The sequence below is a fragment of the Stegodyphus dumicola genome, chromosome 7 (assembly GCF_044657685.1).
Source record: "Stegodyphus dumicola isolate Sdum_Otavi_A_Nest chromosome 7, ASM4465768v1".
Taxonomy (NCBI): Eukaryota; Metazoa; Arthropoda; class Arachnida; order Araneae; family Eresidae; genus Stegodyphus; species Stegodyphus dumicola.
This window is the reverse complement of record NC_140774.1, coordinates 147,738,720-147,793,822: the sequence shown is the minus strand read 5'-3', so window position 1 is coordinate 147,793,822 and position 55,103 is coordinate 147,738,720. Positions and strand designations below refer to the sequence as shown.

General features: G+C 32.7%; 1 protein-coding gene across 2 annotated transcripts; it reads left to right on the top strand.

The window, feature by feature from the left end:
* The first annotated feature begins 7,171 nt into the window (after window positions 1-7,171).
* Window positions 7,172-54,775, top strand: LOC118199355 (histone acetyltransferase KAT6B-like). Of its 2 annotated transcripts, none has more exons than XM_035371194.2 (8): window positions 7,172-8,295; window positions 18,633-18,786; window positions 22,561-22,676; window positions 27,700-27,781; window positions 33,216-33,290; window positions 33,398-33,461; window positions 39,060-39,174; window positions 41,949-54,775. In XM_035371194.2, the coding sequence occupies exons 1-8, from the start codon at window positions 7,726-7,728 to the stop codon at window positions 42,078-42,080; spliced, it is 1,308 nt and encodes a 435-aa protein (XP_035227085.1). In that variant the 5' UTR covers window positions 7,172-7,725; the 3' UTR covers window positions 42,081-54,775. The 2 variants fall into 2 exon arrangements, with proteins under 2 accessions (XP_035227085.1, XP_035227084.1); XM_035371193.2 differs by having other exon boundaries at window positions 7,176-8,295; window positions 33,216-33,299.
* The last annotated feature ends 328 nt before the right edge of the window (window positions 54,776-55,103 follow it).

The following is a 55,103-nucleotide window of genomic DNA, read 5'->3' as shown; positions in this document are numbered from 1 at the left end:
AAACGTTTTATCCCCCCTGCAGAGTTGTAAATGGTTATCGCGACTAACTACCAAATTGGAAGAGCCATGCTCCGAGTCCTTGCAAGAGCACAACAGATTTTTCAGATTTTCTGTTTCCAGAAACATAAAACGTCTTTACAGTGACACCTGAACAATAAGCTGAACTAATTTAACATTTCACCACTCAAACAGAGTCAGCTGGGCCTACTACCTTTATCTAATCGCTCTTTAAGTTGGGAAGAATGTAAAAACTTTCGCATTAACCCTTATGTGCTTTCGTAGTATAAGTGGTGAGATTATCCATCTAGCTAACCGAAAAATCCATGGTTTGAATCACATGCAATGAATGCCTATTTTCTGAATTATACTTAATGCGATAATAAGAAATATACTACAAGTAAAAATAATATAGTAGTAAATAATAAAACGAAATTATATCAAAAAGAGAATGCACAGGACTGTGGTCGATTTCTGGACAACGAGTTCAATGTGGCTGGAAAGCAAGCTGCAATTCTTATACAGGGTACTCGGAAAATATCTAACAAAAACCTAAAAGCAAATCAAGGAGACAGAAATAAACATATTTTTTAACGTAATGTGTTTGCCAATGGTTCGCTAAGGTAGAACAGGATGTTGTTGAGCGAAAGATAAAAGTGTTCACCTGACGTAAATTGTCCTAAGAGAGGTAATATAAACGATTGCCATTGTGATAAGGTCGCATTGAGGTTTTTTGTCTAGGATGAATGATTTCAAAATGCAATAGTACCTTTTTCGGTCCATCGCTGAAATCCTTTTTGAAATGAAGTGCCTTTATTAAATATTCCGGTTGCAGTCTCGAAGGTCACTACAAAGGACAAAGAGACAAAAGAAGTCTTTTCATCCGGGTCAGAATAAGGGACAAAAAGATAAAAGAAGTCTTTTCATCAGGGTCAGAAAGTGGACACTTATGAACGAGTGAAGAAATCTCCCCCCCCCCTCCCGGGTGTTTAGCGCAAGTAACGACACAGTGAGATATTAAAGGTGGTTTCCTGAGAAGGGCCAGGACCCCAGCGCAGTTCCGCAGTAGCTAATCGCAAAGACGGTGCGATTGACGCTGAGGCTATTCACACCAAAGCTGTACGTAACATACAGTTTTGATGCCATACAGCTTTGATTCACACCACCTACGTTCGAGCATGCGCACAATCAGCTCAGGTACCAGCATTTTACGCCGATTTCTGTAAGGTAGGCGGTAGCGAGAGCGATTCTAACCTCCTTGACCCTAACTCAGCAATAAAAAGGGTTGTTAATAGTTCACCTGCAAGAGAATAATTTGCAAGTAATAATTATCAGTTACAAAGACGAGGTCAATCTATATAATGTTCAGGAAATGATTAGATAAAATAGGGATTTAATGATGGTTCTAATTGCAAGCGAGGACGTGTAATTAGTTAAAAAATCTTTAATGTATTGACTAAAAAAAATTTGAGAAATTACTTAAATTCTTTTATTTAACAGAGGAATTTTTATGCAAACTTAAACCCTAGTCTTAGCAAAGGACTGTCAGAATTTATTATTCAATAAGAAAACTTACTGAAAATTATAATATTCCTATATTACTCATCAATTTTTCAGTAAACATGTGTGGATACTGAAAAAGTGATGAGTAATAGGTTCAAATGCCATATTTCAAAATAAAAGTTATTTATGAAATAAAACCTTATAAATTCTGATAAATCATTTATGGGTGCAAATTTTTAAATCTAAATCTCTTACATTAAATTATTTCTGTCTTTTAAATTACATCCCATTATTTATTTAAATTTAATTTATTAACGTGCTTGTACTAATATTGTAATAAGTTGTTTGAAATACATTTTGTGTCCTGAAATTGCCAAGTATTTCTATAAAAAAAACAGGCATACAAAATTGTTAATAATTAGTATTACATGATTAATTATTCATTTAATAGCTAATTTAATCACCTTTAACTTATTTCATGTCCAAATTTTTTAGACTGAAATCATATGTCTAATTTTTATCTTTTCTAAGACAAAAATTTTGAAAGAGGAATTATTTAGGCTCACCAGCGGCCGAGCGGTAAAGTCGCTGAACACTGGTAGTTCGGTCCGTGGTTCGAATCCCACGAACGGGCTGGCTGCATAGGCGTTTTCGTGGTTTTCCCCATGTGTAACGTGTATACGAGCCAGGTTCCCTTAGAAAGTCCTCCACGAAGGCATCCCTCCCCTTAGGCAGATAGCCCTAGTGTGCTTTGCCATAATTAAATACACCAATCAAAGAGGAATTAATTAAAGTCTTGATTGTGCAAAACATATCTTTGAAACTAAATGTATTCTAAGAAGTACAAAAAATATAAACAAGATTTTATCCACCCCCTAAATCAATCATTTAAACTATTTCAACCGTTCAGGAAAACATTGTGAACATAAAAATCAGCACTTTTTTATATGCACTTTAATAAAAGGAAATGTGTTTCTTCTTTTTATATACGGGGGTTGGGGCAAAAGTCATGGCAACTATTTTTTCTTATAGATATATGAACGGATAACAAAACGTATATATGTCGTGGGAAAGTTCTGCATGCATAGTGTGTATGCAAAACAACGGATGGCTCTGTGATAGCTGGCTGTGTGGTAGCAAGGGCTCTGAAATCAGTCAGTTGATGAGTGTCGTGCGAGATGGAAGTAACCCGTGTTGAGCACCGCGCTTACATCAAAATAGCCGTTCTCCGAGGGCGAAATGCGATGGAGGGGTCTAGTCTGGACACCGGTCGAGATCGATATCGGAAAAGCCCACCAGCGGCCGAGTGGTAAAGTCGCTGAACACTGGTAGTTCGGTCTGAGGTTCGAATCCCGCGAACGGGCTGGCTGCATGGACGTTTTCGTGGTTTTCCCCATGTGTAACGTGTATACGAGCCAGTTTCCCTTAGAAAGTCCTCCACGAAGGCACCCCTCCCTTTAGGCAGATAGCCCTCGAGGCTTTGCCGTAATTAATAACCTAACCTAACCGATATCGGAAAACCAGTCGGGATTCTCTTTCCACTCGACAGCAAAAGGAGAGCGAATCTGGCCCCTTCAAATTCCGTCGGCGGAAGTGAAGTGGAAATTCCGTGCGGAAGTGAAGTTTATTGCATAGCAACCAGTCTATCTCACCTCTACATTGCTCCAGGCACAGGGGAAGGGGGTAGTTTGGTGTCAAAGGGGCTGTTTCGCACGTGCTTATCACTGAGGATGGCGGTAGAAAAAAAAATCGAGTTCGAGTAAATGGTGAAATTTCTCGAAAAAATACGCTGCTGGATTTAGTAAAGAGTATGGAAAAAAGAAATGGGGAACCTTAATGGATATTTTAAACGCAGAAAGAAATGGCCTTTTCAAAAACTTCAGGTATGTGAAGAAACGTAAACATAATTTTACGTATGATCTTTTGCAAAATGGAAATTTTCTAAAAGGTTACATGTTTGTAAACTATTTGTTAACAGGAATTTTATGATTAAAATACATTATTTTGTCTGAAAAGGTTATGCAACAACGTCATAAGTCAAATCATTGAAATATAGCACCGCGTACGCGTGTTTAATATTCCTAATTTAAAAAAATTTTAATTTTTAGCAACCCATGATTATATGAATAATTTTATTTATTCATGAATTATACCTATCACGTAGCTACAAATATACTGTGTATCGTAGATACCAATAAGCAGTGAGAAAAAATATAACAAACTTTTAACAAAAGTAATAGGAAGAAAAATAAAAAAAAAATTAAATAACTATAGGTTAAATCATAAAACATATTATCTTGCATACACACACACACACACACATATATATATATATATTAACATATGCAGTGAAAGGAAATTACAATACATATTCCTATTTATACCCTTTTTAAATCGATCCCACCAGTGACCGGGTGGTAAAATCGCTGAACACTGGTAGTTCGGTCCGAGGTCCAAATACTGCGAATGAGTTTGTTGCATTACCAACATATCTCTGATAACCAATATATCTGTCATTACTAACATATTTCTCGTAATTTCCAAAAGCATAAAAAATTAAGGCATACAAAACCTGTTTTAAATAAATAACTGTATGTATATATAAATGTATTATAAATATATTACTATATGCAGTGAAAGGAAATTGCAGTACATATTCCTATTTATGCCCTTTTTAAGTCGATCCCACTAGTGGCCGAGCGGTAAAATCTCCGAACACTGGTAGTGCGGTCCGAGGTTTGAATCCCGCAAACGGGCGTGGACGCGTGGGCGTCATTTCCAATGTATCTGTCATTACCAATATATCATTGGTAATGACAGATATATCATTGGTAACTTCCAGAAGCATAGAAGTTTAAGGCACAGAAAATCTGTTTTAAATATATATATATATAACTGTATAAATATATTAACAAATGCAGTGAAAGAAATTGCAGTACATATATATTTATACCTTTTTTAAATCGATCCCACCAGCGGCCGGTAAAATCGCTGAACACTAGAAGTTCGGTCCAAGGTTGGAATCCCGCGAACGGGCTGGTTGCATGGACGTTTTCGTGGTTTTCCCCATGTGTTACGTGTGTACGAGCTAGTTTTCCTTAGAATGTCCTCCACGAAGGCAACCCTCACTTTAGGCAGATAGCCCTCGAGGCTGTGCCGTAATTACATAAAACCAAAACTAAGCACTTTTTAGATTTGAATAAATATACACAAAACTGATGTAATATCTAAAAGTAGACCACATTAAAAAATCTGATAACTAATTATAAATCATGCATTATAATATTGACAAGAATTTAACCGAAAATTATACAGGAATTTAACTTGTTTTATACAGGAGATTCTAGAAACTATTGGAAATTGACATTGATATCGGTACATTTCAAACTACTTATATAATTTTTTTAACTCAAATCAATTTAATGTAAATGTTGAATTTAAGATGTGCATAGTTTGAATTATATACTGCATAGTCTTTAATGCATGTCTAATGTATTACATTTTTATATACTACAAATTCAAATAAAAGTAGAGGGAAATACATTTTAATTTAAAACATAAAATTTTAAAATTTATAAATTACTCATCAAAACATGAAATTAAGTACATTGATATATACATTAGTTTAAAAATTACAATTTTACATTAAAAGTATGCACTCCTTCTTTATATGTTAAATAGGAAAACACCAAATATATTATTTTCACTAAAATTTAATTAATGCTTTGGTAATGTAGAATCAATAAATAATGTAGAACTGTCAGCATCAAATGCGTTATTTCTATAGCGAAATACTCGAATTTTTCACAAATCTTAAGAAATTAAAATATCAATTACGTACACTTTCAAAAACAATCCGTGACCTCCGCCGTCCTCAGTTTAGCTCTAAAACGACAGTCAGAAACTTAAACGGCAGCTGTCCAGCTGACGGAAAAATTTCCGACGCGTTGATCTCTGTAATGACCGAGACGATGACACCAGACTCGCTCTCTGTCGAGTAGACCGCAAAAAACGACCCGTTCTTCTATCTCGACGGTGTCCAGACTAGGGCCCGGAATGTCACAGTGAATTAGTAGAAGCCCTTGGGAATAATGCCCTACCATATCGTACAGTAGCACGGTGGGTAGGAAAGTTTCAACAAGGAAGTGTGTCAACCAGTGATGAGCAACGTTCGGGATGACCGGTGAGTGTGCGGAATTGGCACGTGTCGTCATCGAGCACCTCATGGATGAAGACAGACGATTGACGTTACTAGAGTTAGAAAGGGCAAGTATCATCGAGAAACGCACCATCCGCAAGATATTGCGTAATGAGCTGCACCTACGCAAAATCGCTTCGCGGTGGGTACCGCATGCACTGACGGAAGTTCAAAGGTGGGTGCGCTATGCAATATGCTCCGACCACTTTGCACGCTGGCAACAGGACGGCGATCAATTCTTGTCACGAATAATCGCCAAGAACTGAAACGTCAGTCCGCGGAGTGGTGACATCCTGGATCACTAAGGCAGCAGAAGGTCCGTCAGAATCCTTCCCCAGTCAAATTGATAGTGATCGTCGCGTATGACGTCAGGGGTGTCATTGTTTGCCACTTTGTTCCTCACGGCAGAACAGTGACCGCACACTACTACAGGTACGACGTGGCGTTCGGGGTAAATGTCCGGATCTTGTGGACAGTGCAATAATTCTGCACGACAATGCAAGACCACATAAAGCAGAGTGTGTACGGCAGCTACTCCGACGTTGGAGATGGGAAGAATTGGAGCGCCCACCGTACTCTCCTGACCTTTCGACCTGTGACTTTGATCTCATTCTCAATATTAAGGAACCAATACGTGGTAGGCGGTTTGCAAGACGAGAGGACATTGCTAATGCTGTGCGCCTACAGATAACCTGCTTCACACATGGTGCGGAAAATGCTGAGGCTGATGGTATTCAGAGCCTCCCACATCGTTGGCAGCGTGTAGTAACAGTAGCAGGGTACTACATGAGGGTCTTTAGGCCCAGGTTTGTCATTTCAGCTTTATGTGTACTGTGTTATCATTCTTTTGCTCGGTGAAGGCCATATTGCCCTGTATACTACCGTAATAAATTCTTTGTTACGATATTTCCATGCTATTCATTGTCCACACATATAGTTAAGACCTTGTCCTTTCGTCTGTATATGTCACATTTTACTACCTGACTGGTATCTTCGAGAAAAAAAATAGTTGCCATGACTTTTGCCCCAACCTACGTAAACATCGGAGATCATCATTCGTTAAGTGATGTTCGAGCCGAAGGCCTTTACCACTACATGTTTACCTAAGGACCTAAGGAAGTTCGTAAAATTCCATAAAATGGAAAAGTCCTGTGCACTTGTAATGAAAGTGCAAAGTCTTCAGTAGTGATCAGAGGTGACGCCATATATCGGCCACAGATCTTCGTTGGATAAGCAATAATAGCAACTAATAATTTTGGCATATCTTTTACACTTTATCGTAGATTTGACACAGTATCATACAGTAAAAATGGAAAATAATATATACAAGTCCCAGAACATAGCACATGCGGATGTTGTTGTTCTTAAACACGTGACTGCATTTCTCCTCTTCTCTTGCGGCATGCATCTCATTACATTTATTTCAGATTGTGCTTTTTTGATATTGAGCCTTTTTTGTATACTGCGGTCAAAACAGCAAAAGTCGCCTAGTGCAAGGTTCTGTAACCCTACGTTTCCTGTTTGACCAATATGAGCAAAGCCTAGCAGAAAAGTAGAGAATATGCGGCCTTCGTCGCCATCAAGGCTTGCAAATCGTCGCCATCATCGGGAATTTTATTAACTTGGAGGGAAAAAGTCATTTCAAACATTTGGCAGCAGATGGCTGTGTCTACCCGTCGGACGTCGGACAGTTAGGAGGAAAGCTAACTTTCCCGGTGGCGTTTTCCTTGGTCTTTTCAGTGAACTTTACTAGGCGGCAATTAGCAGAAGGATCTGGTTGTGATTTCAGACAGTAATTCTATGAGGTAATTGTTTGAAGTAGGACGTGTAGGCACTTCGGTTCTCATTGTTGTCTGCTTTGTTGTGAGAGCTGTCAATTCCGCTGTTCGATATCCGATATTGTATTACTTTTTTGTGACAATTTTCATATTTATGCATTTCAACTGAACTCATGCTTGTTTCATATTTAAAGTAGTTTTCATTAAATTAATTCTGTTTTATCGAAACCTTGAAAGAATTACTTCAATATGAATGATACTAAATGTGGAGGATTAATATTAGATGCAATTGATCAACTTCGCAAAAGGAAAGCAAGACCAGATTTTGACAGAATTTCTCATATGTTGGAGCGAAGGCATGGCTTGAAAGGTGCTGCTGTAAATGAAGAATTATCGCGACTTGTCAGTGAAGGTATTGTGATAAAAGTTGACTATAAAGGGAATACAAGTTATCGTAATGCTGCAAAGTGGGTTAAAACTAAGACTCAATTTTATGGAAGTTTCTACAATTCTTCAGATATATCTTCTATAGTACTTGAAGCAGTTAAAACCTTAACTCTTCCGACGAAAGATCATCCACATCTTCGAAGCGCTTCGATACAAGATATTGAACAATATTTACTGAAAAGAGATTCGCAGTCTAATCTAAATCTTGCTACACTGCGTGCTGTTCTAGAAAAAGAAGTTGCAAAACGTTCTCTTCATCAGTTACCCACCGGAGATTATGTTCCACTGAACTCTCATATCACTGAAAATCCTGTGCCTGAAAAACCTCTATTTGAGTCTCCCATAAAAACTGAAGAAAGTCCACCCACAAAGGTTGGTAATGGATCTAATAAATATCTTTCGTACAATGGATTTATATCAATCTTTTTCTCGATTTTAAACGGGAATCTGGTTAATGTAGAATGATAATATATGTATGATTAGCTACCAATATTTTAAATACATAAAAGTAATATAGCTTAAAAATAAAATTCTTTTATACCTATATAAGTTTATTATTACATTTAATGTAAAGAAAATTTAATGTACTGCATTCTGTTATTTTCATCATAAATATGCTGCATCCAGATAGATAAAATCATAGAATGGAAAACATAACGTGTCAGCTTTTGAGTTAGATTTAGTAAATCTAATCTTTAAGATAAAATCATAGAATGGAAAACATAATGTGTCAGTTTCTGAGTTAGATTTAGTAACCTTTAAAAAGTTTCTCATAAAGGTAAATTAATTTATTCAAATAATTAATAGGCATTTATATATAATAAATATGCACATACTGTTAGAAGTTCTCAGATTCTGTAATTTGATATTGAATTAATAGTATTTTATTCAATTTATATATATATATATATTATATGTAACATACTGCTAGTCCACACTCAGGAATTCAAATATGTAGTTCTAGTGAAGTTAAATTAAAACTTGCTATTTAGTAGCCTTTTTATTTTTATATTTTGATAGATTGTATATAGTTTATTTTAAGTTTACATGCATAATTCATATAGGGTAAGTTTTCAATAGGCGAGAGTTTCTGAATTACTTTGGTTTTCTACTCTTAATTGACATTTAATTGATATTTTAATTCCTAGTCATTTTACTTCCTAAATTTCTCAAAATTCTTACTAATTTAAATTTATTTTTTAGTAATTCAGAACGTTTGGTTTTACTTTTGGTTTTGAATTTTACTTTTACCTTTGCCTATATGAATGACGAAACACGAATTGAGTAATTGAAGAATTAGGTTTGGAGGCAACTTCCCCTTGAAAAGTCTTTCTCCTGCCTGCTCAACAATTATTCACTTGTGCAATTTACACTCTTAGACAAAAAAAAAAAAAAAAAAAAAAAAAAGCTGCATCAAGGAGTTATCCAAATGGGACGAAAATCGGTAGAAGTGATGTACATGTACAGAAAAACAAATGATTACAGTTTGAGAAAAAGTTGATGATTTGTTGAAGTGATAGAGCTTTACAAAGTGAAAACGTCAGTAATGCATTTGTCCACCTCTGGCCCTTATGCAAGCAGTTATTTGGCTTGACATTGATTGATAGAGGTTGTGAATGTCCTCCTGAGGGATATCGTGTCAAATTCTGTCCAACTGGCGTGTTAGCTCGTCAACATCCCAAACTGATTGGAGGGCACTGTCCATAGTGCTCCAAACGTGCTCAATAGGAGAGAGATCCAATGACCTTGCTGGCCAAGGTAATGTTCGGCAAGCAGTAGAAACATGTTTAATGTGGGGGTGGGCATTATCTTGCTGAAATGTAAGCCCAGGGTAGCGTGTCATGAAGGGCAACACAACGGGCCTTAGCGCTTCTTTGGATGTACCGCTGTGTTGTAAGGTTGAGACGGATGACAATCAAAAATTCGTGAGTCTTATTATGAAATAAAATGGCACTCCAGAGCATCACTTCTGGTTGTCGGCCTGTCTGCCGGAAGACAGGTTGATATCACACCGCTGTCCGGCGCGTCTCCAGACTCACCTTCACTGGTCATCGGGGCTCAGTTCATAGCAGGACTCATCACTGAAGACTATTCTACTCCAGTCAGTGATATTTCAGTGCGAATGAGCCCAACACCACTGCAAACAGGCTTGATGTTGTCCAGAGGTCAACTGTAGTCGGCGCAAGGGACACCATGATATCAGCCCCCTTTCTGTGAGCCATCTATGAATAGTCCTTGCAGTCACTCAAGTACTAGTCGCACGTACAATCGATGATAATGATGCATCTGGGAATGTGAGTGCCGCTCTGACGATTGCTCGGTCTTCACGTTCTGTCATTTCTCTAGGCCTACCGCTTCTTTCTTGACGCTGTGTGTGGCCATGGTTCACCCAATTCCTGCCAACATTGTATAATAGTGGCATCACTCCTGCTCAAATGTCGAGCTATTCGCCGATAAGACCAACCAGCTTCTTTGATCCCAACTATACGACCTCTCTCAAATAATGACCTCTCTCAAATTCTGACATCTTCCCATATTGTTCGCGCACCTATATGCGAGGCATAGTTACTGTCTACCAGAGTACACGGAATGAAATTCGTGAAGAATTTATGCCTTGGAATCATAATTTCTCCTCTTAAATATCCTGCCAGTTGCCGCCCAGCCAGTATAGTAGTCAGGGAAACTGACTGCAATGCTGAAGGGCCTGGTTTCGAATCCCAGAGAAGGCATGGTTGTATCTGTCCGTTCCTTCATAGGACAGACGATGGTGGCCAACCTATTAGATGCTGCCATAATAAAGAGACCACCACATCTGGCCTTGTATAGATTAATGGACTGGGTTACATTTGTAATTATTCACAATCTGCCATTGGAAAAAAAAAATGTCCTGCCAGTTGTGCAGGTCAGATGTGCTGTAGCGAAAACCATTCTTTCGTTGGCAGCCAAAATGTCAAATTTTGCATTTTCTGTCAAAACCTGTATGCATATCAATTTGTGTCCAATTTGCTTTATATCTTCTCAGTGTGTCGTGGTGCATCTTTTTTTTTTTTTTTTTTTTTTTTTTCAAGAGTGTAATTTGGTTTTAAAAATTCCTTAAAAAAGATTTTTTTAAATTAATTTTTTTGGAATATTATATATTTTTTCATGGTTTTAGATACGTGTGCTTAATTTATATATGCTCTTAGAATTTAAATGATATTGTAAATTTGTTCACAGCAATAATTAATTTTACTTTATTTTTGCAATTAAAATTTCTTAATTAAATTTTTAATTTATATTAGCTTTATACGAATAGATAATATTTGTTAAATTATGTGTAATATATATATATGTATAAAGTGACCACACATCCTGCTTTTTAGGGGGACTGAACCGCGTCCCGCCGCTTTTTAGAAAACATCTGCATTTATTTTAAATGTACTGTAAAAATATATTACCTATTATTTATTAATTATTATATTAAATATAAAGAAATAAAAATACAGAAATGAAAAAAACACATAAAATAGATGCCGAGTAAACTAAATTAGGCAATGTAACGAGTTAGATTTAATCGGTAGTGTTCTATCATTTTCGTTACGTCTCGTCAAGGAATATGTATTGTTAACAAAAGAACATCTAGCATTAGCTGAAGGGCTATTTGCTTTCCACACCATAAACTACAAAGTTTCAGATCAATTGATTGTACGTCGTAAATGATCAAAACATTGTACGACAAAAAATTTGCTTGTGCAAGGACAAAAGTCGAAGCCGTTGTGGCTAATCTTTGGAATATGGTAACAGGTAGTTCGGCGGCATTTTGGTAAGGCGATAAAGGTTACTAGCTAGGACTTTAGCAGTGTACATGGATAAAGTCAAGAGTGTGCGCAATGCCATTTTTGTGCAATTTTTGGATCTTTTTTTAAGTGAAAATAGGTCGATGTGTACATGGATACCGTGTATGTGCAATTCTTAAAAACGAGGCAAGCAGCGGGCAATTCTGCACTTTCTCCCAATTCGGCACCTAACCTTCGTCGTGATTAAGCACTTTTGTTCCATAAAAGTTCTAACATAAGCGTAATTCGGCTAGCAGATTGTTGGAAAAAATGTTGAATTTAAAAAAAAAAAAAAAAAAAATGCCTTTACTTTGTGAAAACAAAATGGCGTCCAAAAAAAAAAAAAAAAAAACTAGCAGGTTGCTGTAGCAGGGTTGGTCGCCAAAAAATCGCCGGTTGATCTTTGGATTATGGTAACTTGGTGATTTTTTGGGAAAAATTTGGCGACCAACTCTGCTACAGCAACCCTCTACTTTTTTTTTTTCGGCCGACATTTTGTCTTCACGAAGTAAAGACATATTTCTTTTCTTTTTATTTAACTCAACACTTTTTCCAACAATCTACTAGCCGAATTACACTTATGCTAGAAATTTTATGTAACAAAACTGCTTAATCATGACAAATATTAACTGCAAAATTGGGAAAAAGTGCACAATCGCAAACTCCTTGCGCGTTTTTCAGAATAGCACATACACATAAACCATGTACACGTCAACTTATTTTTACTTAAAAAGACATCCCAGAATTGCACAAAAATGGCATTGCGCACACTCTTCACTATATCCACGTTCACTGCTTTTTTGTCATAAATTAGAAAAATTTCACGAAAATGCAGGAAAATTTTGTGAATCTTTAAATCCAGTAAAAAGAACATATATGAAATTACCTAATCGCGAAAAAGTATATACCCTTTCCAAGAATGAACATTTCCAAGTATAAAATAAATAAAATATCCAAAAACTTTTACCTCTAAATTGTCTATTATACTATAAACGTCAGCAACGAATTTATACGCAAACATTAAAAATAGTTACAAATACTTAGTGTCAAATATTTAAATTATTTCCATACACGTTTACTTCAACTGAAACGTATACCAAATTCCTACAAACATAAAATTCACAAAATAACCATCATTTAATTAAAATATCACTAAACCATGTACACGTTGACTTATTTTTACTTAATTAAAAAAACATCCCAGAATTACACAAAAATGGCATTGCACACACTCTTCACTATATCCATGTACACTGCTTTTTTCTCATAAATTAGAAAAATTTCACGAAAATGCATGAAAATACCCAACATATACTACTCAAACATATTCCAAAATATTACAAACATGTAACTCACAAAATCACTATAATTAAATTAAAAAACACTACTTAAAATATAAATAAGCACATACATTAAATTAATAAAAATTAGATTACAATCCTAATTACTTTAAACTAAATCATTGCTAATAACAATTTTTCCAATAATACCATTTTAATTAATTTACTCCTTACATTTAGAACAATGCATAAAAATAATACCATCAAAAGATTAAAAATACTAACTTACCTAATCTTCTTCACAATCTTCATTACGTGGCACGCACACTTCCCTACAGAAAGAGTTCCAATCGGCTGCAGTACTACTGCTAATTTCTAAATCTGAAATCCAGTAGTCAACTTATTATTAATTATTACGTATTAAAAATTTAGAATTCACTTTAGCGCCATGCAATCCGAAAATTAATCAACACTATTTCACACGACACACAATGAAGCTTAATACAAAATAATTTTTCCAAATTTACCCCCCTTTTCCGATTAAAGAACTGTAATTCGTCCATTAATGTCACATGACATATCTCATGATCTCTCATTTCCCTCACACAAAATAATGCGTAATCGGAACTGAGTGCTTCTCACATTATTACCAAAGTCCTAGGTAGTAACCTTTATCGCCTCCAAAATGTCGCCAAACTACCTGTTACCATATTCCAAAGATCAGCCAAATCGCCAAGTTACCATAATCCAAAGATTAACCACAATTAATTGTAATGTTTTTTTAACTATATTTGTTTTCACAATTGCAGAAAGAATTAGATAAATGCACATTTATATCCATATATTATGATGGTTCCAAGCACAAAGATTTCAAATTATTTCTCACAATTATAGACTTTTTGATCCAGAAACAATAATTAAAATTAGAATATTAGATTTTGTTTCATTGCCAGGTGACACTTCATAAATAATTTTTTATTCAATAAGTACTATTCTAAAAAAGAGCAATTTGAACAATAAATTTATTGCCTATTATGAGGATAACACTAACGCAAATTTTGGTGGAAAAGCTAGAAGAGCCATCGGTAACGTTTTTATGAAACTTAACAAACATTTAAACAAAAAATTATTGGAGTAGGTTGTGCAGCACATATTCTGCACAGTACTATTCAGACAGCATCTGACTTACTTCCAATGGATCTTGTAAATATTATTGCAAAAATTTATTCGTATTTATATATATATATACTGTTCGTGTTGAAAGTTTGAATGATAAAAGCCCAGAAATCGAACATAAAAGAATTATTGGTTGCAGGAAAACACGATGGCTAGCTCTTTTACCAGCTGTAGAAAATATTTTTAAAATATACGAACCATTAAAATCATACTTTTTATCACAAGATAAATATCCAAGAATATTACAGCTCTTTTTTGAAAATAGCACATCACAAATTTGTCTTCAGTTCATCCACAACCAAGCTATGTTATTTCACAATGCTGTGAAAATTATTGAAGGGGACAAAATTTCAATTACGGAAGTGTCAAATGAAATCAATAATTTAAAAACAAAATTGCGAGAAAGAATTGATAACGATTATGTTCTTTTAGTTAATCGAAAGTACATCACTAGGTTGGAAGAACAAGGTGCCATTAAACGACCTGATTTTCTGAAAGAATCAGAAATTTTTATAATATAATAACTGCTTGGAATTTCTTGAAGAATGGACAGTTCAATTGGAGGATATTAAAAATTTTTATTCGGTGACATTAAAAAAAGATTTTATGTGAATATGTGGAAAAATTTTTTAATACAGTACAAAGTCTAATCTGAACCTCAAAGCTACAAACTTTCTGCGCATGCGTAAACGCATTATGCATTTACGCATGCATGTTTAATGTGTAACGGACGGTATAAGCTAAGCTCTAATTATCTATTTCAGTTAATGTTGCAGATTGCATTGTTCCTTAATCTTCTAATTGGATCCGGCTTATTATTTTTTGCAGACTGTTGGAGCAATTTTATAAAAAGTCAGCTTGAACTTTCGATTGTATCAAAAAGAGTTTCCAATTCTGGAGCTGCCATAGGATCTACAAAGCGAAAGCATGTTTCGATGTCCATTAAACAAAAAGTGGAATTGCTGCAAAAAATGGATAAAGGCATGAAGAAAGTGACAGAGAGCTGATTTGTTTCTCTAACCATTCTGAAATCTGTTTATCAATTTCACTCTGCTCTTGGGGGGCGGATGTCGCGGTGCGCAATAAACTGGAAATTGATCTGTCAACACTATCCTCATCTTCAGAGCAGATGTTTTTATTTTATTCGGCTTATAATTCCTTACTAAATGCAGTGTTTCATCTCGATGTACTCCGATATGATTTAAATCAATTTCCTCGTCGTCATAAATATCACAAATAGACATCAAATAGTTTTCTTGTTGCAATTTTGACTATGCATAATGTATGCTTTGCGCATGCGCACGTTGAAAGAAATGTTTAATAAATTAAAGAAATAATTATTAAGCTATTTTTTTTTTTTTTTTTTGTAAATTTTGATAGCCTTTAGATCATAATTGCTCTTTATTTCATAAATTACAGTTTCATATTTTTTATTGTATAATTTCTGCATGCCATCTTACCAGATTTAAATTGATGATCTATAATCTGGAAAAACCCCTAATCCAGAATCTCTGAAGTTCCGACGAGTCCGGATTAAAGACTTTGTACTGTATATTAGTAACCATTTTCCGAAAAATAATATTTGCAAAAATGATCTTTTTCATGAGGTGTCATTGGTAAAAAGATACGTTATTGAATAAAAAATTAAATCTTTGTTGTCTGCAAATGTGGTAACACGCAAAAAATAGATGGAGTTATTCCTTCATTTTAAACAGAATAATATTGCTTGTGAAAATATTTTGAAAATTATAGAACACTTGCTCTCCCTTCCAGGAACAAATGCAGCAACAGAACGTATTTTTTCTAGTATCAATGAAATATAGACTATTGAAAAAATGCAGTTGAACATTAAAACTTTAAAATCTGTATTAAGCGTAAAATATAATTTGACCAATTCTTATGAGAAATTTCACAACATATTAATAAATGATCCGAATCTATTGGAAAGTATTCACTTGGATAAAAAATATAATTTTGAAAGAAAATAATAATTTTTTAAATAAAATTTGTAATTAATTAAAAAACATAATATTCAAATTATAGTTTTTACAAATATTTTTATAGTTACCAGTAGTTGTTCCCCTTGACAAGTCAATTAATCAGCAATTGATGACATTAATTACTTTTTCAGTATTTAAAATTTTAATTTTGAATTTGGTATTGTTGCAGTTCAGAATTTTTCTTTCCAGATTTTAAATGGTTTTTTACTACAATAGCAGACTGATTTAAATTATACTGATTTAAAATACGACAGTCAAAAGTCGTTATTCAGACCTCAAAGTTACAAACTTTCTGTTCATGCGTCGCGTTGACGCATGCGCATAATATGTTTACGCATGCGCGTTTAATGTATAACGGATGGTATAAGCTAAGCTAAAATTATCTAATTCAGTTAATGTTGCAGATTGCGTTGTTCCTTAATCTTTGAATTGGATCCGGCTTATTATTTTTTGCAGACTGTTAGAGCAATTTTATAAAAGTAAGCTTCAACTTTCGATTATGTCAAATAGAATTTCCGATATATATTTACTAATATGTAAAGGATCTACAAAGCGAAAGTATGTTTCGAAGTCCATTAAACAGAAAGTGGAATTGCTGCAAAAAATGATAAAGGCATATCCTTTGATTATTTAATATCCTTTGATTATTTAATCATTCCGAAATATGTTTATCAATTTCACGCTGCTCTGCGGGGGGAGGGAAGTGACGCGGCGCGCAATGAATTGGAAGTTGATCTGTCAGCACTATCCTTATCTTCAGGGCAGATGTTTTTAATTTATTTGGCTTATAATTCTTTACTAAATGTAGTATTTCATCTTGATGTACTCGGTCTTTGATATGATTTAAATCAAGTTCCTCGTCATTATAATTCGCTTCCGATAGTGACTCGGAGGTTATTGAAAACAAAAAAATTTCGATTGAAAAATTAGTCGATATTCTCGACACAGCAATTATAGGACTTAAACAGCGGAACTTTGTAACTAAACAAGAAATTATGTCTGTTTAATAGAATTAAAGAGAAAGTATTATCACATGAAACAAAGCAAATTAAACAACTTACATTGAAAGAAATGTTTAATAAAGTAAACAAATAAATATTTAGCTTTTTCTTTTTGTAAATTTTGATACCCTTTAGATCATAATTGTTCTTTATTTCAAAAAATATGGTTTCATATTTTTAATTTTATAATTTCTGCATGCCATCTTACCAGATTTAAACTGATGATCTATAATCCGGAAAAATCGATAATAAGGAATCGCCAAAGTCCCAACGAGTCCAGATTAACGACTTTTGACTGTAATTAGAATACTGACTAAAAAATTTTTAGAATAATTCATGGCTTTAATTGAATTTCTATTCCTTGGAGATAATATATAAAATGCTTTTTTTACTAATAAATTGTTGGCTTATTACTTAGCAGCTTTAGTGCAAATATATGTATATACATGGTGGCGCAGGGAAATGGGAAATTTTGAACGTTACAGTTGGCAGCACTGTAGAGCCGCAGTTGTTCGAAACTTTGCACAATTGTTGTGAGCGTATTGCCATTTAGTAATCATGGATCATTGGACTGGTGCGCAACGTGCAGTAGCTGTGAGAGTGTTTTATAAAAATGGTGATAGTGCGACTGCCGTGCAGAGAATATTTCGACAGCATTACCAGCTTGGACGTGTCCCATCTGCGTATGCGATTACAATGTAGGTGCATAACTTTGAAGAAATAGGATCTGCCTTGAAAAAGAAACCTCCAAGTGGCATTCCAACGGTACGTACCCTAGAGAACATTGAAGCTGTTAGAGCTGCAATCAAGAGAAGTCCTCGCCGCTCCGTTCGACAGCATGCATCTTCGCTAGGGATTAATGTCAGTTGTTTGGAAGACGCATTATTTCACGTTGACATTGAATGGCCTGCAAGATCCCCTGATCTTAGTGTGTGCGACTTCTTCCTGTGGGGATATCTTAAAGGCAAGGTGTACCATACACGTCCTGCAACAATCCATGAACTGAAGGAGAACATTGAAAAAGAAATCACTGCCATTTCCCAAGATTTGCTACACTGCACATTCCAGAATTTTCATAACAGGCTGTTAGAGTGTGAAGGCCAAATGGGAGTGCATCTTTCCAATGTCATCTTTAAAAAGTAAAAAGACACTTTTGGACATTTTGATTGTAAAAACATAAATGGCATGCTGAATACATGCACTTCCGTTAATAAATTACTAGTTTTATGAATTTATTCGTGGAAATGACGTTTTTTTCGAAATTTCCCGTTCCCTGCGCCACCCTGTATAAAGTTAGGTTAATTTATTCAAGTAATTAAGAAGTATATGTGTTTATATATATATACACACACACACATTGTTAGAAGTTCTCAGGTTTTGCAATTTGCTATTGAATTAATATTTATTTTGTTCAATTTATATATGTATATGTTTTAGCGTATCAAATCTGATATTACATCTCAAGAAAATTCAAGTCCTTCTAATGATGAATCTCATCCAAGTCGTTGCGATTATTGTCTGTTCACTGCATCTGCAAATAGGAAGGGAAAAGCAGAAGAGTTGTTAGTTTGTAAAGATTGTAATGCAAAAGGTAATTTTACTTCCTTATTTTTATTTTTGAAATGAATGAATTTCAGTCACATATGCATTGTACAAAGAAAAATACAAAGGGAAAAAACGCTTTAGAAAATACATCAAAAGAGATGCTATTAACTATATTTGAAATTATACGGATTGTTGCTTTGCTGTTGGATATTTTTTATACGGTAGTATGTTTACCTTTAGTGTTTCTGATCAAAATGTTATAGTAATTCAACTATGTACTTAGTTTTATGCTTATTGCTTATCTTTAGTATTTCTGGTCAAACTGTGATAATAATTTATCCGTGTACTTTATTTTAAAATAATTTTTACTTTCATAATTTTCTTAATTTGAACAAAATTTTTTATGATTTAAAATGTCCCTTTTATTTATCCTATGGTATTAATTTGGAGCAGAAAACAAATCTGTTATTGTATGAAAAGTTAATTATCATTTAGCATGATGAGCTGAATGCTGTTTGTTACATTGAGTTTGCATGCAACCATTGCCAGTCCTAGACTGTTGGTCGCCCACGTGCAAGTTAAATTTGGCCATCCTATTTTTTCAGAAATATAATGAGTTTGATAATCATTTCATCGCCCTGAAATTTGGCTGCCCACGTGCTGTGTTCCATCTTGCTCCCTGATAGGACTGGCCCTGCATGCAACCATATTTTAAAAAAGTCTGAAAAGAAAAAATTTTGATATTTTTGTATTTTTCTGAAAAACAAAATGGTTAGCCTATATTTAAGAGTTGCGTGTTTACAGTGAATTTCACTGATGGAAAAAGATTTGTAAGAGCTTGTTTGTGTGTTGGATGTTGGTTAGGAAGTACACTGTTTGTTTTGTGGTTTAAATGGTAAAATGGCTGAATGTGGTAAGATTAATTTGAAGTTTCTTTACGATTTGGAACGAAAGGGGAAAAAAATTTACAGTTAAAAGTCTTTAATCAAGACTTGTCGGGACTTCGGCTATTTCCGGATTATCGTTTTTTCCAGATTATAGATCATCAGTTTAAATCTGGCAAGATGGCATGCAAAAATTATAAAATTAAAAATATGAAACCATAATTTATGAAATAAAGAGCAATTATGATATAAAGAGTATTAAAATTTACAAAAAGAAAAAGCTTAATATTTATTTGTTTACTTTATTAAACATTTCTTTCTACGCGCGCATGCATAAAGCATACATTACGCATAGTCAAAATTGGAAAATTGCAACCAGGAAACTATTTGATGTGTATTCATGACATTTATAATGACGAGGAATTTGATTTAAATCATATCAAAGACGGAGTACATCGAGATGAAATACTACATTTAGTAAGGAATTATAAGCCAAATAAAAAAAAATCTTCTCTGAAGATAAGGATAGTGCTGACTGATGCAAAAGCAAAGTTTAAAGTTATAAAAACATTTAGCAGAAATAGCAATAGAAGCTCCCTAAGGTTATATACTGTGCAGACATTGAAGACAAAAATTTTTAACTTAACCAATTTATTAAGAATATATATAAAAATACAATAAATAAATTTAATCAACACCAGAAACTTAAAGAGTTTAACAATATCAAAAATTGCATTCAGTTGACTATTCATTAACCCCAAGGGTTTTTTCTTTAAAGAATATTACACTATTAATGATGCAGCAAATATATTACCTGACCTTTGAATACTGGCATTCATTACGCAAAAAACATATCACAGAACAAAAACTATGCAGTTAATATGAATTTCACTTCACTATAAATAGGTCCATGCTTTTTGGCCAAGAAGGCACCTGAAAAATTAAACTAAACCTTGAGTGCACTTGAACTGGCAAAAGCCGCTCACTGTAGTTACACACGTGAGATCACAGCTTGGAATTCATTGTCGCCCATGGCAGTTGCTCACTGAAAATCGCAGCTTGAAATCTGACGTCCCTTAACTTTGGAAACAGGATGCCGCCCACGGCAGTTGACCACCAGGAGCTACAACCTGAGATCTATTGCCGCCGAACCACAGAAACAGGATGCCGCCCATGGCAGTTGCTCACATCGTAGCCGCTTTGCAGAATCCAGGAAAAATCATCATGGACTGGAACCATGGTACTTATCACTGGACGGCACGCATCCACTGCGTCTTCCAATGTGCACTGGAACGGCACACCAAGGAGCAATGAAACAGGAACCAGATGCGAGATACTTATACATGATGTAGGCATGACGTCATCTCACAGCAGCCAATTAGCTGTCGGCATGACTCAACTTTCCAGATTACGTAACATCAAGTTTCATTTTAGCATCTTAATTAAGCGGGAACAGTCCGTTCTTAATACAAACAGTGGCAGTGAAAAAGAAGTAGAAGTAATTGCTATATCCCTTTAAAATAAGAACTAAACCTTATGTAAAAGTTAGAATTACTTCAGGGAGGACAGATGATGTAGAAAAAGGGTTACAATAGGTCATATTTTCAACACTGACAGATCAACTTCCAGTTCGTTGTGCGTCGCGATGCCCCCCTTCCCCCACAGAGCAGAGATAAATTGATAAAGAGATTTCGGAATAGTTAGAGAAACAAAGGATATGCCTTTATCCATTTTTTGCAGCAATTCCACTTTTTGTTTGATGGACATCAAAACATGCTTTCGCTTTGTAGATCCTTTGGCAGCTCCAGAATTGGAAATTCATTTTGACATAATCAAAAGTTCAAGCTTACTTTTATAAAATTGCTCTAACAGTCTGCAAAAAAATGATAAGCCAGATCCAATTAGAAGATTAAGGAACACCGCAATCTGCAACATTAACTGAAATAGATAATTAGATAGTTTTAGCTTAGCTTATACCATCCGTTATGCATTAAACGTGCATGTGTAAACATATTATATGCATGCATAAAGGTATTATGCACATGTGTAAACGCTATGCATGCGTAGAAAGTTTGTAGCTTTGAGGTCTGGATTAAAGACATTTGACTGGTATGTAGCAGAAGGTTTACTTAGTGGCCATTATAAGTGTCTTGTTTGTACAAAGGAAATAAATGTGTATGGTTGAACATAGAGATCTTCAGATGGCTTTGAATTGGGTGTGTTGTAAGAAAGGTTCAAATGGCCATCATATAAAGAGTTCATTTAGACAGGGAACATGGTTTGAGGAAAGTCATTTAAGTATTACTCTTATTTTTGCGAATTTATATGGTGATGCCACTATACAGATTCTAGTTCAGATAATTCTAGAAAATTTTTGGGATGCTGTTAAGGAATTTTGTGTGCCACAGATTGAAGACACAGATATTTCTAAATAAGGTAAGTGGATATTTCCTTTGTGTAGTGCTTAGATGCTATAAGATGAATTTTCTTTCTTATGTTTTTTAATTGTTTGATTTAAAATGTAGTTTATTGAGATTATATATTCTTTGTTTGGCTCTAGTGTAGAATTGGGTGCTCTTTTGACTTTTTAAGTGAAAAATAGATCGATGTGTGCGTGGATACCGAGTTTGTGCAATTATTTGACTTGTTTTTTTGGCTTTATGTAGCGGTGATTTTTGCCCCAAAAATTGCTGCTACAGAAAGCCAAAATAACAAGTTAAAGAATTGCACAAACTTGGTGTCCATGTACCTCCAAAAATCGCTAGTTTTCGCCAAGGGGCACCCGTAAATATATTTTAACAACAAAACTTTGGATTTGGTCCTATTATTAAACTAGCAGTTCAATTCAGTTTACTCTTTGCTGTTGTTAATTGTACTTTTTGTAAAATAATTATGAGTTTATCTTATATCAGTAATATTTCAATTTCCATTTGCAGCCCATCTAAATTGTATGGAATATGCCAAGTTATCATTTGAAAACTATCCATCTCCTGAAAACTGGCAATGTCCTGATTGCAAAACTTGTGTGATTTGTGATGAAACAGCCACTACTGTAAGAATTAGAATTTTTTTTAAGCATGTATTTCTTATTATATTTTAATATTGTTTATGGTGAAATATGTCTCTATTGCTATTTAGCTGTATAAAATATTCATAGTAACATAAGTCTTATCTTCTCTTCTCTACATATTATAAAAGAAAGAGTCTGTCTGTGTGTGTGTCTTTCGTTCGCGCTGCGCATAAGCTAATAGACCCACGGCTACGAAATTTGGTACATAGGTGCATCTAGACAAGAGCCAGTGCACCTCGAAGCTATTTTTTTTTTAAATTGGAATTCGAATTTTTTTTTTTTTTTTTTATTTTATTTTTTATGTTTTGTGACGAAATTGCGTCATTTTGAGACATAATGGGCTATAAGAAAGAGAGATTTTACTCTACACTATTTTCACATCATAAAACGTAGGCACTTAGCTATTTTATGAACTTAAAATAAATTTAGTGTTTCAATAAATCAATAAAATACAAATTTATTTAACAAAGTGAGCTTAACACCTTTTCAATGGGATTTTTTCTAAAAAAGTTTATTTTTAAAAATGTACAGATTATTTTTCTTTGATTTTTGGACACATTAAACTTTCATCCTTGCGACTGCTTTTACAAAAAAGAATTTTGAAAAAAAGATAATATTTTGAATTTTTTAAAAATTTTTTAAATGACGCTTCCGAGTACACTTCTCACATCTTTAAAAATGTGATTTTGGCAACAATTTTCCTTTCTTATTGCTGTTGATAGATTTTTGACGAAATCGCATCATTTTGATTAGTTTCATTCTTTCAGAAATATGGGTTTGGCAACAATTTTTCATCGTATTTCTTATGTCACTGTTTTTAAGAGATTGGCATATTTTATTGTCATTTTTTACTTCCTTGTATGAAGTAAAAAAGAAGTATTGTAAACGCGAAAAGTTTCAGGCAGCATATTTCAACGAAAATATCCATTTTGACTGCTATCAAATGCAATTTAACAAATTTTTTTTTTTTTTTTTTTTTTTTTTTTTTTTTTGCGTGATATCTGTACGTAAGGACAGAATAGATGATGCGTTTCCTCCAAAAAAATTATAAAACTGCTTTAAAATGAATTCTGAAGAGAATGTACGAACGTATGTACGTACGTATCTCGCATAACTCAAAAACGAGTGGCGTCAGAACGTTGAAATTTTGTATATAAGACTGCTATAACATGTAGATGCGCACATCATATTTTGGTTGGAATTGGCCGCACCAAATGTGTATAAATACATTTATATATATATATATCCACTCTGTTACCCGGCTCGGTGATCTCAGTTTCTTTACTCTTTACTCTTATATGTTTGTAAATTGTACATTTTTTGCTTTAAAAATGATTGAATTATGTTGTTTTTATCTTCCGGTTAAGGTTTTTATGCCTTTAGTAAATCTGTATGCAGTATTTTTAGAATTATCAATAATTTTAAAGTTGTTTAAGTGCCACTAAGCCTTTTTTGGATGGCGACCATTGATTGTTTACATTTGAAACCGCAGACTAGTGGATTTGTTGCCAGTCGAGAAACTTAGCTTCGCAACAACAAAAAAAACGCCTTCATTTATTATTGCCAATTAAATCATGCTTAATCCTTTCTGGAATTTTTGCGAGGAAATAAGTGTTTAAAATTTACTTTGTAATTTTTAATATAGATATGTTGAGTTTTTTTTTTTATTTTTGCCTTCTTGGGAAGTGAGAACTGAATTAATTGAATGAGAAATACTCAATCGTCTGTGAAAAACTGTTTCTTTTTTGTTTTGTTTGCTTAATTTCTTTTATACATCATTCTAGCTTTATTATAGTATTTGAATAGAACATGTGGCAACGATTAGATAATTCTATTCTTTAAATGATATAAATTTTGTGCATTATGAGTTATAATATGAACGAAATATAATACTGTTAATTGAATCTAGCGCCAGAGTGTCCCTATGGTAAACAAATACTAGAGTGAATTTCAAAGAATGCATTTATTCTATTGTGTTTTATGCGCTGTCGGCGAAGTAGATTTAATTCAATCCAATAAGTTTAAATGAAATGCAAGTAAAATGCGTGTAATTTAATATTTCGTACAAGGAAGTCATGTGGTGTATACATCAGATTTTTTATATATATATATAATACTTTTTTTTTTTTTGATAAAGTTGTTTTGCAGAGTAAAATTCTGCGTGGAATTTTTGGTTTTTTGAGTTTCTTTCATGTTATTTTTTGCTTATTTCACTGTTTGTAAGATATTTAAAAGTTTTGCATGATTTTTTTTCTTCAACGGAAAGTTGGTTAATTTTTTATTAGGATAATTAATATTTGTATTAAGGGATATAGCTTATTTCATTGTAATTTGTTTCTCTTGAAAATATAAGATAAAATATCATTAATTATAATTTGCTTTTCAGAATTTTTTGTTTTTTGTATTCTTTTATGCTATTTATTGCTTGTTTCACTTTTTAAGATATTGAAAAGTTTTGAGTAATTTTTTTAGGAAACAAAGTTCTTAACCTCCTTTATACCATTTGAGTTCTTAAGATTTTGCAAAGTTAAGTTGGTTAATTTATATATTAGGATAATTAATATTTGTATTAAGGGATATTGCTTATTTCATTGTAATTTTGTTATACATAATAACTTTTTTTTTATGAAATTGTTCTGCAGAGTAAAATTCTGCGCAGTTTTTAAATTTAACTTTTGGTATTCCCTTCAGCCATTTTTCCAGTACATTTAAAAGCCAGACAATGGCTGGCAGCGAAGCTGCTAGTTGGTAAATAAAATGTTAAAATTAAAAAAGAAAAAAAAAAAAAAATGGCTCCACCTACCAGTGTTTGTATGGTTAAGATCACAGTTTGACTTGAGTTCAAATCCAGATAAATGAGCTGGCTTTTCAAGTAAACTAACCTAAGCATAAAAAAAATTGAGATTGTCATGTAGGAAATCGTTATAGTTTTTATATCTTCCATATTGATTTAGCGCTTAATACTTCCCCAAAACAGAAAAATTCTATTCTCCATATGCTGTTGAAAATAAAGCCTTATTTTGGCAACTATTTTTAAAAAGATAGCACATTGATAGGTAGTTCCCCTTTGCTATTTTGATATAATAATTGTTATTTGTTAATCATTCTGTATGTTTGAGAAAATGTTGAAAACTCTGCTGTTAATTGTACCCACAGAGAAACTGTGATGGACTGTCATATATTGGAGTTACCATAAGTTTTGAGACACTTCTGATACATAGCATAAATTTCTGAAAGTAAAGAATGGCTCCTTATTTTTAAAAATTTTTTTATAATTTTTACTTTTAAAAATACCGTATTTATGCAAGTCTAATGCGCCATCGAATCTAATGCGCATCCCCATTTTAAAACTTTAAATAATAACAAAATTGTTTGTCGGCGAATGTAATGCGCATCAATCATATGAGGAATTTATTGAATCTTATTTTATACAACAGTGGATTTGTATATAAACTATCAATTAATGGTATGATAATTTTATTTAAATTTAGATACCATATTTTATACAACAATGGATTTATACATAAAGTAGTAGAACATAGAATTAACCTATTAGTGGGCAATTGTTATGTGAAACAATCACTGTTAATTACCACTACCGTATATACGGTACCTATCGTAAAATATGAACATGAAATAAATCGTAACATTTCTATCTAGCTAACAGTTTCTACAATTAGTGATTAATAGTAAACGTCTTTATTCACTGTTTTCATCACTGGAATCCTTGCAGCTCTTTTCGTCAGACGCAGATTCATTTCTTCTTTCCTCATCATCATCATCGTCATCCTCGGCGTTCTAGAGCTCGTCATCTTCACTGCCATTCAATGAATTTGAAATGCAGCATTTCTTAAAAGATTTCACAATCTTTGGTGCTTCGATGCTTTTCCAGGCAACAGAAACTCAGTGCAACAATGTGCGGTGCAGCACGCTTAATTTTTCCTGTCGGGGTCAATTCGCGGTCATCGGCGAACTTTGCACTCGAATCTAATGCGCACCCCAATTTTGAATACTACATTTGGCCAAAAACGATGCGCATTAGATTCGCGTAAATACGGTAATATAGTTTAATTTGCAATATCAAATGGTAATTATAAAAAATAAAGTATTTACTCTGGACTGGAAGTGAAACAAAACCAGTTGGAAACTTAAAATAAATAATAACCATATCAAGAAAAAAAATTGTATGTACAATATTAGCATTTAAATAGGTGCCTTTTTTGCTAGTCAAATCCATCTTATATTTTTTGAAATTGCTTTATTATGTTATTTTAATAATTTCAGACTTAAAGTACTTTCATGCTTCAGACATCAAAAATTTCATATGAGATTTAGCAGAAGTAATGTTTTTCTTATTCTTTATTTCATGTTTTCTATATTAAGCAACTTGTATTTTTCTTTCCCACGTAAATCTAAGTCTTTAACCCTACTTAAACTAACAGGTGAGATATCACTCCTGTGAAAGTATTGCAAAGTCATAAAAAGGTTTTAAATAACTTTTAATAATAAAAATATTCAGTGCCCTCGCCAGATCCAAAGCCTTTTGATTGCTAATCAGGTGCGTTTCCAGTTATGCCACAAAAGTGTGTGGTAAGGAATGAGAATATTATCTAGAAATATATGGTAGATTACTAAGTTTATCCATGCAATGGTGTGCACATTAATTATTAATTTTATTTTTACTGTGTTTAAAAGTACTTGGATAAATTAAAGCTTTCTTTCTCTGCTCAGCGTTTTCTCAGTAAAAAAACAAAGGAACATTATTTATTACTTAATGCAACATTATAAATAACGTTAGCTATTAATAAGATAATTATTTCATATGCAAATTAAATTTACTGTACTTGAGTATTTTGTGCAACTCTACATTTTGCAAATGTTATTCTTAAGGGTATTTTTTATACTACATGTCAATATTCGATACTGAGTGCGGTAACAAATGCGCTACAGATTAAAAGCTTATTGTGAATATTCTATCATTAATTGCCTTCCTTTCTTTATTTAGGATGAAATGCTTACTTGCAATATATGTTTCAAAGGTTATCATATGAATTGCCATGAACCTGCTGTTTTACATAAACCATCAGGTAGTTTTAATTTTGTTCTTATTTTTTTTTTTTTTTAACAAATTTCTGCTTATTTTTTCTTTATAAAAACTGAATGAATTTTACATCTTTAATATTAAAATCTGTGCGCGCCTCTTTGTGTGTTTGTAACACTATCTCCTCGAGAACAGCTCGTAAATAATAAAATTTGTCCTGGTGTACCTATTGTCCTACCCAAATAATTTTAGTTACAGTTAACTGTTTCTCTCCCTTTCCCTGGTTTTCATTTTGTGTTCTAAAAATATTTAATTCTTATAATTATTTTTAAAATTCTTTTTACAGATATTAATTGTAAACATTAATATATATGAATTTCTTGCATGTGAATTCTTTCATCATGTGAATTGATATTAATTGTAAACATTAATGCGTATGAATTCAATGTGATTTACTCATAATGTTAAACATTTAGTTAATAATTTGGAAAAAACACTATTTTGCAATTTTTAAAAAAGTTGTTATTTAATATTTCTTTTTTTATATACATATAATATTTTTTAAGTAAATGACCAAATACTTGTAATTGAACATAGCTTGTTGAGAATGTGCTAACATATCGGTCATTTATATATCTTAGTACCAAAAGCACTGGCTATGGGTTGACCAATATTGCACTAGTGAGAAAGGGTATACATACCAGCAAACAATCTGTATTCAGTATTTGAACCAATACCTGGAGTTCAGACTATCACTGTCTGTTAACCATAAGAATATTCAGGCAAACTGTTATTTTAATTAAAGTATAAATTCAAGACTTACTTCACTTAGCCTTGGTATTCAAAAAGGATTCAATGGGAGCTTTTCCCTCCTCTCTCAGATATCAAGACATGAGGGTTTTTTTTTTTTTTTTTTTTTTTTTTTTTTTTTTTTTTTTTTTTAAGTGACTGAGCAGGCTGGCTAAATGGGGCTTCTCTGATTTATGATTTATCCTAAATGTAACATGAATTATTTTCCTTTAAAAAGGTGCTTCGTGAACCGTCATCCTTAACGAGGAAGGTCAGCCAATGATAAACTTTCAGTATTATGATTTTAAAAAATATGGTAAAAATTAGCTATGAAGTGCTGTACTGTATAGACTGAATATTCCTTTACGCCTGAAGTAAATGTGTGTAACAGTGCAAGAGTTAAGATACTTAAGATTTGAATCTCTCATCCTGATCCTTGACATAGCAACAATGTTCCTCATGTGAATTTCAATGTGATGCTGTGTGACTGCCTGGGGAAGAGAATAAAGATCCCAAACTCTGCAGTTCCTACCCACTTCACATTTATTGTGTGTGAATACCTGTGCAAACAGTTCCCTGGCTTGTAGATAAGATGTAGGTTCCCAAAATCACCAGCCCTTTATCCTTGGCCACCTTGAAGTCTAGAATTCATGACACCAGACCCGGTGGAGGATCATCAAGTCATATGTTAAGAAGCAGTGGTATGTGAACAATGATGCTTTGTGGGCAAGTGTGCTTGAGGTCTTCCAACATGTGACATTGCAGCAGCTAAAGTGGATGAGTAGGACGGCATTCAGGCATATCAATCAGTGCAGGCATAATGGTGGTGCACATACACATTTAGGACAAATAACTGTAATTATAGTGTTATTATAGTGCAATTTGTAACTATTATTATAGTTACAAAGAAATAATTCCATGTGTAAAGGCACTTTCTAGCCACTGTGTGCAGTGGTGGCCAAAATTGTGGACACTTTTGAAAATTTTTATGTTTTTGAACTTTGTATGCTTATAGAAAATGTTATGTTTCACAAAGTGCAAACTTGTATATATCATTTTAAAGAGAATTTATTACTGAATTCAATACAAAACACAAAATTCAATTATTTGCAATACAAAAAAGTTATATGTACTTTAATATAAATAAAAAACACAGTTATGAAGTGGTTTGTAATGTCTAGCTTTCCTGGCCAATCACTGTTCTTGTTCTGAGAACCAATCAAATGTTAGTAACTGCCAATAGAAGCTGACATCCTGTTTACACTTGAAACAATTCATTGTTTTGCTTTGTTCTGTAGAAGGACCTGTTTCTTATACACTGCAATTACAAGTAGGAATTTTTGTAAAATATTTTAATATTTAGTCAAGAAGCAATGACATCAAATAAAAGAGTAGATTGAACACCTGGAAAGAGATGTAATATTATTGTATTACGAGAAAGTGATCTTTCCTATGCTGAAATTGCAAGACAGGTGGGTGGTTCAGTGACTACATCTGTTCAGTGAGTCCGAAAGTTTTGTTTACGATATCAGGAGACAAATTCAATAAAAAACAAAGAAGGAAAAGGCCGAAAAAGGTGCACCACATCTATTGATGACAGAAGAATAAAAAGACTATATCTCCAAGATAGAGAAATGTCATCAGCGGCCATCAGAAGTGATCTGAATTTGTGTGTTTCTGTCAGTTCAAGAACAATCAGGAGAAGATTAACAGATATTGGACTGACAGGTAGAATTCCACGAAAAAAGCCTTATCTTAATTTTCAGCAACGAAAAAAAAAGACTAAGTGGGTAAAGGAACACATTAATTCGACAGATGATCAGTGGTCACAAGTTATATGGAGTGATGAAACTAAGATATCGTTATTCGGTAATGATGGGCGAAAGTATGTAAGACGTAGAATAGGAGAAGAGCTACATCCTGACTGTATTCAAGCAACTTTGAAGAACCCATTTAGTGTTATGATTTGGTCATGCATGTCAGCAAATGGTATTGGTCGCCTTCATGTCATCGATGGGACACTGAATGCCAGAAAATACATTGACACTATTCTAGAACCAAAACTTCTACCTTCCATCAGAGATCTCTTTCCCAACAATACTTCGTTTATTTTTCATCAGGATTCTGCTCCTTGCCACGCGGCCAAAATATCGAAAGAGTGGTTTCGTACAAAGAGTATTAAACTGTTGTCATGGCCAGGAAACAGTCCTGGCCTCAATCCTATTGAAAATTTGTGGCACTTGAAAACTCATGTCCAAATGAGGCGCCCATCAAATAAAAGGGAACTAATTGAGGCTATAATTGTTTCCTGGCATCATGTAATAATGAAAGAAGAACTTAAAACTTTTGTCAGCTCAATGAAACATCGATGTGAAGCTGTAATCAAAAATAAAGGGTACCCTACTAAGTACTGATAACTCACTGCAATCATCACTATCTAATGTATATCAATAACTATTATTGTTTAACTTTTCTTGTATTGCAAATAATTGAATTTTGTGTTTTGTATTGAATTCAGTAATAAATTCTCTTTAAAATGATATATACAAGTTTGCATTTTGTGAAATGTAACATTTTCTATAAGCATACATAAAAACTTCCAAAATACATAAAAGTTCAGAAACATAAAAACTTCCAAAAGTGTCCACAATTTCGGCCACCACTGTAGATAAACAAGCAAAAAAAATATGAATTATGATGATAATTGGAAATGCAGCTTTACATATAATTTTCTAAAATTTCAAAATGCTATTTTCTAAGTCCCTTTATGATTGATACTCTCAATGAAAATGTAAAATAATATAAACAAATAGATATGTGGAGAACCTTAATTTACGTGCATGTAATTCATGCACAAGTTTTTCTCACTTGCATTTCATTTGTTAATTGTAGTATTAGCACATTTGTTTTTATTCAATATTTCGAGATTTGTAGGTTTTCTGTTAAAAAGATTTTTTTTATCCTTAAAAATCCTTATTTTTGGCTAGGATTTGCAATTGTCCTTAATTTTGCTCATCTGACATCCATTCCTTTTCTGTAATTTCCATTAAGCGTCCATATTAACTTGATATATATAGTTAATATATAGAATTCCTATTATATAACTCATAATAGAGCCATCACAGATTGATATGTAAATAATGACAAACAATCAGCCATCTGAGAATGAAAGTTTTATGATTGGCTATTCGCCCAGCCTTTCAAAGCAGATGTTTTGAACAAGAATACTGGCTAGCTGCATTGAAAAACATTTTATGGACTTCAGTTTTGACCTTATGATCTTGCTTTAGTCTATTGTGATATAAACATGACATTCACTATGTGTTAAGTTCAACTTCATAGAAGTTTTGTTTCTATTTACTATTATAAATAAATCTGGAAAGTCTTCAAGGATATGGACAAATGAAGGAGCAAAGAGGATTTCTGGATCAGCCAATGTTGGAGTAGTCTAAATCTGTAAAGGAAGTACCCTTTTTACTGTTGATCCCAATTTCTTTCTCTTGTTAATTTTTTCTCCTTTTTTATTTGAGATTTTCATCATTCATAAGCATGGAAAATTGCAAACATGTGTTTAATCTTGTGACATGGACTACAGAAAATATCTGTAGAAATTTTTCTGTTAATGAAGATTTTGAAAATTAAAAAGATTCATCTTGTATATCTGAACTCATCTCGTATCATTTCATAGAGTTCTCTGGAGTTATTCTCAATATTGAAATTTTTAAAGAAATAAGATGAGCAACTTCAGCACATTCTAAATACTTGCAGTTTTTAGTATAAAAAAAAATTTTTAATTAAATCTGAAAATTCAAAGATGAAAAATTATTGATTAAGAAATTGGTCACATAAAGCAAAAGGAATTCTAAGGGATGTTGATGAAAATGTAACAAATTGGCTGGTATTTTAGCAAATGATGCTGAGACTACCAAAAATATTGATTTGTTCTTTTAAAGCAAATGAATTTAGAAAAATAGTTCAGGGAAGGGAAATAGATTAGATTAGCTAAAATACCCTTAAAAATTTCATATTAAAAAGACTTAAATGTTTTGTAGGGTTGTAGAGCTTTGTACATTTTAATGTATAATTATTCTGATATCTTCCTGAAATTAAATAATATGTATGTAATTACTTGTTAATTTGAACTGCAAAATTTCCTTTAATTCCATTAAACGCTTGTAGGACATAATGCCAAAAATGCATGGTTTAGCTTTAATGGAAAAGTACTACAAAATATATAATAAAAATTATAAAATTATTGCAAAAAAAAAAAGGTAGCAGCATTTTTTTCTACATACAATTATATATAAATATATGTATATTATATTATGCAAAAGTGAATGCAGATATATGTGTATAAATATATTCTTGTGAATATTAAATCAGTAGCAATCATAATGAATAAATAATAAAGCAATCGATCAATTTCTGAATCATCCTTCAAAATTTTTAATAATGACTAGGTTTTAAATAAATAAACATTTGTTATCATTTAAAATTTTATTTAAAAAAATATCCCCCTTCCCCTTTTTTTTATTATTATTTCTGCAATACAGATTTCTTTTATCTCCCCCCTTTTTTTTTTTTTTTTTTTTTTTTTTTTTTTTTTTGTGTGTGTGTGTGTGTGTGTGTTGTGTGTGACTGTGTGCATTCTAGCATGCATATTTAAAGAAATTTTTCTTGCTTTCATACAGATATCTGGCTTTGTTCTGAATGTGACACTAATAAGGAAAAAGAAAGAAATCAGAGAACAAAATTCAGATATTCAAGTAACTTTTGTATGCATATTTATATTAATTTTTTGTAAAGGAATTTTTAAAAATGTATCACAAAAATGTAATTTTTTATGCCATCATCTGTTTTCTCCCCTTCAAAGCTGATGAGGAAAATGTTGAATCAAATATTATACCACAGCATTTCAGTGAAGAATTTTATAAGAGGTAAGGAATATCTTTCTTCACTGATCCATTTTGCATTTTGATGTGTTAGAATTTTGTATAAGTTTTGTTCTGTTATTAGAAGAAACAATTTGCATATGAATAAAAACATCCTTAAAAGAGCTACTGTTGAATTGAATCTGGATTTAAAAAATCACTCTCACCATGTAGTAAGATTAATTTTTAACTTTTTTCATGAAATGATGAGACACAGAAACAGACTTGCAATGAAGCACTTACAGAAATAAAAATTTTAGAGCAATTGAAAATAGTGTTTGATGTCACTTTATTTTATGAATCTGATACAAAAATCATTGTACCAGTAAACTTGAGATTAAATGTTATATTTTGAGATGTTTCCAATTAATTGTTTACTAATAATTTTTTATACATTATTTTAAATAATGAGTTCTCTTCATATGCTTGGACTGTTTACGCATTTCTTTTAAGGGGGAGCGAACAGAATGATTTTCAAATTTGTTAGATAAGATATTCATTGTTTGGCAAAAATAATAATAATAACTCCAATATGCATATGAACATATCTCGTGCATATTTTAAAGATGACCAATTAATTTCTGGACAAATTGTTTGTTAAGTTGGCAATTTTGCCCTAATTTAGGTTTGAAAAATGATAAAGTGCATTAAATTGATTACCATATTTGACGGCATATAAGACGCACCTTTTTTCCTAAATTTGGTCTCAAAAAAGTTACTTGCGTCCTATACGTGAAGGTAATTGCATTCAATAATTGTTTATTTGGCTTTTACGAAACGCGAGAACTAAAAGAAACCACGCTATTGAAACTTTTTTTTCCTTGTGTGTGGCCATCTAAATAAGGGTGCGTCTTATATGCCATCAAATACGGTAAATTGGAATCTGACAATATTTATTAATACTCATATTGTCACATTCCAATTGCTGGCTAATTGCAATTTTAACTGTCATAATGTCTTGAAACGAAAACGGAATTGGTTAAGCAAGAAATATATCTCTGTTGAAATTCATGGAAATAAGTTTAAATAAAGTGCAGCAAAAAATGTTTGTAATAGAGTGTACAAGGCAGTTGTAGAGTGTACATCAGATGCTTTTATTTTAATTTTAGAATACAAAAATATTAATCTTTGCATCATTTAAAACCTTACTGTAATTCAAAGGATATGTCTATGACCAAGGGTTGCAAAATTAAAGGCTGGGTAATAACTTTTGTGGACAATGGTGTGTGTGTGTGTGTCTATTTTATTATTATTAAAGAAGTAAATTTTAAAAAAATATATTGTGTGTTACAGTCTTCTTTACAGTACTGTCCTATAATTAAATTAGAATGTATGAAAGTATATTTTTTTACCTGGTGTACTTTTTTATTGATACAAGGGTCACTCTGAAATTTTTGAGGTACGCATATATTTTTAAAGTTTTAAAATAATATAAACAAATAGATTTTAGCAATTTTAGGAGTGTTCAAAGTAGTCTCCTCCAACATTAGTGCACTTCTGCAAGCAAACTTTCCAGAGATTAAATGCCTCAAGCCATTCACATCTTGGAATCGATGAAACAAGTGCATTTAAATCGAACTTTGTAAAGATGTTCAAGCGGATATAGATGTATTGAAAGACAAAATTTTGAAGTTGCAGATGATAATTGCTGAGTTGAGATCTTGCGATTCAGAAATACTAGATTCAATGATTAAGGGAAAAGCCGCTGAAGGTGATCTGGAAACAGAGATCATAGGCTGCAAAGAATATTCAGATGAGTTTATCACGCTTAATCGGCGAATGAAAGAGAATATAGATAATACGGTTGACCGTAGTGTCAATATGAGTTCTAACATGGATAGTAGCATAAGTGCTTCTAATGAAAAACAGTACAAGTTGTCAATGAAAACAACATCCCTGTAAGTTCTTTTGTAGATTAAAAAATAGCCAAAAGTCACACATAGTTAGATTATGTAAATAGGGTTGTTGTTCTGTGTTTTTGTTCAGCAAACTTAACTGTCAATCTTGCTGAATTAGAAGATGCATTATCATGGTGAAGCAGGAGTCCTCTAACATCCACTTCTTGAAGAATAAATGGAAGATACTGTTAGCTGTTAGCTGTGACTCTCTTCTGTCCTTCTAGCTTGATAGCTTTGACCAGTCCTGAACTTCTGATGAAAATGACATATATTAATTCTTTCACAGCATGTTGTCTTTTCACTATTGTGGGTGTGGGATCATCTTCAAAGATTTTTACTTTCTTGATGTGTTGGAATATCAAAAAATGTTGTGTATTTCATCACCAATTACAATTTTAGAAATAATTTAGTGGCTACCATTTTTAACTAATTTAAGAGTTTCTTCACTGATCCTGACATGATCTTCTTTTCGGTGCTCACTTAAATTATGGGGAACCCAACGACAAACTAGTTTTTTCATGTGCAATTCTTCAGGAATAATTTCATGTATGTTAGCAGATCCAATGTTAAGTTCCTTCTATATCATTTGGTAGGTGCAGTGGTTATTATCGATTAGCATTTTCTGTATGGCGGACACATTATCCAGGATTATTGTTAACAACAACCTTCCTGTGTGTTCTACATCCTGATGAGAGTTGCGACCTCTGTGAAATTCTGTAAACCATCTGTATATTGTAACACGAGATGGACCTTCATTTGCAAATGCTAACTGTAGATGTTAGATGAATTTTTCTTGATTTAATCCCACGTTAAAATCATAGTGCATTAATGTTCTCATGTCAACTCCTCTTTTCCTTCTGCCTAAAATTTATTCTACGCTAAACTAATTGCAGTTGGCCAGTAAAAATTCATCTGCTAGCTCAAAATAGTTCATATTTTTATATGTAGCTGTTAATCTTTTCTGCTATTTATTGGCTGCACGTATCTTAAAAGTGACCTATCTTAAAAGTATCAGAGTGACCTCTGCATTTGAATTTAATATGCCATTATTCTAGTGCAATTTTTAAAATGGTATGTTGGTAAATTATAATTAGGTATTGTATTTGAGTATGCTACTTTTTTGCATTAACTAATGTGCAGATGTTTTTCCAGGGAATCAATTAAAATTATTTTATTCAAACTGAAGCATATATTATGTGTCTTATGCTAATAAGGCAAATAGCTCTCAGATACTTTGTAGTGATAAATTATTCTGCCTGCTCTGGGGGATGATTAAATTTTTATGGTGTTTACTGTCTTTGCAAGATTATCACTCAAAGTTTTAGAAGCTTATGAAAAGTTAAGATAATGAAAAACAGTCAAAGAAAATATAAACTTTTTTCAAGAAAGGTCAAGGAAAATATAAAATTTTTCAACTAAGTGTGGAAAGTTTAGGAAAAAAAAGTACAGATGAATTCTTTCTAATAGTACAAAATCAACAAAATTATCCTGCTTAAACAAATGAAGAAGAACTGTAATCTTTGTTTTCTGTGCGGGAAATATTCATTTCATATCATTAAAAAAAACTTTTTTAAAATTGTTTAGATGCCTATTTCATATTTATATTTTAGTATTTATGTATTAATGCAGCTTAATAATTGTTAGGTGGTTAAGACTGCTGAATATTGGAAATTTGATCCCAGGTGAGGAAACTAGCTGCGTGGTTGGTTTCAATGACTTTATGTGTGTGCAACATGAACACTGTAAAGTTTCCCTTCAAAACTAACACCACAAAGTCAACCATCTACCTAGGAAAATAGCCCTTATCTATTTTGACCTAGTATTCAATAATTTAACCTAACCTTTTGTATTAGTGTAACCACCCCAGCACATTTTAGATCCTTTTTACAGAAGAAAAAGAATGATGAATTATAATAATAAAAATTATTATATACATAGTGTTACGAATTTTGCATTTAGATAGCTAATTTTAGTAGAATTATAATTAAAATTGTTGTATTCTCCCCTGCAATGCAGCGCAAGGCAAATTTTAAGAGAAAGCTCTGTTGGAAACGTAAAAATACATAAGCACGTTCAGTTAGCATTTAATAAGCAGGTATTTCTTTAATTTGTATTGAAATTGAATAAATGTAATTGACTACTATCTTAGCTGTAACTGTAATTCCATGCTCTTATTGCTTTCCAGAAGTCTCAAGAAGCAGAAAATACTGGAAATCTCTCATGCCGGTTGAAAACTATAAAAGACCGGAGAGAGAGCGTCTCAGTTAATTTGCTTAGTTACTGTTATTGCGATTTGTTTAGTTCCGCGGGAACTAAGGTATCTGAATTAGCTTTCTCTTTAGATAACACTTTGCATTGTGTTGTATTTTAACGTTTTTAGTAGTTTGAAGTATACCTACTCAAGTGTTCTAATATATTTCTTTTGATAAGTTTTATTAACATATTATTGTACTTATGCAGTCAATTTATTACGAACGTGTGCACAGGCGACAATATATATATTTGTGTATTGTATGCTACAGTTAGATATTTATTCTGAAAATTAATAAATAAACCTACTTCATGACAACCACTTTTGAATTAGATTCAAAGTAATTATTCCAGTTGGAAACCTGATCTTAGCATCACATAAATTCTATTAAATGCAGTTCCTTTTTATTACTCATTTTGTGGATCTCTGTATGCAATGAAAAGAGCATATACAAAAATGGTGACTTGTTAAAACTGAAACATTGTTACTTGTTTATTTAATTCATAAAGTCTGGAGGCTCTTTTAAACCCTACGAGTGGCATAACTAGCTTTGAGAGGTTTTTTGGTCATGAGATTTTTTGTCACTTGGCACATATTAGCTTATAATTTAAGATATTTTGCTTTCTTACTTTCTTTAATGATGTAAATGTCATTTTAATGAACGTTAAGTTTATAAAAATAGGGACTAAAATAAGTAATTATACAAATTTAGCTAATAAGTGCAGGTCTTTATGACAGATAAAAAATCCTCCACTGCTTGGAGGGTTAAGGTGGTTGCATTAATATGTAAGTACTTATATATCTTGAGAATTTTTTGTAGTGCTTTTGATTATTGCATTGCATTTTGTAATATACGTATAAAATTATTCTATTCTCATATATAGTTTAAGTACTACTTCATTGCATTTGATCACACAGTTCTATTTGGTCATGGAAAGGTCATTTAAATTAGAAGTAGTATTTCAGTAGGACTGTGCATTGATTTGCATAAATTAATCAAATGGTATAGGGATTCTGAACCGGGTGGGGAAGGCAATTCATTGTGTCAGAGGGGTAATGCAGTCAGCATTTTATTTACCAGTTGAGTATTTAGCTTTAGTTTATGAAATAAAAAAATTACTTTATTCAAATTTTGGAATTTATCAACATTTTCCATACTTTTTCTTGTTTAATTTATAAAATACATTAAAAATAATGTACATTTAATTACATTTATGTGCATTTTTTTTAGTTTGGGAAAGAAGAGGGAAGAATGATTGTTTAGCAATGGTGAAATGGGTGCATAGGACAAAAAATAGTTCAGAATGACTGATATAATAACAACGTAATGTTTGGGACAAGTTGTTGGTCTTCTTTACATATACATTCATAACATAGTGTGTTCAGTCAGCATATGGTAATAATGGTTAATGCTTTTGGTATAATTCAAATGTATTGAAAATGTTTTTTTTTTAGCCTAGAACAATACCCGTCTTCTGTACCTATGGCTAAGAAATGGACAATAGAAAATGTAGAAGCGTTTTTTAAGTATATAGGATTTGAAGATGAAGCACCAGCATTTCGAGAACAGGTAAATTCGAAATTTAGTTCATTTTATGGGCTATATACTTGAAATTTATCATGTTAAACTGTGCACTGCATTGAACATGAATATGAAATTTATGAACCCATTCTTTTTCTCATAATAGTGTCACATATCAAAATTTCAGTTTCACATTATACTAAAAAAAAGTACTGCAGGTGTAGCAGTCATGTACCTTCTATGCATGCACAAAATCATTAAATTTGTCAGCTATGAAACTCAGTCTGGAACATGTTTTTCTGTTATATCCCTAAAAATATCCAAGGGAGTGTGAACCTTTGAGTCTAGGCAACTAAGTAGTTATATCGTCTAACATAGTCATATGGGACGTGTAAATGTAGCTGTCTGACTGAAATACATTATTCTATGAAAATAATCTGTCAGAGTCTTTATGAAGTTTAGTTTGGGAGGAGGTTCTGCTTACAATCCTGTGGTTTAGTGGCTGAACCCACTAACCAGAGTGCCTGTTGTAATGCAGGGTTCAAATGAATTTCCAACTCAAGTTATGAATGACAACATGAATGAATATGAGAAACTTAACTTTAATAGATTCACTTAATAACAGTCTGGGACTTGGATACACTCAGTCCAATAGTTTCAAAGATTGCTATGACAGGTATGTGCTAAGTCAGAAGCATACCCAATAATCATAGCTCGTCCATGCATATTCCTATCATTCAGGCAGCAGATGCTCTTTTGAAATCTCCGTCACTATAAAAACTTGACCGACTCTCATGGTGTCTCATGTCACTTTCACTCAATCGAGGGGGGGGTTTCCTCCTCTGCTAGACAACAAAAGGTAACCACATTCCAACCCCAGTGAAAGAGTGTCTATCCTAGGAACCGATGGGGTGACCTTGGAGGATAAAACCAGAATTATAGTCTGTCTATAATAAGAAAAGCTCTCGCCAGTTAGTTTGCAGCTGTCTGTTGCCCTGGAAACGAGCCTTGGCCCATTTTCCACAGTGGTGTCTTAAAGACCAATGATAGCTCTTTTCTCCTCAGCTAACAGTCTTAAAAAAATAGCAACCCTTGGCTCGCCCCTATTTGAAATATACTATTTCTGTTGCTATAGCGACCGCCACCTGCCAGAGACTGTGGTGGGAACTGTTCTTCTCATAGACAGACAGTAACAATGTGACCTTGTGGGCACTAGATTTCTCTTCTAGTTTAAAAAAAGGCATGATTGCATTCTTAGTCCCCTGAGCGAAACCAAAAATCTATGCGACTTTGTCACAATCCCAGATCATCTCAAATATACCTTAAACCATACCTGAGCCATGCCTGAGCCATAAGCTGTGCATTTATGACTAGTTGCTAATGAACCTTAGTTGCTGTCATTGCTACATTATTTTCATCACAATAATTCAGTTTTAACCTGGATTCCTTGCTCGTAATTTATTATTAGAAAGCTTTACTAATAAGGTGGTGATTAGTGTTATCGTTCTCTGGCTGAGTAAAAGTAGTAAATAAAACATTATACCATTAAGAGCTGGATTTTAAAGGACAGCTTTTTCTTCTGAAATAATTTCAAGGAAAGTTAAATTTCTCTAAAAAGAAAGTTGTAAACTGTACCATTCACGTTTCATTTAATAAATAAAATATTTTCAGTCTGACAAGCATAAAAATATTTATAATAGCTCTAAAGTGAAAATACAAAACTGAGATGTGTGGATTTATGTTTTCATATCAGTGAGAACATATCTGCATGCACGGCAATATCATAGAGTATTTCATAAGCCATGCATGCACTGGGATCTTTTATGCATGTGTTTAAAAACTTGATAAAATGAAATGGAGTTATCTGATAGAATTCTTGATTTATCAGATTTCAAAATTCTCTAAAAACTTGTTAAGATACTTTCATGAGATTTATGTTATAAGGTTTTGCTGATAAATTAGATTTTTTAATAAATCTCATACAGCTTGTTTTACAGATAATGAGAAAATTAAGCAAAAGGATGAAATGATACCAAAAAGAGAGAGTATTTAAGTTGCTTATGCATTGATGTTGCCATTTAGCAAACTGTATACAATCATTGCTGACAAGTGAGCTTATTATGAAATTTCTTCATGCTATAAGTATCATGACACTTAAGAAATATTGAGTCCGTATTGATTTTGGTCCTTGCAATTTTTATATAAGCAGTCCAAATTATTGTGTACCATTTTAATTCTTATAAAACTACCTAAATGCTAGAAAAAATTTCAAGTGTGCAGAGAGCTGTAGGTAGTGTATGTAGAAGTTTGATACTTTGATATTTGTTACTGGACAATCTACATTGTATATTTCATAAAAGCCATATTAATGCAAGTTCCTTCTACTCATAAAAAAAGTAACAGCTCATTTCTAATATCATTTTTATAAGAACATTATACATCCAGTTCTGTTTTTGCACAGTTTCTAACATAGCTTAAATAGCATCTTTTGAACATTCTCCATGTGAAGTTAGTTCTTAAAAATTTTCTGAATATTTATAACAAAAGATAACATTTAATATCCAGGCTTTTCAATGTAGCTTTGACTGTTGGAAATATTTTGTGCTATAAAATCCCTAAATCGAAAACTAAACTAGAAAATCTGTATAACAATGTTCTTTAATATTTTAAAAATCAGTGAACTTGCATGAATTTTATATTAGCTTAGAATACATTTAAAAAAATAAACCCAGAAAAATGTCAGCAAAATTGAGTAAATTATTACTAGAATGTATTTAATGGAGATTTTTAATTTTATTTCTGAAATGGCTTTTTGTTTTCAGGAAATTGATGGTTTGTCTCTACTCTTGATGAAAAGGAATGATGTTATAACAGGTTTAGGCCTGAAGTTGGGTCCTGCAGTAAAAATTTATAAACACATTCGTAATCTACAAGCAAAAATTACTGATAATTAGAACCAATTTTATTTATTATGTGTAGCATATTTGATTCTTATTATTGGCAAAGGGATTTTTTCTTGCCATTCTAAAATAAGGAAAAAGAAAAGTAATTTTTAATGGTTTTCACATTGTACAAATGTAAATAATGCATGTAGCATCATAAAAGTGTTGTTCTCTTTCAGCAACTTGTAAAATGTTTTGTTTAAAAATGAGTCAACTTGTAGTATTAAGTAAAAAAAAAAAAATCATATTTATGTTATTGTAAAATGTAAGAGAAATGAAAGTTTGCTTCGTAGAATTTTTTAATGAAGGTTAAATATATGTAATGAAAATTAGCATAATTCTAAAATACACTTAGATGTAGTGGGCTGAAAAATGTGAGAAATCAACTTGATTATCACTGAGGTTCAAATCGCAGACTTTTTGCTAGTTGGATGCACCACCTGTTATGCCATCAGAACATACATGGGTGGGGTACAATAATTCTTTATATTCTTGCTGAGAGAGGGCAGAATATGTTTCCCTAATGGAAAGATATGTCACAAAACATCTTAAAATGCCTTTCCCCCCCATGGAATTTAATCAAAGACTGCAATTTAATTACTGTGCTTCCCTAAATATCAAATGGCATTACTCACATTTTTAAAGATGTTGCGCAAGAGGAAAATAGTTTGCATCTTGAAGAGCCCTTTCTATATGTATAGGCAGTATGTTAATAGTGTGCTAATTACATATACATTAAGTTAAATATCATATATACATTAAGTTAAATATCATATACATTAAGTTAAATATCATAAAACACCTACCAATAGTGTGTAACAGACACTCGCTAAGCTCTATGATGATAGCTGTGAATACAAAGGTTTTCTTTCAGGTACCACAAACAGAAAGCAAATTTTGCAGTTAATGGACTTTTTGAAGAAATGTAGAAAAGTGGTAATAAATAAAGATCTGGATATAATAGAAGTTTTTTATTGTGATGTTAAAGCTTCAATCATCAATCAGCTAACAGGAACCGAAATCTGTAGTATGATTCTAAATCCCTAAAATATAACTTCCAATTGTGAAAAACGTGATGGAGACGTTCTTGAGAGCGAAAAAACTTTGATGAACAGTTTAGTCTGTTTTCCTGAGGTCTTTGGTAATTATATATACATTGAGTTAAATATCATATTTTAAGATAAAATGCAATATATTTGCTTGGTTTCAGATAAAAAATTAAGTGATAAATTCAGATATTTAAATCTACAAAAGCATGTGATTTAAAATTTAGAAAGGCATGTTTATGACCGTATCAAATTTTTGTAATGAAGCATTTAAAATCTCTCAATCTGAATGTCCTTTAGAAAGATTAGTAGTATGGGAAGAAAGGTGCAAGCCCTTAGAATGCATTTCATGGAATGCTGTTGGTCAAAATGAGCTTATAGTCCAGGCAAATAGCCTTCATGCATAATCATCTGAATCATTGCCCCCCCTTTTTTTTTTCTTTAAGTTTCAAGTACAGGATGTGTAAAGTTTTCAAATGGACATTTTGAGAAGAAAATATTTTATTTTAGACAGATAAACATAATATTTGTGTTTTAACTACCATATATTCCAATATATAAAGCACGCCAGTGTATAACGCACACCTGTATTTTCAAACTTCATTCTTTAATTTTTAAGAATATTCGCTGTATAACGCACATCCTTTTCTCTGTGAAGAAACTTGAAATATACATGTGTGATGCTGTTATCTTCTGAAGTCATTCAATCAAAGATTTTTCGTGGGCTTTCTAACAATGTTTATTGAATTGAGAAATGATAAAGGGAACAATATGTATGTGGAAAAGGGCTAAAGGAAGTAAATCTGCAAGAAGACTAGGTGTATGCAATACAAGTGTGCACAAGAATGTTATTCTAAAGTTTTGAGAAAAGGGGAACATAATATGAGATATGAATGTACTTCCAATGCGAATGAATTCGCAGAAAAAGGGAGTCAGAAGTTTTCTCTCCCTGTAGTCACTTGAAGCTGTGATTTTGAAGTGAACATCGAAGGCTTATGTAAATTGCATTTGCTTTAGCTAAAAATCAGTTGAGCTAGTATTATAAAGTATTTCCCCCCCCTTTCTGCATGCCTTCATGGTGTAATGGTTAGCACACTCAGCATGGAATTGAGAGGTCCAAGTTTGAGTTCCAGCTAGGACATTGCTAATTTTTTACCTTTTGTGCTTAAAAACAAAAAAATTATAATATCTGTACAGTGGTGCCTGAACTAAAAGGTGGTGAATGATGATTCTTCACCACCAGGATTTAGCAGTTGGGTCCTTTAGCCCCCAGTTGCTTTTTAAAAAGGGGAATATACAGTACAATGTCCGAAATCCAGACTCGTTGGGACTTCGATGATTCCGGCTTTGGGATTTTTCCAGATAATAGATCATCAGTTTAAATCTAGTAAAATGGCATGTAGAAATTATGAAATTAAAAATATGAAATCATGATTTATGAAATGATGAAGTACTTATAATCTAAATGTAATCTTTGGGTTTATGAGCATCATTATCAAAATCTATTTTTAGCATATGGAAAGAGATTTTTGGTAAATTTTTTCTCATCAACAGTTTTTAGTCCAACTGAAATCTGTAATCATCACCAAGTCAACATAAAAGGTTACCACACTCCTTTATTATTCAAATACTAACATAAAAAAATTGTTTAGCTATCGCTACATGAGTCATTGCTCAAATTGTCATGTTTTGATAAACATGCAGTTATGAAAGGAAAGTATAATGGATAATGATTCGCCAGGTTGGCATCAGATCAATGATGTAAGCTATCTATGTGGAATTTTTCGGTTTGAGATGTGTGCCAAGCAAATACGCAGCAATGGAGCCAAATTACTGATCGTACAAATTTATGCTAAAATTGTTTCTTTAATAACAAGGTATTTTAATTAATGGTCGAAGTGAAATTAAAAATAGGCACTCTCCAGATGTTTTATTATGTGCGGAGGGGGAAATCAAATGTGCATGCGTAAAGCCTCCAAGAAAAGTTTTGTTGGTGGTTTTGAGGATAACGGACGTCTGGATTTCGGACTTTGTACTGTATAAGATTCTAAGCACTGGCTCCTAGCCCACCTAGCAGGCGAAACCTGCCATATAGCTATGAGGGGAAGGAGTATATAAAGTATTAGTATTAACACACACAGCCCCCAGTCCACCTAGCCAGCCATATGACTGAAAGGAGGACTGGCCAATCCAGCCAAAAACGAGGGAGCCAGCAGCCCGGCTGCACCCCGCTCCCTAAAAAAAAGGACCAAATCAGCAAAATGAAACTAGTCCTAAAGAAATCAGGTCAAGGCCTCGAGTAACGGGGGGGGGGGAGTTGTAGGTGTATATAAGATATTTTCTCCCTTCTTTCTGCATGCCTTTGGGGTGTAAAAGTTAGCAAACTTGACATGCATTTGAGAGGTCCCAGTGAGGGAGTTGCTAATTTTTCACCTTTCCTGCTTAAAATAAAAATATCCTGGTGTCTCTACAGTATTCTTTTTAGTAGTAAATATGGCTTCTGCCAAATGAAACAAATATAGTACTGGTTTCAAATTTAAAGTCATTCAGTTTATGAAAGGAAATGGAAATTATACTGCAGCAAGGAAGTTTGATATTGGTAAAAGCTCCATTACGTGAATGGAAGAAAATTGATATCACAGTAATTAATATGCCAAATAATGAATATGATTTGCAGAAAAGGGTAATGAAATGGCCTCTCCAAAAAGAAAGTGTTGCCAACTGTGTACTAGAAAATCACCAAAATCTCTAGTAAGAGCATTTAGGTACATGCAGAAATCTTTTTTTTTTTTTTCTTTTTTTAATGCTCATTTTTTCCTTTAGACCTATAATTTTTATATCCAGCATATAATGCGCACCCATGAATTTTAAGCTCATTTTTTGTATTGAAAGTGCACGTTATACATCAGAATATACTTGAATATTTTATAGAAAATTTCACTCTAAAATCTGCATATCTTATTTAAGATATCCTGTCAGAGTTCCAATTAAATGTGTTAAATCTACTAAAGTGTTAAATATATGATCTGTTTTATTATGTTTTGCATAAATCCATTAATAATTTAAAATATGATTGAATGCTTCTTTATATTAAGTACATATTTGTAGTTTTGGAATAATGCATTTTTTCAGATTTTAATTCTTCATGAGTAACGATAACGTTTTCAAAATTTCTTGAAAATCACCCTAAATCATACATTTTTTCAGAAATTATATGAATTGATTTAGAATTCAATTAATTTTGTTGTATCATGCATGAAAATAGCATGGCATTGTAAATCAAATGTTGTATTTTTCGCTGGCTACTTGAGGCCAATAGAAATTACAGTACTTAATAATTTGTCTGAACTTAAAATGTTGTGATAAAAATTGAAATAAAATGAATAAGTATTTCATGTTAAATTTTATGGAACTTTTCAGTTTTTGACATTTTTTTAAATGAAAATTTTTTAATATAAATATGTATATGTACTGCAACTATTGTTATATCTAAAAGCTTGTATTTGTAACTTTATTTTCTGAATTATTGCTTTTAAGTCCAAATAAATATAAATATTTACACATTTTAAATGTGAAGTTATTTTCTGTTGTGTTTAAAAGTGTTTTATAAAACCATTGTCAGTTGGTCTATTTCAATTCGAGGTTAAAAATTTATTTATTATAGCAACATAATTATTGTAAAATTTATCTGATAATGTGGAAACATGAGGAATCTCCTGTTCTGATCAGTTGAGAAATGAAATTTGAATTTTTTCCTACCTGAAAGGTAAGAAAAGTTGTATATTAAACTTACAAACAGGCCTGCAGCAATGTACATTTTTGAATACAAAGTCAGATTTTTCTGGTATTGATTTTCTTCTTCAGGATCAGTTCCGTACTTGATGTGCCTGATTACTAAATTTTGTAAAATTTCCTTTAACACTAGAAGTGCCAAGCTTTCTCCCTACATAGAAGTGCCAATGGCAGTCAAATTGACTGCTCAGCGAATTCAGTGTATATATCAAAATGTAAATGTTTTATAATGCTTTTAAGAACTTCTTTAAAGAATAACAGATTGTTTTTATAAAAAAATAGATATGTTATTATAAATTTCAACTTATCCTTAATAAAACGCATTTTAAAGCATTTTGCAATTTTTACATGTCTTTTGCTTGCCAGAAGTGAATTTTCCGCGATATGAAAATTTTTTACACACATCACTTGTTTTGTTGATGTTACAAAGTCCATTCTGGCACTGACGAGTTTTCTTTGAGAGTCTATTGCTAGAGTTAGAAATTTCCTGGGCAATTTTGCACTTTTCTTCTGTTTAAATGAAGCTCTCTTAACTCCTCTGCTAATTGAAATAGGAAGCTGTGCCTTGTAATTTTTTTATCACTCAATTTATGGTTGATAACGTAGGCATTCATTGAAGCAGCTGCAACAGAATATTTATACATCTTCTAGTCAAGGATATCAACTCCACATTTGGTTTTGTTTAAAACTCTGTTGTTTCCAGGAGTTTCTTCTTATTTTGTGAGTCTATGTTTACACTCTGATATAAGGTACTTAGCAGTAGGACAATTTTATTCATTTTTCTCTGATAGACCCTCAGTGTAGTTTCACCATTCTTTAGTGAAACTGTTTCAAATAGCCGGGTATTTGATTTCCTTACTTCATGCGGAATTTATTTTCGATGACTTCTTCCTGTGCCCACAAAACTTGTGTTTTTCATTTTAAGTCTTTTATTTAAAGATAATGAGGAAAAATAATTGTCTACAGTCAAATTTCTACCTGAATTCAGATTGTTACATTTTCAGAAAGACTTTCACTTCCTGATGTATCTTTTCCAAGATATGGAAAAGCATTGCATATAAACTTTGGGTCTACAATGACTAGCATCCAAAATTTGCTATGGAATTTGTCTGGTTTATTCAGCATATGCTGCATAAACTTACACCTGGCTTTGGATGGAAATAACTGCTCATCCACACTAGATTTTCTCCTGGGTTATAGGTAATCACACAATTCTGTATAAAATTTATTCCAAATATCTGAAAAAGTGCAAACTTATCACTTTCTAAACACTGAGTCCTAGTTGACAAGTCAAATCTTAGATATTTCATAATGCCTCGGAAAAATTGAGACATTGTTTCTCGAAAAAAAAAGAGGACCCTTTATATTATTCCACAAAAATCATAATCCATATCATTGCAACCATATGCTCTTTTTGCATAAATAATAGGAATAAAAGAATCAAGTTCTTCTAAAAATGATGTCCAATTTTCTTCATTGTTCAAAATTGCCTGTGCTTCCATGCACTTTTGAAAAGGGCATAACATCAATTCATCCACAAACAACCTCCAAACACTTGACACATTGCCCCGGACACATCTTTTTACATAAAATGTTGGATCTGACATTTCTTTTTGCACATTTTGAGCTACATATTTCCCAGCTGTAGAGTATGAAGTAGATGTCACAGTCCATGAGGTTCCATCTTTTGGGACATAGATAGAGCCTTCTTCATGGTTTTGAAAAGACATCCTCTTTCTCGTGCATATCTTGAATTAGGTAAATCATGTTTTCTCTTTGATTCTATATTGATGACAAAATATTTGCTGTGGATATATATCAATGGGCTGAAAATCATGGCCCAATGATTTTTTCTTCTGTGCTGTCTTCAGAATCACTAGAACTATTATTTACTTCAAAGTTTTGCAGAGGCTCATAATCCATATCATCATCAATATTATGTTCTTCAACATGAAGATTCATTTTCAGATGAATCCTGTAAAAGTTGTACAATTTTTTCGGGACTCAGATTTAGGGGTTTTCAAGTTGCCATTACAGTGTGCTTGAAAGAATGAAATGCCATGAAACATAAACTCACTCAACTACTGCAAACTACCAACTATAACATTTCACCAAAAAGAGTGGACCATTGACAGGGAGGCGGGGAAGATGGGAAATATTTCCTGTTGTAAATAAACAGTGAATGAAAAGGAATGTGTAGACCAGATGTTTTTCTAACAAAAGGTGTTTTCTGACTGGAAGGGAAGTATATATCATGTTGTAAATAATCAGTGAATGAAAGGAATGTGTATACCAGATGTTTTCCGAAGAAAAAGTGTTTTCTGAGCGATGTAGCAAGATAAATCTACCCAGTATTACTAGCAGCCAATATGACTGCTTGTGGCACTTTTAGGTATAACTAATAATGTCTTTGTTAATTTTTATTTTATTCGATTCACATTTGGTACCAATAATTTTTTAAGTTTTTTTATAAAAATCCAAAAATTTGATATTTAAGGTAAGGGGTTTTTAGGAATTCAAGGTCAAAATGACTGCTCTGGCACTTCTAGTATTAATGTTAAAAAGTAAAACTCAGGATTTTATTTTCATAAATTATATTTGATTTATATTTCTTTTATTATATTTTAAGTGAACTTTATAAATTTTATAGAAGGAAAATTTTGATTCATACAATGATTATTTATTCATGCAATAATTATTTTGAGAGGTATCTCAAAATAAATGTGTGTATTCATAAACTGTGAGAGTGTTGTTCAGGAGAGAAGCGAAGTGGCTAAATTTAAAAGCAAGTATTTTAATTCTGATAGCATATGTGTCCTATTTTTAGGTGACTTAATATTGATGTTTTCAAACAAGAAAAGTCTTTTTCTGAAATAAATTTTTTCTTATTATTATATAGCTGAGAAGCATATCTGAAAATGAACTAAATATCTGAAATGAACTAAAATGAAAATAGAAAGAAGTAATTCAAAATTTACACGCAAAACTAATGATGATTTGCAATATGCCTACCAAATTGTGTTGTTAGAAATCTTTAACATTTACCACTTAAATTTCCTGATATGCTTTTGCAAGCAATGTTCTAGTAATGCTTTCTTCATTTTGTCAAGTTTTGAATTGTTGTATTGTTTTGTAATTCATGTAATTATAAATATTTTTTGCAAGTACAGTATCCACCATTCATTAAAATCACTTTCATTCCAAATGTATGCGAGTTTATTAAGCACCTGAGTTTAATAGCCAGTAATAAGTACTGCAAGTTGTGATATCAGTTTTAAATTTTTTCAAGTAAAATCATAGCTAATAGCTGTATTCAAGAATGAATTCTGAAATAATAACTATAAATACTGCCCAAACTAAAGTGTATACACAATTTTGAAATTCATTTTTTAATTTTTTGTAAAAATATTATAATTGCATTCCTGGTGAAATTTTATCTTTTATAAACATCTATTCTATTTGTGATTGTTTCATATCATTTGGCAACACTTTCTCAATTATATTCCTAATTTCATAAAATTGCTGGCAGCTTTTTGGATCATAATCTTTCAGTTCGAGGCTTTTTCTTATAACTTGCAGTGTTTTTCGAGATTCAGTCGATGATTGCATTTTCTTTATCACTTTTGCTGTCAGTTTTTGCAGTTATTTTACCACTTTTATATTCAGTTTTTATACAGATTGTCTGAATGTTGTTGTGAATTGACAAATATTCTAAAAAGGAAATTTTATAACTTCCTTCACTGATGTCTGAAACATTAGCTGTAGTTTGCAGTTCCTGTGAGGTTTTTTCTAGATAAAAGCCACATTTTTGAAAATGTAATTGGTTTTAAGAGATTAATTTCGTGCATTGACTGTAATATGCATACCCTCTAGCAAAGATATCAGCTTACTTATATCTTTTGAAGTGCTTGCGTTTTTAAAAAATTCAGTTCTGTTCATCATTTTCTCAACGCTCTTTCTGTAATGACATACAAAAGGTATTATAATACTTTAAAATTAAATGGATGTTGGAAGCAGTGTTTGGTGGAAAAAGACACTGTTTTTCAGAAACAGTATGTATTGATCAGTATATATTATCAAAGGTGCATATGCTGCACAATTATTTCATTTGTAAAGTTTATATATATATATAATTATCAGTTTGCTGTTCTATTTTGAAAGAAAATGAATAAAAATTCTGCTTTTCACCCAAAAGTTCTTTTTGCTATGATAAGTCAGAAGTAAAATCTTTACTCCTTTCAAATGTCAAATTCCCTGCTTTTATCAGTAATCAGTGCTGTCTCCTTAATTTTTGCATCTATTTTACACATTAATAACACAATAACTTATTCCTTTAGTTTCTTAAACTAACAGCTATTTTGCTTTTAAATATTAATGTATGTTCTGTAACACAGCCCACTTTCGTCTGCAGCCTTAAGATAAGAAAATTTTGCCCTCTGAATTCCATTGCTGGCAAGAACTCTTAAAACAAGGATTCATAGGTACAGGGATAGGAAGGGTTTAAAAAAATTCAGTCAAATTCATTTTATTGTTACATGCTTGATGATAAAACTACATTCCACAGTAGGTTGGATGGATGAACTATGAAAAGCATTGATGGCTTATTATAAGAAGTTAAGAATTCCTGTAAAGAAGAAAGTGAACACTTCTTACCTCACAGGGCTGTGAACACTTCTTACCTTATAGGACTGTAGTGAAAGAAAATTCCACTACAAAAGTTAGACCGGTTTTTGATGGATCGGCCAGAGAAAAGAACTCACCCTTTATCAACGACTGCCTGGAAAAGGGTCCCAACACCGTCGAGCTCATTCTCGCCATCATGAATCGATTTAGATTAAAGAAAATAGGCGTTGTTGCGGACATTCGTAAAGCCTTCCTACAAATTGGACTGAGTGAGAGTGATCGACCATATCTAAAGTTTTTATGGTGGGAGGGTGGTGATTCTGCCAAACCTAAAGTTTTCCAGCATAGACGGGTTGTGTTCGGACTTCCATGTTCCCCGTATCTTTTGGGAGCAACCATTCCATTTCATTTACCGAATGCTCCTAACCGTTTTGAAAAAAAAAAAAAAAAAAAAAAAAGCCACTGAGCTGTTGGAATCCTTTTACGTGGATAACTGTGTTACCAGTGTGGAAAATCCCGAAGAACTTGAGGAATCCAAGCTGGTTCTTAGCACTACCAAAATCGAACTTCGAGGGTGGGAGCAAAGTTATAATAAGACTGAAGACCCTTTGCCTAAAAATGAAAAGAATATTCCAGTTCTAGGGCTTCAGTGGAACTTAAAGAATTACTTTTTGACGGTAGATTTACGAGAAAATGTTGAAGACGATACGGCCGTGACAAAAAGAAAATCCTGTCAACCGTACATGAAATCTTTGATCTCCTTGGCTTCACCTGTCCTGTTACTTTGGGACCAAAAGTCCTCCTACAAGAGTGTTGGAAATTGAAAATATTATGGGATACTGAACTTCCTACTACCATTGCAAAGAAATTTGAGAAGTGGAGAAGGGAACTTTCTAAGCTGAAAGAAATAAAAATTCCTCGATGTCTTATTCTCAATTGTGAAGTACCAAAAAGTCTAACATTGCATGTATTCTGTGACAATGGTTCTAATTTTTCAGGAGCTGAGAATTTTCTGAAGAAAATTGATTGGGTCGTCATTTCCCAATACAGCGGATCTCAAAAGGTCATTTGGGAATTTAATCCCCCGTCTGCCCCATGGTGGGGTGGATGGTGGGAACGTCTGATAGGTATAATGAAAGGAATTCTGCGAAAGGTTCTAGGTAGAAGCTCACTTAATTTAGAAGAAATGAACACCGTTATTTGTGACATTGAAAGTGTGATTAATCAGCAACCTTTAACCTATATTTCGTAAGACGTTGATGATTTAACTCCACTTACCCCTTCTATGTTTTCGCATGATTTAAAGAAACAGGAATTCCAGATCTTGATATTCTGGATTCGTCATCGTTAAATAAAAGACATGTTTACCGTCAGCGTGTGGAACAAGATTTAAGAAAACGGTTTCTTACTGAATATTTAGGGAATATACGCCAATCATCGAAATCTCATAAAAATCAGAAACCCATCCAAACTGGTGATATTGTTCTGGTTTCTAGTGACAATGTCAAGAAAATTGAATGGCTTCTGGCTAGGGTGGTCGAACTCTATCCTTCTAAAGATGGACAAGTTCGCTTAGTAAAAATAAAAATGAAAAACGGAGAATTTCTCCGCCCAGTGCTTTGGTTAATACCTCTTGAAGTGACTGATAAAAGTGACCCCGTTATACCTGTAGCAGAATAGGATTCTATTCTTAATGAACCGAAGACTGATGAAAATCGTCTTTCAGAGACCACTGCTGACAACTCAGTACTAGCTCAAAAGATAACTCCTTCTAAGCAACGAACTGTTAATGATTTCTCCCCCCCCCCCAATAAAAAAGATCCAGATATGGACAATTAATTAAACCTAGAATTAGGGTTTGAGATTCCCTGGTTCGAATCTCAAAGGTGAGAGGATGTTGGGTATGTGATACTTCCGCCTGTGCGCGCGCATAACGGATTGAACTGATTTACGTAAGTTTTAATCGCGCGCTCAACGATTTAATGATGTAATCAGTGTTCTATTTTTAGTTTAATGTGTTAATGGATGCATCGTTTTTGATCTCTTGTAATAACCTCTCTTTTATAACTTGTGTACAGATTAAAGTTTTAAAAAGCTGAACCTGTGCGTATTTTTTGGATATACCAGAATGAAGAACCCGATGATTCAGGTAAGTGCTATTTTGCTTACCTACAGTTGGAATGCTTTACGCGTTGATTAATATTGTCTATTGAATTGACGCAATAATAGCAGCCATAAGCACCGGGAAAATAGTGATGATCTGTGCTTACGGTATTTCGACACTACTCGCAAGTTCTGAACCAAAATCACATCTCTCCCCTCAATAACAGTAATTCCACGACTTTTTTAACAATATTTGCTTATGCAAGGAACTTACTTTCGTTAAAGCACGTGCCAGCGAGAAGGAAATGCAACAATATGTTCGCCAAGGAAGCACCAGCAATATAAATGCAACAGAACTTAACATTCCATTTCCATCACATCTGAATCGCCCATTGCTGGCCAAGGTGGTCCAAAAATGGCAACTGGAATTGATCCAATGTGGCGCAGGAAGACAAGCATATGATTTCTTACCGAAAGTTTCATTAATAAGTCAGATTCCCTAGCTAACCAGTTATATTACTGGTCATAGTCGTTTCAAACATACTTCCATCATTTTGGTAGCTTCAACAAAGATGTCTGCATTTCCAGAAATGAAGGCTGCCCTGACCACTTTGCTTTCCAGTGTCCACTAACAGTACCAACAATATTGATGCATACAAGAGGTGTATAATCACCGGCAGTTGTAGAACGGCAGTTAATAAAATCTGCAGAATGATAAATTCATGGAGGCAATAGAACAAAATGTCTGGCAATAGCATTAGTCAAATTAGGGGCACTCACTGAGCTACATTTCTTTTCTACATTCTATATTTCTTACATTTCTTTCCAGCAAATGAACAATTGATATAACAAAAGTTATGTATGTAATTTTAATCTTAATTTTATTTTATTACAGTTTTTTTTAGTGTAGTTTTAGTTTAATTAGTATTGAGTTATATATTATGTTCTAAAATTTCTGCTTAGTTAGAAAACAGTCGTAACTTCTACAAAACCATACTGTTCATTATGTACCGGAAAAAAGTCATCTGTAATGTATCATTTCTATACTCTCAGCTTTTATCTGGCCATGTCAAAATTATTTTTTTGCAATAAACTCTCGATGGGAAGATGAAGGCAATTCCCAATAACTTCTGATAACCGCCAGCAGTCTCTGCTCTCTTTTACTTTTCACCTGCTCAGACAACATTTTCTCTCTTTGCAACATATACAGATTCCTTTATTAACAACCTGATTGTTTAACTTGTACCGACGCTTCCATTTTAGCGCTCAACCCCTATTTTCTCGACATTTCCTGTCAAAGAATCCACAACATTTAGAAATAATCCTGGGGCCAGAATCTCTACATCGGAATTTCCATTTGAAATATTAATATATCAAACAAGTTTCATTTAGTAAAAGGTATAAAATCAGCATGAGGGTCAGAGGAGAAAAAATGGTTCATGAAATCCATTTAAAACTCATTTCTGTTTGC

Bases quoted from the DNA above. Each gene is read 5' to 3' on its own strand.
- LOC118199355 (XM_035371193.2), top strand. From the start codon at position 7,726: ATGAATGATACTAAATGTGGAGGATTAATATTAGATGCAATTGATCAA. The intron at 18,787-22,560 runs GTAATTTTACTT...TTCCATTTGCAG, and splicing joins TAAAGATTGTAATGCAAAAG to CCCATCTAAATTGTATGGAA. The intron at 39,175-41,948 runs GTAAATTCGAAA...TTTTGTTTTCAG, and splicing joins CACCAGCATTTCGAGAACAG to GAAATTGATGGTTTGTCTCT.